The sequence below is a fragment of the Rhinatrema bivittatum genome, chromosome 7 (assembly GCF_901001135.1).
Source record: "Rhinatrema bivittatum chromosome 7, aRhiBiv1.1, whole genome shotgun sequence".
NCBI classification, from domain to species: domain Eukaryota; kingdom Metazoa; phylum Chordata; class Amphibia; order Gymnophiona; family Rhinatrematidae; genus Rhinatrema; species Rhinatrema bivittatum.
The window spans coordinates 156,691,565-156,763,653 of record NC_042621.1 but is presented as its reverse complement, the minus strand read 5'-3'; positions in this window follow the sequence as shown (position 1 = coordinate 156,763,653).

Here is a 72,089-nt window from a genome sequence, read left to right as displayed (position 1 = left end):
AGAAACAGGACACAGACTAAACCAGGGACAAGGGCAAAGACTAGGAAACAGATAAGGGACTGGACAGGGAGGTGCAAGACAGAACAAGGACAGGACTGGACAGACAACAATAAACAGAAAAGCCTAATAGGGCACAAGGCAGGCCAGAAGAACTTAGCAGGCTCAGAGGCTACAGAGCAAGGCAAGGAGGCCCAAAAGACCACAAGGCAAAGCAAGAGATCAAGATAGGTCACAAGGCAAAGCGGAAGCCAGGGTAGGACACATGGAAAGGCAGAAGGCCTGAAGGCCACAAGGCAAAGTAAGGCTGAACGCCCAGAGGCCATAAGGTTGGGCAAGGAAAGTAAAGCCAGGTCAAAGAGCTGAGGTAACTCAATGAAGAGGCACTGAACAGGCTAGGTTAAGTAGGGCTGAGGCTGAGGTATAGTGTTACCAGTGAAGAAGTAATTAGCAGAGCTGTGAGCAAAGCTCCACCCCTGGTGGAGGCCCCTCCCAATCTTTCTTCCTTTTCTAAAATCACTGAGGAGGAAGAGGCTCATCTTCTCTCCTTCTCCAAACCCACTACTTATTCCTCTGTTCCCATTTCTGCCCAGCTTCTCAATTCTATCTCTTCTGTAAGCTACCCCTCCACCTGTCTCTTTCTTAACTGATCATTTGATACTGCAACTGTCCCATCTTCCTTCAAACATGCTGTGATCACAAACCCCTTCACTGAACCCTATATTGTTTCATCTATCCCCCCCTTTTAGCCAAACTGCTTGAATGTACCATTCACCTCCATTGTCTTGACTTTTTTACATCTCAAGCCATTAGTCTGACTTAAATTCTCTACATTACTCTCAAACTGCTCTTGCCAGTAACCTTTCCGTGAATAAACCGGGGCCTTTATTTGATCCTCATTCTCTTTGACCTATATGCTGCTTTTGACACCATTGCTCTTCATGGCCTCTTGATGTGGGACTCTCATTGAACCATCTTTCTTACCTGAAATTTATTCAAAATTCAACTGCATGACTTATCTTTCCTTAATGTTGCTATGACCATGTAACACCTCTTCTTATGTCACTACATTGGCTCACTCTCCACTTCTGCATAGAGTTCAAAATTTTCTTACTTGACTATAAATACTTTCATTCTGCAGGTCCTCTTTACCTATCTTCTCTTCTGTTTCCTTATATCTTCCCTTGTGAACTTGGTTCCTGAGGTAAGTTGTTCTTGGCCATGTCCATCTCCTCCACTGCCAACTCCGAACTTGCTGTACCATATACATGAATTACATTTCTTGATTCAGTGTGTGATGTTCCATCTCTTGCAATATTCAAGTCCAGTCTAAATCTCATCTTTTTAAAGCTGCTTTTAAATCATAAACACTCAAATTTACCTCCCATAGATTCTTGTTTGATATATATATGTTTGTTTTGACTACATTGTAAACCCCATGGAATAGGAAGTGTCTTGCCTGGACATGTTACTGCTCTGTCTTTTTTATGTCTTTGATGGTTTCTTTCTCTAAGCACAGCTTTCAGAGACAAAAGTAGAAACATGTGAAGGCAAAACCAATAGAAAGAAAAAGATTTGCTAGCTAGGATGATTGTAAAACAAAGCTGCAACTGCAAACCAGGAAAAATCAAATTCCAGGCAATGGATCCTTCAACTAGTGGCAAACCTGGTCTGAAGAATACTATTTGGAGAGGCTCCTGCATGCTTTGGATGTACAGTAGAAAAGAGAAGTTGGAATAAGAAACTCAAATTCAAGGGAATACAGTTACACTTAGAAGCATGGAGAAAGATTGTAAAGACAGGATATATAAAAAACAAAGGACATATAGTAAAATGAAGAAAGACAAAGACTTGCAACATGACAAGCATTCCTCTGAGATGATACTATAGCAGAAGTCTTTGAAGAAAAGATAACATAGCAAAGTTATGTTATCTTTATGTTATCAGTTCTGGAGACCGTATCTACAAAGAGACAGAGACAAGATTGAAGCGGTACAGAGAAGGGTGACCAAAAAGGTGGAGGGTCTTCATCGGATGTCATACGAGGAGAGATTGAAGAATCTAAATATGTACACCCTGGAGGAAAGGACGAGCAGGGGTGATATGATTCAGACTTTCAGATACTTGAAAAACATTAACGATCCAAAGACAACGACAAACCTTTTCCGTCAGAAAAAAATCAGCAGAACCAGAGGTCACAAGCTGAGGCTCCAAGGAGGAAGACTAAGAACCAATGTCAGGAAGTATTTCTTCACGGAGAGAGTGGTGGATGCCTGGAATGCCCTTCCGGAGGAAGTGGTGAAGTCCAAAACTGTGAAGCACTTCAAAGGGGCGTGGGATAAACACTGTGGATCCATCAGGTCTAGAGGACGCGTATAAAGAGCAGGCAGCAAAACACTGCATGGAGCGGCAGTAGCCACAGAGGCATTCATGGAGCGGGATGCCAGTGGCCAGCGGTTGGTGTTCCACCTTCATGGAGAGGAAGGATGGAGGGCTGCCATCTCCCAATTAAAAAAAGAAAACAAAACAAACAAAACAAAAAAACAGGGATGGGTTCATGGGTTATAGGTATTACCAATTATTAGGCTTATTCAATTACCAATTATTAGGCTTTTCAATATTTGATAGTTAATGTGACTTTCAAGGCATACTTCACTTTCAATGCATATCCAGCATAGCTCCCTGCTTCAACGGCAGGGGAGAAGAAAAACTAATACTTCACGCATATCTCTGCTTCAACGGCAGAGAGCTATGCTGCCGCTTACCCAACTAATCAAACTTAACATTTCACTTGGAAGCAGATCCATCACTGCTCTCTACATTAATAGTGGGGGTGAAAGGGAAATAGAACCTAAGGTTACTAAGAGCCAAGAGAAACAGATAAGTAGGAGAAAAAAGAAGTGTGATGCTTGCTGGGCAGACTGGATGGACCGATTGGTCTTCTTCTGCCGTCATTTCTATGTTTCTATGTTTCTATGTAAGTGCCAAAAAGCACAATAGAAAACAATGCCACAAGACTCACATATATACACACAACAAAGAGACACAAGATGAACAAACAGTATAAAAGATGGAGCAAATGGAATGCACAAACAAAATAGGAAAACACAGCAAATATCACACCAATATACCAGACAGAGTCAGACACTACATGAAAAGACCTTTGCAACATACTCATACAATGGATTCCATGACAGATGGTGTCAAACATATAAAGGGAAGTGCTTCATGGGTGGATCAGCTCTGCCAGCCAAAACTGAACATCTAGGCCCTCATATCTCTGGCACTCCTTCTTGAATCAGCGTTGAAGATTTTCTTCCTCTGGTTCAGACTCTTGATATCCAGGATGGAAGATGCCCTGCTCCAACTCCCAGACTAGTAGCAACTGTGTTATGTAATTCATATGCATATATTGGGGGGTGAGTCCAGGCAAAGTGGAAGGCAGGCCTTTTGTGGCCTCTTAGAGCTGAATAGGGAGGGGTATGGGCCTTTCTGCATCTCTTTGGGTCCAGGCTAAGAAAGAAACAACATCTTTAGCTCTTCACAACAAGAAGAAGCAGAGGATATGCTTTTCTGCAACTTCTTAAATATTACATGTGATAGGAAAAGGGCATGTTTTATGGTAATAGGCTGTTTATCACAAAGTGCACTATCTTAGTGCTTTGCATGGAGAATTGTAGGGAGAGGGAGAGGGAGAGGGAGAGAGAGAGAGAGAGAGAGAAAGAGAGGGAGAGAGTATAAAGCCCTCATTCTAGGTAGGTATTTATGCCTCTATATGAGGCCCACCTAGTTACTCGAGGTGAGGTTTAGGTAGGAGTGTAGGGGTTAGTGGCCACTTTGACATTCAAAGTGAGATGTACGAACAGAACAGTGCTCTCTTGTGAAGATTTTCTGACCTTCAGAGTGAGGAAACTCACCCAAAGATGAGATTTGTGCAATGTTCTCTCAACCTAGCTTGATGGACTCTCTGCCTGGGTAACATCAAGCTAGGTTGAGAGAACAATGTACAAATCTCATCTTTGGTTGAGTTTCTCACTCCGAACGTCAGCAAATCTTTACAAGAGAGCACTGTTCTGTCTGTACATCTCCCTGTGAATGTTAAAGTGGCCCCTAACCCCTACACTCCTACCTAAACCTCACCTTGAGTAACTAGGTGGGCCTCATATAGAGGTATAAATATGAACCTAGTATGAGAGCCTTATAGCTAGTCTCTCTCTCTCTCTCTCTCTCTCTCTCTCTCTCTCTCTCTCTCTCTCCCCCCCCCCCCCCCAGCAGCTTAAAACAAATTAAAAAGGTGTAGTTAAAGCCATGCAATATGGCTTTGAATATTACAAAGCCTGGCCCCAAACTCCTCTAATTTTCATCACACCATGCATTATGGCATTTTCACATGCATTAAATGTGTTTTTGCATGCCTTAATGCATGCAAAAACACCATATAGTACTTTGATAAATGACCCCCTTAGTCTGTAAGAGGCTTTAATCACTTTATCATAAATGTTAGGGAAGTGAAAAAGAAAAATGTCTGTTTCTGTTAATGTATTCATTTTTTAGATACCTCCACTTGCTTCATTAGTTTCAGATGAAAAAAATAGTTTACTTTGTTTTTTATTTCCCATTAATGTCAGTGGAGGAAGAAGCACAGCTATTTTGCACTTCAAAATTGGGTTTTTCTAATCAATTCTAATGAAAATTGTGAGTAGACAACATTAGAAGGGGGAACAGAACAAGGGATCAAGATAGTGGCAAAGTGGCATAAAAAAATGGAATGACTATCCGAAGGTACTATAAAGGGTCAAAAGATACTAGCAATGGCAGGAGATCTCCAAGGCACAGTCAGAGGAGCAAAGCAGCAGCAAGGCTTCCAAAGATGGAACCAATGACAGTGATATGAACCCTCAAAGGCAGCACAAGAATGGAAAAGAGGCACTAAGAATGGCTTGGACATCGTAAGGTACCATGAAGAGGGAGCAAAGCAGCAAAGGTGGCAGAAAAATCCTTGGTATTGATAGAGGGAAAAAGAAATACTATGATTGGCATGAAAAATCCAAGACTCCATGAGAGGTGCAAAGCAGCTACCCATAGTATGAAGGTGAAGAGTCGAGTATGGCAGTAAGGAAAAGTGACAAAAAAAAAATCCCCATGTTATAGAGTCTGGGGAATGGCAGAAAGATAGAGTGGTAGCATTTCACCCCAAGGTTTAAAATCTGGGGTATTGCAGCAAGGCTGAGTGGCAGAAAGATTCCAAAGTTGTAAAGTCTTGGGCATGGCAGCAATGTTAGTGTCAGAAATACTCCTGAGGTATAGAGTCCGGGGTTTGACAGGCAGAATGATGGGCAGAAAGACTCCCAAGGTAGTTCATCAAGAGAATGGCAGCAAGACAGAATAGCAGCAAGACTACCAAGGTAGTATATCAGATGCAAGGCAGCTAGACGAAGTGGTAGCAAAACCCACAAGGCTTAGCATCAGGTGCATGGAGTATAGACAGAGTGGCAACAAGACACCCAGGATGTAGCATCATGGACATAGCAGCTAGGCAGAGTAAAAGCAAGATCTCTAAGGTGGCATTTCAGGAGCATGACAGCTAGTCATAGTGACATCAAGACATCTAAGGTGGTATATCTGTGGCAAGGCAGATAAGAAGAGTGAAGGTAAAACACCCAAGGTGTAGATTCAGGGGAATTCCAGAATGGTAGCACAGTGTAGGCTGTGTAGAATCACAAACAGCATAAAGGCATCAAACCTCCAAGCCATATAACATGGGAAATCACAAATGGCACAGAGGTGTCTATGCTCCCAAGGTGTAAATGTTAGGAATTGCAAACAACACAAAGATGTCTATACCCCCAAGTCATATAGTGTAGGAAATTACAAATAGCACAACTGTGTCAAACTCCTCATTGTGTACAGGACAGTGAATCACAAAAATCATTAAAGCATTAGAGCCCCTATGGCATATAGTGCAGGGAATCACAAACATCATAGAGGTGTAGATACCACCAAGGCATGGAATGTGAGGAATCACAAACAGTACAGATGTATCAAAATTCCATCAGTGCAGGGAATTGCAAACAGCCTAAAGGTGTCAAAACCCTCATAGTAGGCATGTGCATTAATTGCTTCATTTGTTTGATTCATTTCTGCAGCATGCACATATTGACAAATGGATAGTGTGCGTGCAGATACAAATGGTATGTGTGTATGTAGTCAGTGCATATAAATTTAGATTTAGATTTTATTAATTTATGAATCACCTAACACACATGGGACTAGGTGATGTACAATATACATATAGTAACATAGTAATATAGTAATGACAGCAGAAAAAGGCCAAAATGGTCCATCCAGTCTGCCCAGCAAGCTTCACAAGGTAGTAAACACTGCTCCATGCAGGTTACACCCATGTTTCTCTTAAGGGTAGTAACTGCCGCTCCGTGCCGGTTTAGCTTTTTTATTTATTCCCATCCTCTAGCCTTTTAGGGATCCACAGTGTTTATCCCATGCCCCTTTGAAATCCTTCACAGTTTTATTCTTCACCACTTCCTCCGGAAGGGCATTCCAGGCATCTACCACCCTCTCAGTCAAGAAATATTTCCTGACATTGGTTCTAAGTCTTCCTCCCTGGAGTTTCAAATCGTGACCCCTAGTTCTACTAAATACTAACATAAATACAAAATAAAAAACATACATAATATAACAACAAATAAAATATAAAAAGGAAAACAAATACAAATAAAATCAGTAAAAACAACAAATAAAACAAATACATGAATTAATAAAAAGAACCTAAAAAAATCTTAAAAATAAGCACAATTAAAAGTTTTAATTAACTTCCTGAAACTATTGATGGAATCTGCTTGCTTATTTCAATGGGTAAAGAGTTCCAGAGTGGGCCCTGCAACTGAAAAGGTACAATCTCTAGTGACATGGAGTCTGACAAGCCTAGGAGATGGAACAACATCTAGCAAATTGTAGAATCCTTGTGAAATAACGTGTTTGATTTGAGAACGAAAAGATAAAGTATTATCTAAGATGAAATGAAGCCTTTTGACCTGTTTTGGAATAATGAAGTTACAGCCATGAAGCAAAATAGAGATTCTGCACACACATTATCCATTCATCAGATACATGCATACCACCAAAATGAATCAAATGAATAGAGCAAAGAATGCATATGCCTACCTCAATGTGTACAGTGCAGGGACTCACAAACAGCAGAGAAATGTCTATATTCCCAAGGCACATAGCATGATAAACCACAAACAGCACAGAGGTGTCAAACCATGAAAGTACTGAATGTAGTCCATTTCAAACTGCACAAAGTTGTTTAAACTATGAAGACATACATTGTGGTCCATTGGAAACAGCATAAAGGTGCCTAAACTGCAAAAGTCTAGAATGTGAACAATTCAAACAGCACAAAAGTGGCCAAGCTATTAAGGCATGGAGTACAGTCCATCTCAAACAGCTGTAGTGAATCACAAACAGCACAAAGGTATCTAAATCATGAAGGACTGGAATGTGGTAAATTGCCTTGATAGCAAGACAGAAAACCATAAAAGAGTTGAGGTGGGAGGAGAACATGGAGGCACCAAAACTCCCATGCTGGTACATAATAGACATGGCAAGCAGGCATATTAACAGGATGTCCTCCAAGTTGGTATGTCATGGACAAGATAGCAGGCAGAGTGGTAGCAGCAAGATACCTAAGGTAGTATACTTAAGGAATGGCAGGTAAGCATAGTAGCATCAAGACCTCTAAGGATACCACCTTAGAGTATCTGAGGCAAGGTATTAGGAATTGTGGACCCTTGGCCTGTGGTGGGGTTGTTGCTACCTGAAGGGTTGGACCCCACAGGTCCCCACCGTCAGAAGACGAGGCTGGCCAGGAACAGAGGCAAGCTGGAACTTCACCTATGCTGACCCACGTTCCCCGCAGGTTGAGCCCTTGGGTGCTGGGGCCAGCAGGACTTAGGAGCGCCCCTGTGTGGCTGGTCCCAGAGAGGGTAGGCGAGTAAGTGCAGAGAGTGTTAGAGAGGTAAGCATAGTTCGAGACAGGAGCACTCTCAGAGGGAAGAGGAGAAAGAGTCTGTTGGAGTGCAAGGCCACTGCAGCTCCAAGGAGAGTAGAGCAGGAGCACGTGGGAGTGGCCTTGAGGAGAGGAGGTACAGATGCAGAGACACGGACACATGAAGAATAGCAGGACAGGGGTACTGCCTGGGACACAGCAGCTGGTGACAAGATCTTCTGTAGTAGCAGTGCAGAGGGCTACCACAAGGAGTGGGGCACAGAGACCCATTCTGAAGGTGTACTGTGCTGAGCCAACTCCTGGAGAGAGAAGGCACTGTAGCAAAAGTCCACAAGGAGAAGTACCGTGGGGAATCCCAGGAGCAGCGGGCTCTGCGGTTGGAACTCACAAGTAGACTGGCATAGAGCCCGGCCCCGAGGAGTGGGAAGAGCTGAGAGAGAGTCCTGCTAGGTTGCGCTGAGCCAGAGCCCGCGAAGCAGGAGGTGCAAAGAGAGAGTCCGGGTAAGGTTGTGCTACGCCTGGCCCAGAGGAGCAGGAAGCACTTGAGAGAGAGTCCAGTTGTGCAGAGCCAGGGCCCGCGGAACGGAAGATGCTGAGAGAGGAACCCGGAAGGAGAACCGCAGATGTCCAATGACAGGAGCAATCAGTCCATGGAGAGAGTAAGGCACCAATAGGAACCATGGAACTCGTTGCCAAGTCGGTTAGTGAAGGCTGCAGGTAGGGATGTTCAGTTGTTTTGAACAAATGCGCAATCCGCAACATATAGGTCCTTATTCGTTGCATTCATGGGGTTCTGAAACGTATGGCGAACCCCCACGAATGCAATGTATCATTAACGAATAAACCCCCCACCCTCCTGACCCCCCCAAGACTTGCCAAAGGTCCCTGGTGGTCTAGCGGGGGTCCTGGAGCGATCTCCTGCACTCGGGCCGTCGGCTGCCAGTATTCAAAATGGCGCCGATAGCCTTTGCCCTTACTATGCCACAGGGACTACCGGTGCCATTGGTCGGCCCCTGTCACATGGTAGGAGCAATGGACGGCTGGCACCATCTTGTGCTCCTACCATGTGACAGGGGCCGACCGATGGCATCGGTAGCCCCTGGACATAGTAAGGGCAAAGGCTATTGGCGCCATTTTGAAAACTGGCAGCCGACGGCCCGAGTGCAGGAGATCGCTCCAGGATCCCCGCTGGATCACCAGGGACTTTTGGCAAGTCTTGGGGGGGTCAGGAGGGTGGGGGATTGTAGTAATTCAATTTAAAGGGTTGGGATGGGGGGTTTTTCAACTTTAATGGGAAACGAATACCATATGTAACTAATGGACGAATCAGGGTCCCCCGAAAACGAATGCAACTGATTTGGGTCCCGATGAATACGAATACCGAATCGGATAAATGCGTCCCTGCTGCACATCCCTAGCTGCAGGTGATGCTTAAATATCCCGGGTTAATGATGTCATCAGGTGGGGATGAACCCAGATTTCCTGCCATTGGCCCTTTAAAGGTAGGGCAGATAGCGCACGCGCGTGCCTAGAGAGGCCCAGGATCGGAGCTCTGGTCAGTGGCGTCCCGGCCGCCACGTGGAGTCCAGAGAGCTGGGACAAACACGGCGGTGGTGACTGGCCACCGCTGCGAGAGCACCAGAGCAGGAGAGCCAGGCAAAACATACGGTGAGTTGAGCCTGCCGCAGACAGCTGCAGACAGTGGTCATAACACAAGGCACCTAGGCATGTTGCAGCAAATAGCAGGATAGCAGGTAAGCAGAGAGGTGTTGCATCCTTCGGTCTCAGACGGCTTCGCCCGACATGCCTAACCTCTAATTCAGCCTTCTCCACCAGCCTCAGGAGAATGGCGTCCGTAGCATCTCCTTGCCGCACCTTCCGGCTTCCTTGGAGCGGCTCTGGCGCGGCGTCCCACCATGTTGACCTGAGGCTCCTAGGGTGCGTGCGCACACCTCACATCTTGTAGCAGTGTTGGCATGAAACTCAGGACGTCCCCCTCGAGTGACATCACTACTTCTGTATTCAAAAGGTTACCCATTTGCTGACTCTCGCCGAGTTAGCAACAGATTGGATTTGTTCCGGTCTGAAGCTGCTCTGCTACTTTTACCCTGCTGGAAGCTTCCTTCACCATCTGGGGTTCTACTAACCTGGGTACCAGCTCCTCGGGGGCCCTTTGCTTATTTCCAGGTGCCTTTCCTAAATACAGGTACTCGCTCCTTGAGGCCTGTGTGTCTATCTTGGTGCTTGCTACCTATTCTTCAACCTTCTGGAACGCTACCTATCAGCTACAGACTTCTCCCAGTCTGTCTATCTACAGTAGGGATGTGCAGCCGGAAAGTATATGTTGGATTTGGGATACGTGTTCGTCGGGGCCCAGATATGTTGCATTTGGTCAAGGGAAGGGGGGGGGGGGTGGAAAGCCTGATCCATTAATACGTTGAATTCAGCATTCATTCCCTTTAAATTTAATTAACTACAACCCCCCACCCTCCTGACCCCCCCCCAAGACTTACCAAAACTCCCTGGTGGTCCAGCGGGGGGTCCAGGAGCCATCCCCTATACTCACACCCTCGGCTGCCGTTTCAAAATGGCGCCAATAGCCTTTGACCAACTATGTCACAGGGGCTACCGGTACCATTGGTCAGCCCCTGTCACATGGCCATCGGTGCCATCTTGTGCTCCTACCAGACCCTGTGACATAGTAAGGGCAAAGTCTATCGGCGCCATTTTGATTACTGGCAGCCGACGGCCGGAGTGCAGGAGGTTGCTTCCGGACCCCCGGTGAACTTTTGACAAGTCTTGTGGGGGTCAGGAGGGTCCCCCAAGACTTGCCAAAAGTCCCTGGTGGTCCAGCTGGGGTCCAGAAGCAACCTCCTGCACTCGGGCCGTCGGCTGCCAGTAATCAAAATGGCGCCGACAGCCTTTGTCTTTACTATGTCACAGGGGCTACCAGTGCCATTGGTCAGCCCCTGTCACATGGTAGGAGCACAAGATGGTACCGATGGCCATGTGCACTTGTGTATAATGTGTACAATTCTAACTCAAAAAATATAGAAGTAATTTTCAAAGGAGTTACACATGTAAAAGTATCATACTATCATAGCAATTAAAAAAAAACATTTATACGTGTAAAGTGCACTTATATGTGTATAACCTATGGACAATTCAATGGCATATAGTGTAGCAATTTTCAAAAGCCCACTTACATGGGTGAAGTGCATTTACACATGTAAAATCCTGTTTTTTTTGCATGTAAATCATTTTGAAAATTACTCCCTATCAGGTCGATACAGTAAGGCTGCGGTAGAAACAGTGCGGCAGTGTCAGGCGCACCCTTCCTCCCCGCACGCACAGTCCTCTAGACCTAGCGCCTGATACTCTCTTCTAATCGCATGCAAATGCATACCAAGGCTGTGAAGCGTTAGGGAAGGGTTATGCCCGCGCAACCCATTTTACTGTATAGGCGCTTAATACAGCGCCTATACAGTAACCTGGGTGCGCTGGTACCTGTCATTTCAAATGTCATTTCAAATGACATTTGAAATGACAGGCACCGGGAGGAGGGAGGCGGCGAAGCGACTTACTTCCTGCCTTTGTTTTTTTTGCTTTGCCGCTGTGTCTCACCTCCTCCCGGAGCAGGGCACGAAAGCAGTCTTGCTCCGGGAGGAGGTGAGACACAGCGGCAAGCAAAAAAAAACCAAAGGAAAAAAAAAACCTTTGCTGAGCCATCAGCAGCGGCGGCGGGATCCGGGGGGGGTGGGTGGGTACGTGTTCGATCGGGCGAATAGGCAGGTAGGCGACAGCGGCGGCGGCGCAGCAAAAAAAACCAAAGCGACAAAAGTAACTTACTTTTCCGCGGCAGCGGGGCAGGGGCAGCGGCAGCGGGAGCGGGAGCGGGATCGGGGGGGGGGTAGGCGGCGTGTTCGATCTGAGCCATCAGTAGCTCCCCCGACGAAGATGGCCGCCTGCACGGGGGAAAGCGTGCAATTGGCCGCTGAAGACGTGACGTCACGACGTTTGGCGTCACGGGGTGTGAAGTCACGTCCTCAGCGGCCAATTGCACGCTTTCCCCCGTGCAGGCGGCCATCTTTTTGTCTTCGTCGGGGGAGCTACTGATGGCTCAGAATTTTTTTTTTCCCACCTACCCGCCCGCCCGATCGAACACGCCGCCTACCCCCCCCCCCCGATCCCGCTCCCGCTGCCGCTGCCCCGGAAAAGTAAGTTACTTTTGTCGCTTTGGTTTTTTTTGCTGCGCCGCCGCCCCTGTCGCCTACCTGCCTACTCGCCCGATCGAACACGTACCCACCCACCCCCCGCCCCGGATCCCGCCGCCGCTGCTGATGGCTCAGAAAAGTTTTTTTTTTCACCTACCCGCCCGCCCGATCGAACACGCCGCCGCTACTGATGGCTCACGCCGCCGCTGTCGCCTACCTGCCTACTCGCCCGATCGAACACGTTACAGTGCAGATAAGTGTGGGATTGGGGAGAGGTCCCCCAGAAAATTAAAGAACCCCCCAGTGTTTAAAAAATTATAACAGTTCTTAATAAAAGTAAAACCTCTCTTTTCCCGTTCCCTTTCCCTTTCCCGTGCGATTTTGGCACTACACTACACTAACACCTACTAGGGGGAGGCGGTAAACTAACACGTTAAGGCCGCGGCAAAACAGCAGGTTACTGAGGAGATAGTATCAGCGCCCGTTACAGTATCGGAGGGGAATAGCTAATTCCTTCATTATACAGCTTTTTCGTTCATTTACATGCTGGGTGCGGAAAGGGTTATGTGTCTATTTTAGGAAGCGCTAAGGACGCGTGAAACTGGAGACTGTATCGCTGGATGGCCTTACTCGTCTGTATTGTGCGCTCCCAGCACGTTACAGACGGGGAATCTTTAACTGAACGTTACTGTATCGACCTGTATGTGAGTAATCATATAATGAACTGATAATATAATTCACTTACACGCTCATCAGGAAAATATTTACACATCCAAAAATGTAGAAAATGGGCCGGATTTTGAAAGGGTTATGCGTGTAAATCTGGAGGATTTACGTGTGTAACCGGGCTTATACGCGCCAGGCCTATTTTCAAAAGGTCCGGCGACGCGCATAAAGCCCCGGGATGCGTGTAAGTCCCGGGGCTTTCCTAAAGGGGCAGGAAAGGGGCAAGATGGTCTGGGGTGGGGCGGGGCGGGGGCGGGGTCAGAGGTTCCCGGCACAGTGGCCATTTGTTGCTGTGCGGGAGATTGCGTGCCGGCAGTCGGCCTGCGCGTGCAACTTACTTCAACCCCAGGGCTGAAGTAAGTTTTAAAATAAGAAACAAAAAAAGAAAAATGTAGGGGGAAAGGGCGGGGGAGATAGGGGAAGGGAAGGGAAGGTGTGGTGGGGGGGATAGGGAACGGGGGAAGGCAGCGCAGCTCGGCATGGGCTCGGCACATGCAAGGTGCACAATTGTGCACCCCTTGCGTGCGCCGACCCCCAATTGTATAACTTGCACGCGCCTGCATGCGCAAGTTATAAAATCGGGCAAACGTGTGCACGCCAGGTAGTGCGCGCACATGTACGCCCGCATTCACCTTTTAAAATCTACCCCATTAGTTGCAGGGCTTTATCCATTAGAGTATGTTTTATTTTTAGTTAATATATAGACAATATCCAAAAGCAAAGTATTCATCTGTAATGATGTACTCCCATTTTGGAAGAGTTGCATGCATAACGGCCTACAAGTTGAAGGTAATAGCTTTCTAGAGTTCTCCTCCTTTCATCTGATCACTGAGGAAACAGCATAGTTACACTTGGTTTAATACTACAGCCAGATCTTAGTTGCCATGCCTGCATTTGCTTTTGCAGCTCAGTAAATGAAAAGGGGGGAGAGGGAAGAGGTTGACAGAGGGGGTGGAGACAATGAACCATTATAGTTCAATGAGTTTATATCTGATAATGGGTGAGAAAGTCATTATACTTTTTCAGTCCTTTTGTGTTTATTTCAAAATATTTGATCAAATGTTTTACATTACTGTGTACTCCTTAAGGAATTGATCATCTTTTGAAAAATGTTTGCCTAGTGAGTTGTCATTCTGTTCTACTCTGTTATGTATTATTAGACTCAGATTAAAAACAATTCTATCCGATATTCAACCTCCAAGCAACATCTTTCTTATTATAACCATCCTGGTAACCTACCCCTAAGCATTATAAACATCCAGAATTTTCATTACTTATGATTTCTTCTTTATTGTTAAAAACTACATATTTGTACTGAACAATTCATTGTAAATCACACACTTCCATTTTTGGAAATTCTACCATTCTACGGGTTTATACACTATGTTAAAGTTACTATCTTTTCTTCTTCTTGCTCCTAGTTGTACGACTCCTTGTTTATTGTAACTGCATCTATAATATGTATAGCACATATTATTTTGTTCTCTGTTCCGGTTATCACCCCATTGTTTATTGTAAACCGGCTTGATGTGATATTATCACGAATGCCGGAATAGAAAAAATTAAAATAAATAAATAAAAAAAAATATCTATGAAGATGTATTCTTGTTTTTAATTTTTGGTTTATTTTACCAATGATGCATCCTTCTTCGTATTTTTTTGCCTTGGATCATGTATACTATGTTTTGTTTATAGAGGAATATACACTTCTTTCCTAGGTGGATAGATGATGAGTCCTGAGATATGTGCTGGCACAACTTACATCAAGGTGTCTTGCGGGATTTTGTGCCATTTTTTTCTATTTGGGTTTCAGTTTGGAGCCAAGTTCATATACATTTTCATTTCAGGTTAGGTGGTTGCAAGAAAGCTAGAACTTGAAAAGTGAGTATATCTTTCAGTAATTCATCCTCCTGTAGTACTGACTGGAGAACTTTAATGATTTTCCTTAGATTTTCTATTCTGTTAGTATGTTACTATGAATAGTACCCACTCCATGGTGCTCCTCTCTGTATTGTAGTTGCTTTTCCCTGGGTGTTTTGAGTGAGGATGCAGTTTTCTTAGTTCCTCTATCTCCAGAAGGGACTCATTTCTCTTCTTCTGCTCCCAGATATGGATCGTGAAAATGTTTGAGTGATGCTGAAAAAGAAAATAGGATAATAAATTAGAATGGCTCCTAGACAAATCAGCAAGCAGTATGTGCAAAGCATTGAAGAAGACAGCACATATAATTACATCTCAGATAGGGGGCATCTATTCACCTCTAGAGCAAACTCTAGGGAATACATTCATACCTGCATACACTGGTGGTATTCTTGGCCTACAATGCAGCATAACTGCAGAGGCTGCTGCATGTTAGGGAATAAAAGTAAAAGAGGGAATCAATGCAGGTAAAAAGGATAATACTAAGGAGTATGAACATATAAAGAGAAGCCAGGATATACATATGAGATCAAAAATACAATATATCCAATAAAGACAAAGATGTGACATGAGAGACATTATTCAAAGAAGACACTATCAGTGCATGCTCTTTCAGTGCATTCAACAAAGGACTATAACTATTGCACAGAAAGGAAAATAGAGCACAGTATACAGGAATTTATAACAAAGAGGAACAGAAGGAGAGAACATGCATTGTGGAAAACTTGAAACAAAATTGGCATACCAATAAGACAGAGAATTACCGCAGGTGCCCCACCAGCATGCCAAACAGAAACAGATACTATATGGAGTCTCATGCACTCTAAACTATATAGTGGAGAACAACAAATATGCAAAGGGAAACAGTAATGGGGTAGATCTTCTCCACTACCCAGAGCAAGTCCTCCAGGCTGTCATACAGCTGAAGGTCTTCTATCATGCAGCAGAGTATCTTTACCCCTTCAGCTTCTGCCTCCTGATATCTTAGGGATAGGGTGTCCATTAGGGATGTGAATCGTTTTTTGACGATTTAAAATATCATCCGATATATTTTAAATCGTCAAAAACCATTAGGGCCACGATACAATACCAATTCCCCCGATTTATCGTCAAAAAATCGTAAATCGGGGGAAGGGGGAGGGCAGGAAAACCGGCACACTAAAACCCCCTAAAACCCACCCCCGACCCTTTAAATTAAATCCCCCACCCTCCCGAACCCCCCCCCCAAATGCCTTAAATTACCCTGGGGTCCAGCGGCGGGCCCTAGCTAAATCGGGGGAAGGGGGAGGGCAGGAAAACCGGCACACTAAAACCCCCTAAAACCCACCCCGACCCTTTAAATTAAATCCCCCACCCTCCCGAACCCCACCCAAATGCCTTAAATTACCCTGGGGTAGAGCAGCGGTCCGAAACGGCCTCCTGCTATTGAATCGCGTTGTCTTCAGCCGGCGCCATTTTGCAAAATGGCCGCCGCAAAATGGCGGTGGCCATAGACCAACACGATTCGACTGGAGGAGGTCGTTCCAGACCCCCGCTGGACTTTTGGCAAGTCTTGTGGGGGTCAGGAGGCCCCCCCAAGCTGGCCAAAAGTTCCTGGGGGTCCAGCGGGGGTCTGGGAGCGATTTCCTGCCGCGAATCGTTTTCCGTACGGAAAATGGCGCCGGCAGGAGATCGACTGCAGGAGGTCGTTCAGCGGGGGCTCGCTGAACGACCCCTGCAGTCGAACGGAGGGTCCCGGAGCGATCGCGCGGGGAATCACGTGACGCCGCGTCACGTGCTCCTCACAAAGGAGTTCAGAAATGGCAGAAATGGCGTCCTGACTCCTCGCTGGACCACCAGGGAGTTGTGGTAAGTCTTTGGGGGGGTATTAAGGAAGGTGAGGGGTTTAAATTTTTATTTTGGATCAACAATCGCGATTTCCAACGTATTCAACATAGCTATGTTGAATAAGTTGGAAATCCGATCGTTTTCGCCTCATCACTTTTTTAAGTTAAAAAAAAAAAATAAGTAGCGTTTTACATTTAAGTTCAAAACGAATGCACACCCCTAGTGTCCATCTCTGTCCCCTGGAGCAGGATACATTGCATGGCATGATACTAGTGAATGTTGAAAACATCCAAAAACAAGAAAACACTCATTCATGGAATAGATCCACTAAGTGCAAAGCAAATATTAGTCTAGTGAGCAAGTTATGCCCTTTTCACACAGAGATATGAGACATACTAAACTTACTGAAGTTAGAATGATGACCAACATTGGTAGTTTAATCCCATTACTGGTCCTATAGGATGAAATACATAAAGATTGGTGGGCAGTGGCTAGGGTACTCAGGTGTTGACTTTGGGTGTAATTGACAGATTCCATTCAGGCAATGAACATGAGCATATGATGCCTCACTTTTTATACTGTATTCTGCACTACTGATAGGGTGATACTTTACTAGAATCTGAAGGGAGAAGGGGTATCTGTGTTATCTAGGCACAGCTGTTATGCATTCTGTGTTCTGTTCTTTGGTGATTCTAAACAGCAGGATTTCGAGACAGGCCATGAGGAGCAGCAATATCACTCTTTGGCCTGCACCTGTGCACATTGGTGGGTGTAAGACTTGGTTATCTCCCTAAGTGCACATACATCCTTGCTGAGAACAATGAGTGCTGGAGATTTGCAGGGCATCCTGGCCCCAAAAGCATTATGGCAGCCAGTGTGTTCAATGGCTGTGTTTTTGAAGGAGCTAGGATGCTTGTATGAGTGTACCAAGTAGCAGCAGCATCACCTGATCTTTTCTGATATGGGTGCTGAGGATTCAGTACAAGTGATGCATTGATGGACCACATGTGTGTGAGTCAATTGTTTTTAATGTCCAGCACTATTAGTTTTTACTTATTTAAAAATGTCTGTTGCACCTTGTACACAAAATGTTCAAGGTGTTTTACAAGGAGAAACACAGAACCCATCAAAATAAACAACCCCCCCCCCACACACACACACAGGTCATACATAAACAAAGAAGCATATATAGTCAAATAGGTATAATAAAATTGCCTAACATCCCTAGAAAGGAGTTAATTAACAGAGGGGAGGAATTGGTGGCCCCTAATTTATGTAGAATAGAATTTTGCAATTCCAAATCCATGACAGCAATGATCTACAGATTACTAAGATTTTGTCAGTTTATAAGCAATTTTCCTATGATATGAGTATTGGGGTTTTCCACACTATTTAGTATGAAGGAAGTGTGATTAACTGTGTTTATGCAAAAAAGAGCTGTAGTTAAAGAAATGTAGGCAAGTATTTTGGGCTTTTAGTCCTTGGATAATGCTGAAATCACAGTCTAACCGTGCTCTGTGTGATCTCTCTGTCATTTTGTATAGGGGGATAAACTTTAGCTGAGTAATTTTTCATGTCTAAAAATACCCAGTGTTGCATATGGTCCAAAATATTTTATGAAAATATCCATTTTTCCCTTATTCTCCTCTAGCTGGTCTCATGAAAAGCTGCTGCTTTGGGTTTGAAAAAACATTTCTACTTGTGACCTGCCTCTAGCAAAATTTCCAGTGATGAAATGAATGAATTGACCTCTTGCTGCAAAACCTCTCCAAAAACAAGGTCTATTATAAATGTTAATTTCACACTTAATCTTTCAGAAGCTTATTGTTGCCTGTAGTTACTTGAACATCACCAGTGTTAATACAAAATGATAAACTATTGATTTGACTGTTTATATATTACTCAAAGGGAAAAAAAAGTCTGATAGTAACAAAAAGGCATCAGATGCCAAATCAGACATCACTAATGAGCTGAAGGAGAGATCCATAATTCACATTCAAGGTCTTATCTCAGCTTGCTTTTTCTCTAATAAGGTGCAAAACTTCAGGCTCTAGTGCTGCATGACAAGTACAGTGTGATAAAAAAAAAAAACCAAGCTCAGTCCCCATTGGTCTCTTCTTAAATCAACTTCCTTCCTACATGTCCAATGTATTTAATATGATGCCCTAATGACAAAGCTGAAATGCCTATAGAGGGAGATGTCAAATGCAATGCACCTCCAAATAAGCATATAAACATACCCTTGGGAAATAGCAGTATATAAACTTATCTAATTGGTGCTTCTCAGGCCTATGCCTTACAAATAAAAGCAGAAGTTATGAACAGTGTGTATGTGAATATTTATTGCATATTGCAGGAATATGTTCCCTACCAGTCTGAAACTATCATTTTGATAAAGCAATTTAAATAGACATTTGTTATTCTATAAGAGTTGATATCAAATATTATGAAAGGGCCTTAACATTATAGCTTTGTGAGATATTTTGCAAACAAAGTATAAATATAGTAAAAGTGGCATATTATCCAGCACTTTACAATCAGAAATTCTCTATTAACCTTCATCTTCCCAAGCAGCACCGTTGGGGGTGTCGGATGGGGGGGATAAGGCAGCGACAAGAGGGGAGAAGTTGGATTAGGGTATAGTTTTTGGATATCACAGAAGACAAATCATGCACAGCTTCAGATTCAACAAGGAAATCATACTATTCCTATGCTGACAGTTAGAGCAGGACCTGCAACCTGCCATCCACAGGTGCCATGCCTTGCCAGTATACATCATGAAATTAGCATGGGGCACATTTAAAACTAATCGGAGAAAGTTCTTTTTTACTCAGCGCACAATTAAACTCTGGAATTTGTTGCCAGAGGATGTGGTTAGTGCAGTTAGTATAGCTGTGTTTAAAAAAGGTTTGGATAAGTTCTTGGAGGAGAAGTCCATTACCTGCTATTAAGTTCACTTAGAGAATAGCCACTGCCATTAGCAATGATAACATGGAATAGACTTGGTTTTTGGGTACTTGCCAGGTTCTTATGGCCTGGTTTGGCCACTGTTGGAAACAGGATGCTGGGCTTGATGGACCCTTGGTCTGACCCAGTATGGCATTTTCTTATGTTCATTACCGCTCTGGCATTTTTGGACACCAGTACCTAGGTGTCATGGCTGTAATCAGCCGGTCTGCCACTTCTATAAATTTAGAGCAATTCCTGGTTTCATTGTTCAGGAAAACATGCCAATATATATCCTTCCCTAAGAGAAGGCAGCCACAACATCAAATAATGATTGATTTCTTTTAAATGGTATGTGCCTCCTCTGTCTTAGGGTTATTAATTGCCCTCACATCCCTAAAAGTGCACTGGAGGAGATGAGACCCACCTACCATAACTACAAGGGCTTCCCTTCCCTCAATATGTAGGTGGTCTGGCTTGCCAAGGGGGTCATCCTGGACATTGTGCCCAGGATTCCTTGATCTACTATGATGCCTGCATCCTCTAGCAGTCAGGAATTCATAACTGCTCCAGGAAAGGATTATCAACAGGGACTAGCTTCTAGGTAGGAATGTACATTACTACCACCAGACAAAAATGAATCTCCTCTTGTTGTCTCCATCATATCTAGGTGGATTTACAACAAAGTTCCAGGAGGACAGCTCCAACCTAATCCTGGGAACTACCCCACTGCCCAACTGTAAGGGATATCTAACTCTATTCTTTTCTGCCTTCTCTGCTATAGATGATAGAAGATATCTACTCAAAACTTGGCTCATGACTCCGCTAGCTAACCCACAGACTGCTGTGAGAGGCTCGCTATAACAGGGCCTACAGGCAGACAAGATTGGTCATCAGAGAATCTTTATCTTTCTCAAAGCATATTTCTGGTGTTTGGACTGATCTGCGGAATGCCTTGTCTACAACCCATCTAAAGTCAATGAGATTTTTCTAGCCATCTGTATGCTATGTAACCTGGCCAAAACAGAGAGGTCTGCCTCCTCCAGAGGGACTGGAAGATAATCAAAATGAAGAAGAGGAGGAAGAGGAGGAACATAAGCTGACTCAGGAAGAATTGCAGGAGATACTTCTCCTGAGTCAACAGCATGCTTTAGAGGAAAAGAACACGCTGATACACAGACATTTTAAGTGGTGATAGTGAATTTATTTTCACTGGAGCCGATGCAATACAGTGCGCTCAGCCGCATGCACTGTATAACCCGCAGTTAGACATGGGTTGTATAGGCACTAACTAATCCCCCCCAAACCTACCCCACCATTTTTTAAGATGGCACCGGCCATCCATTGCTCCTACCATGTGACAGGAGCCAGCCAATGGCACCGATAGCCCCTATCACATGGTAAGGGCAAAGGGCCACTGGCGCCATTTTGTTTACTGGCAGCCAATGGCCTGAGAGCGGGCAAAAAGGACCTCAGGCAGGCGTAACTTTCTGCACAAAGATAGGGGGGTTTTTAGTTAGGGCTGGGGGGTGGGTTAGGTAGGGGAAGAGAGGGGAAGGTGGGGAGGGGTGCTGGAAAAAAAGTTCCCTCCGAAGCCGCTCCGATTTTGGAGCGGCCTCAGAGGGGACGGAGGCAGGCTGCTCGGCTCAGCGCGCACAGGTTGCACAATTCTGCACCCCCCTGCACGCGCCGACCCTGGATTTTATAGCATGCGTGCGGCAGCACGCGCATGTTATAAAATCGGGCATAGATTTGTTCGCACCGGGTTGTGTGAACAAATCTATGCCCGCGCATAACTTTAAAAATCTACCCCTGGGTGTTTAAAAAATATTTCTCAAATCGATCAGAGTTGTTTTTAAATTGTGGAATTCAAATTTTTCTGGATCTGTCTAGGCAGTCCCAAAAACATAGGTAGCAATTTATATTGCTTAAACCAAAAGTGGTCCAATTAGGAATGTTTTTTATATTAAAATTTCCATGTAAATACCTAATAAAACATAGAGGAGAATTATATGTATTTTTTCAGCCATCTCAGTTAACGGATATTTTGGTTAGCAGGGATAGACCGCAGTTTAGTTCTTCACCAGGCCCTGAATGAAGCACTCTTCAAATGGAATTAAGATCTCTGAAAGTGAAGCTGTGCTATAGCTCTATTTCCTTGGGTTACTTTAAGAGTTTTCTTTAGGTTGTGTAATCTTGGATTCTCTTTGGGGGCTTGTAAAACAGGTGTGTCAGATAAATATGGTTTTTCCTTGATATATGGTTAAGCAATGTGAAAAAATATATAACTGTACCACCTGTATTTCCACTCAAGTAATGTTACTTGATAACCATGCATGTAAAAGGTATAAACAGATAATAAAAAAAAAAAGGAAAGGATCACAAATTATTATATCTATTTTCTATCATTTATAATTATCTTTTATCTTGTCCATGGAGCCCAAACATCTATTGATGTATAACCTTGTACAACTTTGTTTACATATATTTCATTCTTATTATAATGTAAAATAGTGTTCATAGCAAGCATAGAAAAAACCAGTAAAGAATATTATAAGCTAAATTGAACTATATTGAACAGAGATATACAATAAAACCTTTGACCTCTTAGTGCTCCCTCTTGTACTCTGTGCAACTCAGATCAAAATCTAGAGAAATCATCACATATGTATAAATTACTTCTGGAAATCTATTTTCTTTTCACTTATTTGTGGGAAGTACATTTTAAATACTTTTGACTTAGCAGTAGTTCTTGTTTTAAAAGTTAATTAGACTGAATATTAGGGATGTAAATCATTTTTTTGCGATTTAAAAAATCATCCGATATATTTTAAATCGTCAAAAATCGTTAGAGGCACGATACAATAGGAATTCCCCCGATATATCGTCAAAAATCGTAAATCGGGGGAGGGGGAGGGGAAGGGGGAGGGCGGGAAAACCGGCACACTAAAACAACCCTAAAACCCACCCGACCCTTTAAAATAAATCCCCCACCCTCCCGAACCCCCCCCAAAATGTTTTAAATTACCTGGGGTCCAGTGGGGGGGTCCCGGTGTGATCTTCCACTCTCGGGCCTCCTGACCCCCACAAGACTTGCCAAAAGTCCAGCGGGGGTCCGGGAGCAACCTCCTGCACTCGGGCCGTATTGCAAAATGGCGCCGGCCGTATGGCCGGCGCCATTTTGCAATACGGCAATACGACCCGAGTGCAGGAGGTCGCTCCTGGACCCCCGCTGGACTTTTGGCAAGTCTTGTGGGGTCAGGAGGCCCTCCCAAGCTGGCCAAAAGTCCCTGGGGGTCCAGCGGGGGTCCGGGAGCGATCTCCTGCGCTCGTGAAGTCGGGGGACAGGAACCAAAATGGTGCCGGTGCTAACTTTGCCCTGTCATATGACAGGGCAAAGGTAGCGCCGTCGCCATTTCTATTAACGCAGCCGTGGCCCGAGAGTGGAATATCACACCGGGACCCCCCCCCCCACTGGACCCCAGGTAATTTAAAACATTTTGGGGGGGTTTGGGAGGGTGGGGGATTTATTTTAAAGGGTCAGGGTGGGTTTTAGGGTTGTTTTAGTGTGCCGGTTTTCCCGCCCTTCCCCGATTTACGATTTAAACGATTTTTAAAAAAACAAAACCGCGACGATCAGATTCCCTCCCCCCCCAGCCAAAATTGATCGTTAAGATGATCGATCACACGATTCACATCTCTACTGAATATGGTATAGTAATTAAAATTAATACAGTGATTATATTTATCTGCACAATCTAATCTTATGCTATGTGTTGTGCGTCCTGTGCCAGCACCGCCTGTCCGTGGTGTCCCGCTGTGGCATCTCCTAGGCCCTCCACTTCGGGTCTCGCTCCACGCCGGGGCACTGCATCCTCTCCGGCACTGGCCCCGCCCCTAGGCGCATGCACGTGGAATGCCCGGCCCTTTAAAGGGCCAAGGGCGGGAAACAGACCCATGGCACAGCCCAATTACATCACCTAACCAGTATAAAAGTGAGGCCCTGTCCCCCAGGACCTCGCCTTGGCAAGCGGGTCTACACCTCAGTGTCTCAAGTTTGCTGCTTTCCTGTATTCCCGCTTGTCTTCATTTTCCTGCTTGTTCCTGTGTTCCAGTCTGTTCCAGTGTTCCTGCATCTCTGTGTGTTTCAGTGTTCCTGCGCCCTGTGTTCCTTCCTGTGTCCCTACCCAGGTAGTACCTTCTCGGACTGATCTCTTGGTACTGACCTCGGCCTTCCTGACTACTCTCTTCATCTGCTGCATAGAACTGACCACTGCCTGCCTGACTACTCTCTTCATCTGCTGCATAGAACTGACCACTGCCTGCCTGACTACTCTCTTCGTCTGCTACCCAGAACTGGCCACTGCCTGCCTGACTACTCTCTTTGTCTGCTGCCTGGAACTGACCCTCGCTTGCCTTGACTATGCTCAGACTGCCCTTGGTATTGACCCCCTGCTTTGGCTGACCACTTCTGGACTGTTACTCTGGCTTTGACCCTTGCACTTCACTCGGACACTCTCTTTTGGCCTTTCATGACTACCAGACCGACTTGCTTGGAGTCTACTTGCGGCCTTCACCTGACTAGACCTGCAGGCACTGCCTGCCTCGCCCGGAGAGCCTTCCTGAACTGTTACCTCCCTGAGGTCTCCGGAGCCCCCAGTTCGGGTCTGGTCTATGCTCTTTGCATCAGCCGTGCACCCTTGCTTGTGGTGGGCACACCCCTCCACTACCTCTCCGGGACACCATCTGAGGCCCATCTAAGTCCAGGTGGTGTGGGTACACAAGGGCTCAACATGCGGAAACCCCGGACGGTTATTCGTGAAGCTCCAGCCAGCCTCTGTCTCCTCGTGTGCTCTGCCTCCTGGTGGCAGGCGCTCTCTGGGTCCGACCAGAGGGCCGTACCAATCCTGCACCAGGCCAATGGTCCACCTCCAGCGCAACACTATGATTATTCTTTAGTCTGATTTCTAAGAAAAAAAAACAGTCTCATTTTGTTTCAAAAATATTTTCAATTCTAAAAAAAAATGAGGTACACTAACAAATGATTGTATCTCTTTGCTGCCCTGTTAGTCTGCTTCTTTACTGCATGAATATCCATGTATATTTGCCATAGTACTCAGATTGGCATATAGGGCAGCATTTGGCTACAAAAACACTAGTATCTCAACATGCCTAGAGATATGGTTTTGTGTGTTCCATGCTAGGGAGCGAAGGGTTAGGTCAGCCGTCATAGTTGGTGATTCGATTATTAGGAATGTAGATATCTGGGTGGCTGGTGGGCATGGGGATCGCCTGGTAACATGCCTACCTGGTGCGAAGGTGGCGGACCTCACGCGTCACCTAGATAGGATTTTAGACAGTGCTGGGGAGGAGCCGGCTGTCGTGTTACATGTGGGTACCAACAACATAGGAAAATGTGGGAGGGAGGTTCTGGAAGACAAATTTAGGCTCTTAGGTAGAAAGCTTAAATCCAGAACCTCCAGGGTAGCATTCTCTGAAATGCTCCCTGTTCCACGCGCAGGTCACCAGAGGCAGGCAGAGCTCCGAAGTCTCAATGCGTGGATGAGACGATGGTATAAGGAAGAGGGATTCAGTTTTGTTAGGAACTGGGGAACCTTTTGGGGAAGGGGGAGTCTCTTCCGAAGGGATGGGCTCCACCTTAACCAGGGTGGAACCAGACTGCTGGTGCTAACCTTTAAAAAGGAGATAGAGCAGCTTTTAAACTAGAACAAAGGGGAAAGCTGACATCGCTCAGCAGTGCATGGTTTGGAGAGAGGTATCTTCAAAGGATACTAATGATGCATTAGAATTAGGACATCCCGACAGTGAGGTTCCAATAATTAGAAAAATAGTCCAAGTGCCTGTAACTAAAAACTCACCTGAGCTAAAAAATTCTAACTTATCCCTATCAATTAAAAAGCAGAATGAAAATACAAACAAAAAACAAAACACTGAAATGTTTGTATTCTAATGCCAGAAGTCTAAGAAGTAAGATGGGAGAATTAGAATGTATAGCAGTGAATGATGACATAGACTTAATTGGCATCTCAGAGACATGGTGGAAAGAGGATAACCAATGGGACAGTGCTATACCGGGGTACAAATTATATTGCAATGACAGAGAGGAGCACCCGGGAGGAGGTGTGGCGCTTTATGTCTGGGATGGCATAGAGTCCAACAGGATAAACATCCTGCATGAGACTAAATACAAAATTGAATCTTTATGGGTAAAATTTGCTTGTGTGTCGGGGAAGACTATAGTGATAGGGGTATACTACCGTCCACCTGGTCAAGATGGTGAGATGGACAGTGAAATGCTAAGAGAAATTAGGGAAGCTAATGAAATTGGTAATGTAGTAATAATGGGAGACTTCAATTACCCCATGCCCCACCTAGACCATGCCTATGCCCCACCCCTTTTTGAAATCTTCTGACATGTGCATGCTCTGGGAGATACACGTGCATTTTGACAGCTTTTAATACACATTATTGGTTAGGGTTTTAGCGCCATAATTGTGGAGATTTTAAGATTTCTCTATAATTTTCTAAAGGCCCTGGTGATTTTTTATACAATTTTAAAATAGACAAAAATGAATCTATTGTAGTATAAATCTACCAAGATGCTTGGACATGTAATATTTACATAAGAAAAATATCACATGGGAGAAGACAACACTTCAAACAGACTCTCAGGGGATATTCCAAAACACAATACATACAATCTGACTTATATACTGTTTGTTTCTACAAAGTCAAGGTTTAGCAAAATATTTTAGATTGACGAATCACACTTTTATTTCTGTAGTTTACTTCAATAACACATCTTAGATCATGATCAGTTAAGAGGTCAGCATGACTTAGGTCCTAACTGCAATTACCTATAAGCATAGCACATTTTGTTACTGATAAGAAAGGATCTCACATCATTATATCTATTTTCTACCAATTATAATGATCTTTTTATCTTGTCCATTTAATCCAAAAGTCTACTGATGTACAGACTTGTACAAATTGAGGTAGATCTTAAAAAAGTACGCGCGTGCGTACTTTTGTTCGTGCAACCGGCGAAAACAAAAGTACGCAGGATTTTATAAGATATGTGCGTATCTTATAAAATCCGGGGTCGGCGCGCACAAGGCTGTGCAAAATCGGCAGTCTGCGCGTGCTGAGCCGCGCAGCCTGCCTCCATTCTCCGAAATCAGAGCGGCCTCGGAGGGAACTTTCCTTCCGCGTCCCCCCACCTTCCCCTCCCTTCCCCTAACTACCCCACCCCCCAGCCCTACCTAAACCCCCCCCCTACCTTTCATTGTGCAAGTTATGCCTGCTTGAAGCCTGCTTGAAGTCCGGGGTCAGGGGGCGGTCTGGGGCGGGTCTGGGGCATGGTGATGGTTTGGGGGTGGGTCGGGAGGGTGGTCCCGGACACCCCGGACACGCCCCAGTTCACGCCCCTGGACTGCCAACATGCCCCCGGACACCCCCCCTCCCGCCCCTTTTACGAAGCCCCGGGACTTACGTGCGTCCCGGGGCTTTGCGCGTGCCGGCAACCTATGCAAAATAGGTATGCTGGTGCACGAGTGCTCTGTGTGCGTAAATCCGGCAGGATTTACGCGCGCAGGGCTTTTAAAATCTAGCCCATTGTTTACATAGCTTTCTTTTTTATTATATCCTAAAATAGTATTCATAGCAAGCATAGCAAAAATCTGTGTCGAATATGAAAAGCTAAATTGAACTATATTGAACAAAGAGATACAATAAAACCTTTGATTTTATTAAGGTCCTTCTCTGCAGAGATGAGCTCCTCCTGACCACTTTTAATCTATTGGAGATCTTCCATGCATCATAGAATAGCTGTTACCTCTGTCTGAGCTACAAAATCCTCCAGCTCCTCCTTCATCATGGGTTGTAGCTGCTCATATGCTAGGTGCTCCCCTGCAGGATGCTCATCCTCCTCACTGTTCTCCTCAGGCCTAAGAAGCAGCACTCAAGAGTACTGCCTTGCATGTCGGAGGTCACTAAGTCATATTCCATATGAATCCGATAAACAGGAAGAGTGTGCATACTTTCAATATTCATAAAATATGGCATGTTGTGCTGCTCTGGTCTGTTTGTCTGCCAACCTGCTTGCCGAACTTGTCTCAGTTTCCTTGCCAAGCCACTGACCCAAGCTGGTTTCTTTCTCTTCCAAGTATGTGCATTTGATTTTACTCTCCCTGTGACTTTAGGTGGCCCTGCCTCTTTGATGATGTCAGGAGGAAAACTCTTAAATCCCTGTGGCACCACTGGAGGCATGCATGAAGGAGTGTGACTAAGAAGCCTGCTCGTTTGTGCACTCCTTCATGCGCCTGAAGCTCTGATTGTTGCTTGTTTGTTATTTCTGAACACTTTTATGTTTTTTAGCTCCCCTTTAGGATGGTAGGAGGTGAAATAATGTTTTCATTGCTGTTTTTCCTTGTTTTTTTATACAAAGTCTTCCTAGATTCTATGGTGCATCTCTTTATTCTTATGTCAACTAGGATTAGATTTAGGTATTTCAATGAGGGAGAATATCCCAGTTATTGTAAGATATGATGGTATGGAGTTTTACATTCAAGAAAGTATTACAGTCATAGAGATGGCTCTTACAACATTAATATAAACTATCTGTTAAATTCTGCTAACAGCAATTTGTCATTATTTCTGATTAATGCACAATCTATTCAGAAAAAGATACCAATATTATGTGATCTACTCAGTGATAAATCTCCTAAGGTGCTTTGTATGACAGAATTCTGGCTTTTGCCATCAGACACTGTCTTATTAAATCAGTTTCGTCTTTCTGGGCATGAAATGTACTCCAAACCACATTTTGGAGTACATTGGTCTTTTAAGTATTACCAAGTCATCTCTTCAACTATCCATTACCTCTACTAAATAAATCCATCTGATTAAGACACTTGCCCTTCTTTCTTCCCTAAACTGGAGATTGTTTCTATTCTATTGCACCCCTGGTAGCTTAACTACCTAACTCTCGGCACTTACTGATTGCTGCTTGGCTCAAAGGCTTATTTAAAAAATACTATTGTGTTAGGTGATTTTAATCTCCATGTATATGTACAGCCCCTCTCTACCACTAGCAGCAACTTAATGACTTCTATGAAAACTCTTGGCTGGTCACAACTTGTAGACAAACCAATGCAAAGGCATGGACACACTCTAGATTTAATGTTTATTCCATCAAACTGGTAATCCAACAAGATACTTAACCGGATCCTATGCTGTGCCTTGGTCTGACCATTACTTAGTAAGTTGAATGGTAATACAGCCCGGGATGATATTCTATGAAACACCAGATCCCATCAGGGTACTTAGGTGGCCATAAGTTAGTTTGGATACTCTTCAAGAGTAGTGGTGCCCAATCTCTCTCTGCTTTGTGATTGTGATATAACAAGTTTAGCAGCTGGCAATCATTATTATATTCTTCTCTGGATACTTTGGCCCCTATTCAGATTTGAAAAGGCCTAATCATTCTCCATGACATTCTATGGAACTACATACTAAAAAAAAAGAGCAGTATAAAAGGCGGAATTTTGGTGAAAAAAAAAAGAATGAGAATGTCCTAAAAGACTACCAGGAGAAACTGGCTGCTTAACAGGAAGCCATTGACAGCACAAAATAAAGTTGGTGCTCCACTAGGATCATTAGAGCGACCTCACAAACATGTGAACTTTTTAAATTGTACACTTTCTCACTAATAACACTGTCCTGATGCAGTTTGTAGCCACTCATGCGTCTTGAGAGGAGGTTGTCTTGTCTTTCTTAAAGAAGACAACCTTGTTGTATCTTCCATTTTGAATTCACTGAAAGATTCCTACTGTGTGTTCAACACTTATTCCATAGCTCTAATTAAAGTGCTGTGCTCTGATGTAAGCGGTTTTGTTGCTACATTAATAAACATGTCTTTAGAAGAGAGATCCATAATCCCTGCCTTGAAAACTGCAACAATTCAGCCTTTGCTTAAAAATCCAAATTTGAACCCCTCCAATGTAAATAACTATTACCCAATTTCAATTTTGCCATCAGTTTCAAAGATCTTGGAAAAAATAGTCCACAATAGTCTATAATCATTAATGAGCACAACTTTCTAGATAATGTCAATTTGGATTTAACCTCTGACACTATACAGAAACCCTTCTATTATCCTAATTTGAAATTATTCAGAAGGAATTTGCAAAGGTACTAAGTACTTTGCTGTTTTTTTGGATATCTCTGCAGCTTTTGACATGCTTGACCAAACTCTTCATTTGGGATGTTTAGAGTCTATGGAATTGTCTGCAGTTGTTCATGCCTGGTTTAGTTCATCTCTCTTCTTGTTCATTCCATGTAGCTATTGAAGATGCTAGATCTAATCTCCATGCTCTCATCACTGGTGTGCCCCAAGGTTCACCTCTGTCTGCCATTCTATTTAATATCTATTTGACTCCATTTTGCTCGTTTCTTAGGAGCCTGGGTGTGATATTTAGAATGTATGCAGATGACGTACAATTCCTTGTGCCTATCACTGAAAGACTGCAGTTGACCTTTGAGAAGCTCAACTGTCTGACCTAAGTAAAAAATTGGCTGACCATGAACAAGCTGATCTTGAATCTTAAGAAGACTGAAATTCTCTTCTTAAGCCACACAACAATTTCAGAGAGGCCAGCCACCTTTTCTTTTATAGGCCAGCTTATCCCTATTTCCATGCAAATATGTAATTTAAGGATTCATATTAATTCATTACTGTCAATGTTGCCACAAATCAAGTCTATAATTCACTCCTCTTATTACAAAATAGGGATGTTACTCTCTGTTAAGCCATTCCTATGTCCAGCAGACTTTCGTTGAATTACCCAGGCCCTCATCCTATCTCCTCTGGACCATTGTAACACACTCTGTTTAGGTCTCCCAGTTTCCTCTCTTCAGTTTTTACAGCTAGTTCAAAATTATGTTTCTTTTTAAAAACCTGGCACGTGCGAAAACCGAGAGATATGCGTGTGGCTGGGCAACGCACGCACCGTGGGGATTTTCAAATGCCCGTGGCCAAGTGCATATCTCCCGGTATGCGCAGAAGAATTGGTTTGGAAAAAAGGTATGGACAGGGTCTGGATGGGGCATGGGCAGGCTGGGATAGCATCATTAGGTACTGTCCCACTGAAGCACACCAGCAGCCGACTGGCCTGTGCAACCTGCTACAGCTCTGGATAGCATGTAAGTTATAAAACAAAAAATAGGTTAGTTAGTGGGGTTTAAGGGGTCAGGTTAGTAGGGGAAAAGGAAGGCTGGTTAGGTAGGGGGATTTAGGAAGTTCCCTCCCAGTCCGTGATAGGCCCTATTACCCATTTCCTCCCAGTCAGCACCTTTACTGGAGTGGACTGGGAGGAAATGGGGAATGGGGAATAGGGCCTATCACACACAGTTTGTGAAATCCTCCCCATGATTTGATGCATGAATGTTATAAAATCAGCGCATCCATGTGCACTCGCCAGGAACCACGGGCACATGGACACCCGTGTGCAGGTTTAAAAGTTACCATCTTAGTAACTAGTGTTTCTTCATGGGATCACATTACCCCCTCGCTTGTAAAATTTAATTGGTTTCCATTTCCAATGACTTGGCATATACAATTCAAGGTATTATGCTTAGTATTCAAAAGTTGGAAGAGCTTGCTTCACCATGTGTTTCTTCCTCCATGCTATCATATCAACCAAACTTCTCTTTATGGTCTTCCTCAGGAAATTTGCTTCAGTTTCCCCCGACACGTTTTTATAACTTGCTAAACACTGGAAGACAATATTCAATGCAGCCTCACCTTTCTTATGGAATAAGCTACCTGACATGATAAGAGCTGAGAAGAATTTGCTTCATTTCAGGAAGCTATTAAAAACCCATATGTTTTCATTAGCATTTGGTCAGTTAGGTGATTAGTTAGCAGTAGTTACAGAGTGTAATTCAGTAAGAACCTCAATTCTTTGATTAAGACATTTTAAAATGTATTTTTTAATGTATTTGTTTTTCCGATTGTATTGGGTTTTTTTGCCTATGTGTGTTATATTAGAATCCGCTGAGATTTATGGAACAGCATAATATATATATTTTCAAAAGCAGTCCACAAAGGACTGCTTTTACAAACTGCAAGTCCTCAGAAAGCTAAAACCCCTCCTTTACTTCATTGACTTCCGGCTAGTACTCCAATCCATCATACTATCTAAGCTCGATTATTGCAACTCCCTTCTTCTCGGTCTCCCCACAAATACCATCAAACCCTTACAAATGGTACAGAACGCCGCCGCCAGAATACTCACAAACTCTAACAAAAGAGATCACATCACTCCAATCCTTCGTAACCTTCACTGGCTTCCTATTAAACACAGGATCCTCTATAAAGTGCTCACAATCATTCACAAAGCAACACACAAACTTGCTCCTATCATGTTAAGCACACAACTTCAACCTCATACATCTTCCAGACCAATTAGAAGTGCATACAAAGGCACACTGTATGCCTCGCCGGTAAAATCATCATTGAGCAAACGAGCACTATCTTCAGCAGGCCCCCACCAATGGAACGTGCTCCCCCCAGATCTAAGACTTGAACCATGTCATCAAGAGTTAAAAAAAAAAGCTAAAAACCTGGCTTTTCCGCCAAGCCTTCCCAGGCACTTAATGCTGCCTAAACGCGATGATAAACCCAAATTATGGGATACCTCATTGAGTTATACTATTATGATTTTTCAACTGTTCTATGATTTTGAGTTCAAACATTTCTTGTATTTATTTATACTGTATTTATACTATATTATACTATTACTATGTTTAATTGGTATTTTGTTCTATTGTTCTATGTAAAGCCCCTCCCCTTTTTAGGGCATTTCACTGTTTTATGTAAACTGGAGTGATTTGTATTTCTTTCAAGAACATCGGTATATAAAAATTAAAAATAAATAAAAAAATAAAAATTTTAAATAAATAAATAAGTAAATAGATAAGCAAACAAATAAATAAATACATTTATAAATATACTTGAACATTTTTCAGTATTTTGTAGGAGACTATATTTTGTTCGTTCCATTTGGAACAAACCAAAAATATCTTCATTTGTTGCATTTTTTACATTCGTTGGAAATGAAAGCACATCCCTATGGTCTTTTTCTACCATCAAATTTCTGTTTCTATTTTTCACTACTCTGATAAAGATGCAGAGTGTGGGTGTACTTTCACCCATGTACTTTATGGGCAATTTTATAAAGGAAAACTGTGTTGCTTTTGCCCTTAGGGTGCAACTTTTATTAGCCTATGTAGCTGCAAAGTCTATGAGTACTTTTTAATCATTGCATATGTAACTTATTTTTAAAGGGAAACCAGTTAAGTTATTTCCCTTTGCAAGATGCCTACAAGATTGGTGGGTACAGAATAACGATGGACTTTGAACCTGCAATTTGTATGGGCAGAAAATGGCCACAAAAAATATGCAGAGAATTGAAAATCAAATCTATGGACATGGTTTCTCATCCTTTCCTTTTTTATATTCTCAGAAGATGCCTCCCCTCAATCCTTCTTAAAGTGTGCACAAAACTCTGCGTTAATAACTATGTTGAGGTTACGGAATATAAGGGTTGTTAAATAATTTAAAAAAATGCACACTGTGGAAACCTGCATATACTTTCATTTGAATTGAGTGAGGGCAATTTTCAAACAAGCAAATTTACCTGGGTAAATGCCTTGAAAACTATCCTTCCCCAGTTATAAGGAACAGAACAAGTAATAGTAAACCCAGGAAAAAGAGTTGAGATAATCAACAGTTTGAATATAAATAAGCTGTCTCAAAGAGAAGAGTTTTGAGGGAGCTTAGGGCAGGTCAAAACGAGTGTATAAATCAATATTGAAGTGTCTGGCACTTAATATTAATTTATTCACTCCTTCACTTATTGCTGATTAGTCCATCCACTGTCACATGTCAGTGAAAAGACCAATCCCCTTTCAGGACAGCTTTCTGACAGTGAAGGGACTAATTGCTGATATACTTGTGGTCTGTGTCACTAAGGGCATCATCTTGGATGTCAAGCACAGGTTTCTTGGATCTAGTCATGGTGCCTACATCTTCTCACAGTCAGGAATTCATGATGATTTGCGGATGATACTAAAATCTGCAACAGAGTGGATACGCCGGAAGGAGTGGAGAGAATGAGACGTGATTTAAGGAAGCTGGAAGAGTGGTCGAAGATATGGCAGCTGAGATTCAATGCCAAGAAGTGCAGAGTCATGCATATGGGGAGTGGAAATCTGAAAGAATTGTATTTGATGGGATGTGAAGGACAGATGTGCACGGAGCAGGAGAGAGACCTTGGGGTGATAGTGTCTAACGATCTGAAGTCGGTGAAACAATGTGACAGAAGAATGCTGGGCTGCATAGAGAGAGGAATATCTAGTAAGAGAAAGGAAGTGATGATCCCCTTGTACAGGGCCTTGGTGAGGCCCCACCTGGAGTACTGTGTTCAGTTCTGGAGACCATATCTTCAAAGGTACAGAGACAGGATGGAGGCAGTCCAGAGAAGGGCGACCAAAAAGGTGGATGACTTATGAGGAGAGATTAAAGAACCTAAATATGTACATCCTGGAGGAGAGGAGGAGCAGAGGTGATATGATACAAACTTTCAAATACTTGAAAGGTTTTAATGATTCAACAACAAACCTTTTACAATGGAAAAAAATCAGTAGAACAAGGGGTCACAATTTGAAGCTACAGGGAGGAAGACTCAGAACCAATGTCAAGAAGTATTTCTTCATGGAGAGGGTGGTGGATGCCTGGAATGCCCTTCTGGAGGAAGTGGTAAAGACTAAAACTATGAAAAAGCGGCATGGGCTAAACATTGTGGATCCATAAAGGCTAGAGGATGGGAATGAAGAGTAGAGACATGGGGGTGGCTTGCTGGAATGTTAACTACTACCTGGTGATTACTACCCTTACTCAACAAATCCCTTGCACGGTTAATGCAACCCCAACATTGCTCTCTGCTTCAACGGCAAAGGGAAATGTGGAAAAGAGGATTTGCATTCAGATAACCAAAAAGGACTGAACTTCACAATCTGGGTAAACAAATAAACATAGGGGTAGCTTGCTTATTACGGTAGTTACTACCCTAAACCAATTAAGCCTGATACATCACTTTGAATGCATACACAGCATTGCTCTCTGCTTCTACGGCAGGGGGTAATGTGGAAAAGAGGATTAGCATTCAGACAACGACCAACAAGAACTAAACTTCATAATCTGGGTAAACAAATAAGCATGGGGGTAGCTTGCTTATTATGGCGGTTACTACCCTAAACCAATTAAGCCTGATACATCACTTTAAATACATATACAATGCTGCTCTCTGCTTCTATGGCAGGGGGAAAAGTGGAAAACAGGATTTACATTCAGGCAACAACCAATAAGGACTGAACTTCACAGTCTGGGTAAACAATCGTGGGGTAGCTGCTTATTACGGCGATTAATACCCTAAACCAAATAAGCCTGATACATCACTTTGAAAGCATATACAGCGTTGCTATCTGCTTCAACGGTAGGGGGAAGTGAGGAAAATAGGCTTCACAATCAGACATTATCCAACAAGACATCGATCTGTGCAATCTGGGGAAAACAAGCATCGGGGTAACTTGCTTGATGTGGCGGCTACAACCCTTAACCATAAGCCTTATGCTCACCTTTGATGCAACTCCAACATTACTCTCTGCATCAATGACAGAGGATGGCAGGAAATTTGAATCAAACAGTTACCAACAAGAGCCCTGAAGTGGTGGTTGATGAAACAGATAAGTATGGAAAATAAGTGTGGAAGCTTGCTGGGCAGACTAGATGGACCGATTGGTCTTTTTCTGCTGTCATTTCTATGTTTCTATGACCGCTTACAGGAAGGACATATCATCAGGGGCTGGCTTCTAGGTAGGAATACACTTATCACTGCCATCACTCTGAAAATAACATCTTTTGATCTCCCTAATATCTAGATGGATTTACAACATTGGCCCTGGAGGACTGCTCCTAAGTCAACCTCCTTCCCAACACTAAAGGATATCTAACACTGCTCTTCTCTGTGTTCTCCCCTTTAGGTGATAGAGGATATTTACTCAATCCTGATCATGATCCCACTAGCTAACCCACAGGACATTGGAAAGGGAGGCTACAACAGGGACCACCAGCAGACCAAACCTTTGGCCTATTCAAAACAGTTTCCAGTGTCTGGATAAATCTGGGGGCTTCCTCCTCTACAACCTCCCTAAGGTCTGTGAGATCTTTCTAGCTTGCTGCATGCTTCATAATCTGACCAAAGCCAGTCTCTTCTTCAGAGAAACTAGATCATCTAGATAAAGAGGAGGAAAAGGAGAAGGAGTATTAAACACATGGCCAAAGACAGGGGGCATTGCAGGAGATACATTGCTAGACTCAATAGCAGGCAATATAGGAAAGGAAGACTGATTCAAAGACATTTTATATGGTGAAAGTGTATTTATTTATAAGGTGTGCGAAGAAGAAATTGAAAGTGAAGGCACATTTATTTACATGGAGTGCTCAATGTGATTCTGAATAAATTCAAAGCTTTCTGGGATTCCTTGGCTAGCTTCTGTTTTGGGGTGGAAAAGTTCTTGTGCTTTGGCCTGGCCAAGTCTTGTGCTGCTGTATGGCAGGGTTCTAATGCAGCTATTACTGACCTCAAAGTGCCCTGACCTGGAAGCAGTGGTTCATCAAGACAGCTGCTAGAAGGGTCTGGAGGGCTTTGAGACAGCTGCAAGAATGTGCTGGCATCAGTAGTGGGCCTATCCTCCTCTGCCATCTATGACCTCAGAGAGGGGGAACCATCTCTGGTGGTGGTAGTTGAGGTGGTTTGGTGGTGATGCTACTGGCTGCCTCACTGCAGATAGTGGTGGTGGCAGAAACTGAAGTTCAACCATTATGGGTGGTGATGGGGATGGACCCAGTGGTCAGGTGCTCCTCAGCTGAGCTACCCTCCTCCAGCCAAGCTGCATGCTACCAGAGCTCTGGTATGAGTGACTGACTCTCTAGTTCTTCTTCTCCTCCTTTTCTTCCTCCAGGTGTCCATGCAGTAACACTTGTTGTCCTTTGACTGCTCCCTCCTCCTTTTCCTCTTCTCTTGTTGTCCATGCTATGTCACTGAGTGCTTCTCTGCTGCTCACTTCTTCTCCTCAGTTTCCTCTTCCAGGCTAGGAAGCAGCACCCAAGAGTGCTGAGTACTGGGTCATCGGGGTCATCACCTGGCTGGTCCCCTGCAAAAAGGAAGAGTGTACATACTGTAATTATACATGCTAGGTGGTTTCTTTTCTTCACATTCTCTCAATTTTCTTTCTGCCTTACAGAACATCTCCATGGACCGTACGCTAGTATCTCCAGCTATACTACTAACTGAATAAAAAGCATTCCAATGGTACCAAAATTTACCCCAGCAACTGAGAACTGAGAGATGACTCAAGATATGAAATGGCTCTTGATTAGGTTTAACATCTGGTGCAAGATTTTCATGACAGGCAAATTCAGTCCTTCATTTATCTAATTGCTTGCTGGGACATGTAGTTCTGACTTCCTTATTGATATCTTTTAAAATAGCTATAATACTGTTTCGCTCTCCTCCTCCAGAGGGAAGGAGTTAGCAATCTGCTATTGCTCACCCCGCCAGGAGGGTGGAGTTAGGAAGCTGTTCTGCTGTTCTCCTGAAAGGGGAAGGAGTAGTGATATGACATGACCTGCTCCTCCAGAAGGAAGGAGTTGGCTATCTATAGATCTGTTAGAGAACTGCTGTTAGATGTTACTGTAAGGAAAGGAGGTAGCAATCTGTTATGGATCAACTTCCAAGGAAGAGGAGTTGTCAATCTTGTATAATGATACTCTTCTGAGGAGAGGAGCTAACAATAGGTATATTGTACGTCACTACTGAGACAGCAATCTATCATGCCTCCACTACGGAGTAGCAATCTGTATATATAAGCTGCTGGCAAGTCTCAAGTAAGAGGAGTAGCTGTCTATATAATACTTCTGTGAGCGGAGTTAGTGGTCTGTAGTGGTTGGCTCCCACAGGGTGACAATAGTGAAAGGAAATGACCACTTGGAGGAAATGGTGAATCCCTGGGCCAATGGCAGATGACAGCGCCCCCAGGAGGAGATCCTGAGAGGAACCACCGGCTAGGCTAGAATATGAGATAAACACAATAGTTCTTTATTAGACTGGAAACTGGACCACCAGAGGTGGCAGTAGTGAATCGTTGTGTTTGGCAAAGCTGAAGTCCTTCTAATACTAGAATATAATCTCTGGGTTGCTGAGCTGTAGAGAGAGACTAAAAGTAGTGAGTAGACAAGGTATACTGGATACAAGATAGTACCCTCACAATAGTAGATGTCTGCAATGGTCTCTATGCCACGGAGAATCTTTAATACATTTAGGAACAGGAGCCGTAGGCGAGCACTGGTTCCCACGGTCTGTAATATGAACTCACAATTGCTGTATATGAAATGGCTTCTAGAGTAGAAGAGAGTCTGTAAAAGATTCTAGGAACATGGGCCCTCGTGGAGTGATTCCCAGTTCCTATCTGCTATCTTGCCAATGTAACTCTTGATCTCTGTACCTGCGATAACGTCTTGGATGAAAGGGAGTCTTCAGAGCAATAGGAATGAGGCCCTCGTGGAGCGAGTACCGATTCCTATGTAATAGAACTCACTGTGTTCACGTCCACGATCGCTTCCAGTCAATGAGGAGTCTTCCGAGTGTTCTGGCAATCTGAAATCAAGAAGAGAGAGTGGAGACCCCGTAGAGTGGGTATTCCTGGTAAGTTTGAAAAGGCCGAGCAGTGGAGAAGGATTCCCCTCGCTGACTCGGATCGTTGTTGCAAGTAACGTGGACTGCCGAAGCAAGTCCTGTTGGAGTTCCTTGCTAACTCGTTAGAGGTTAGCAAGAAAGACCTTTTAAAGTACAAATGGATGACTTCACTACGGGGGGACGCCCCCGAGGTTTGCGCCCTTACTGGTACAAAGTCTGGAGCGCACGCACGCTCACGCCCTAACATCATCGAGAACATGGTGGATCCATAGCGTCAGGCCAGCCCAGGGGAACCGGGACCAAGAGGCGGAGAGAAGCCGCGGCTGCAACTGTCCATCAGAGCCAAAGGGAGTCACATCCCAGGTAGAGAGGGTGGAGCGAGGGGTGAGAAGAGGCACAGACGCAACAAATACTAGTTAGTGCAATCTGTTTAGTAAATCCTAGACTGGATCAACCTGTCTAGGTTTTATGGAGCCTCCTGGCTAGCCTATTCTTCAGCACTCACCTTATCTGACATATCAATATGTAAGATGGTGGGGCCTTTGTGACCCTTTAAATATGTTTCTGCCCACCAAGTCCCTTCAACCATCAATCCCTGTTCCCCCTACCCCCACTCATTTATTCTGTGTGGATAATCTGACCTTCTATTGTAGAGAATCTGAAATCTTTCCAAGCCCTATTCAGCCAAGCACTATACTGCCGATTGCCCCTCCTGGGGGAACATGAAGATGCTCATATTTAACCACCTGGGACTCCAGTCTATAGATGCCCCTGATGGTAAAGTTGGACTAGCGCACAGGAGAAGCCATTTTAGAATGATCCCACTCTGAAAGAAACAAAGGTTTGCACCTGTGGAAAAAACATACATGTATATGTTAGAAAAAGTTTAGTGAAACTGTGTGCTTATGATTTCATGTAACATATGTTTGTACTTGTGCAATTGCAAATATATGTTTTTAATACAATATATGTGTATTTTATAACCTGTGCAGGTGCATGTGCGCTGATAATGAAATGCATGCAAACATGTGTGAGAGCCCATTTATGCATATATGTGGACTTGCATGCTTTTTTTTTAAATTTATCCTCAACACTTGTACATTGGAAAACACCCATATTAGCTCCCATGTAAAATGAGTAATAAAATTAATTCCCATCAGTATACAGACCCTTACCTTTCTTTGTAATTTTTCCTAAAAGGGAATTGAGTCTGACTGTAAAAAGTAACTCAAACATTTAGGCTCGAGCAAAGGTACTTTCTTGAAACTGAGTGTTTCAAGTGCCTCAGAATTTCTAAATTATTCAGCAGACAAATTGAAGAGACTGATAAAGGTTGCTTCAGACTGGACCTACCAGATATCTTTGAGTGCACAGCATTTTGAAAGTAGTTGAATTCCAATCCAACTTATCTACATGCTGCAGGAGTCACTAGTTCTGAAACCAGTAGACATGTCCCTATACAGTACTCATATCAGATATGTTCTGATGCTCTGTTTCTGAAATATTTATACAAATTGCCGAATGGTATGTAAAATACCCCTTTCATGTTTCAGTCCAGAGGATCCAATATGTCAACTGGTTAGAAGTATTAGGTTACTGCTATGTGAATGTATGTGTGCATATCAATGTGCTTGCCTCTCATTCACTACTTTTAGTTCTTTAAGTCTGTTACAAAATTACCTTCCCTATGCCTATGACCTTGTACAAGGTTTGACAAACTTAAGTAGTTTGCTCAATCTCAAGCTTCATTATGAATATCACTATTATGCTGAGTGACCTTACTATAACTTCCAATACTTTGTGCCCAGCTTTGGGTCATAAAGAGTGCAATTTTATAACATCATGGGTAACTGATATGACAGCTATGCTCATAAGTTACAACTATTTTCAAAGAGAACATTGATGTTTACGTTTGTTTGGAAAATAAAATGCAGGGTATAGCATGTGAGCGAAAATTTAAGCACATAAAGGTTAATTTTAAAAACCCGGTGCGCGCCAAAAGCAGGAGATATGATCACAAGTCAGGCCGGTGCACTCTGGCTGGATTTAAAAAATGGCCTGGATATTAGGGATGTGAATCGTTTTAGGACGATTAAAATTATCGTCCGATAATTTTAATATCGTCTTAAACCGTTATGGAACACAATACAATAGAGATTCTAACGATTTATCGTTATAAATCGTTAGAATCGTGAGCCGGCACACTAAAACCCCCCTAAAACCCACCCCCGACCCTTTAAATTAAATCCCCCACCCTCCCGAACCTCCCCCAAATGAGTTAAATAACCTGCGGGTCCAGCAGCGGTCCGGAACGGCAGCGGTCCGGAACGGGCTCCTGTTCCTGAATCTTGTTGTCTTCAGCCGGCGCCATTTTCCAAAATGGCGCCGAAAAATGGCGGCGGCCATAGACGAACACGATTGGATGGCAGGAGGTCCTTCCGGACCCCGCTGGACTTTTGGCAAGTCTCGTGGGGGTCAGGAGGCCCCCCACAAGCTGGCCAAAAGTTCCTGGAGGTCCAGCGGGGGTCAGGGAGCGATTTCCCGCCACGAATCGTTTTCGTACGGAAAATGGCGCCGGCAGGAGATCGACTGCAGGAGGTCGTTCAGCGAGGGTTCCGGCGCCTCGCTGAACGACCTCCTGCAGTCGATCTCCTGCCGGCGCCATTTTCCGTACGAAAACGATTCGCGGCGGGAAATCGCTCCCTGACCCCCGCTGGACCTCCAGGAACTTTTGGCCAGCTTGTGGGGGGCCTCCTGACCCCCACGAGACTTGCCAAAAGTCCAGCGGGGGTCCGGAAGGACCTCCTGCCGTCCAATCGTGTTCGTCTATGGCCGCCGTCATTTTTCGGCGCCATTTTGGAAAATGGCGCCGGCTGAAGACAACAAGATTCAGGAGCAGGAGCCCGTTCCGGACCGCTGCCGTTCCGGACCGCCGCTGGACCCGCAGGTTATTTAACTCATTTGGGGGGGGTTCGGGAGGGTGGGGGATTTAATTTAAAGGGTCGGGGGTGGGTTTTAGGGGGTTTTAATGTGCCGGTTTTGCGATTTTTAGATTTTTAGATTTTTCACGATTTTTCACGATATTTTACCCCCCCAAACGGCAACAATACGATTCCCTCCCCCTCCCAGCCGAAATTGATCGTTAAGACGATCGAGGACACGATTCACATCCCTACTGGATATATACACACACTTGCCACTACACTCAAAAATGAAAAGTTCCAAAACAGGGGCGGGTTTGAGCATGGGGCATGGGCGTTCCTGGATTTTAACTTCAAATTAGTATGTAAATACTTACACGCACAGGCGCATACCTAGCTCCCCTGCCGTGTAACTTTACTTCTGCTACGGATGACATATAAATTATAAAATAAAGATACATAGATTAGCTGGGTTTTAAGGGTCAGAGCTAACAGGGGAATAGGGAGGCTTTTAAACTAGGGGAGGGGGGGTTGGAAGACCTATTCCTTACCTGGGCGAACTGGAAACAAAGTGGGAAAACTGATAATGGCATCGGTGTGCATGTCTTTTAAAATCCTCCCACTTATGCGGTAAAAGTGGCATTTGTGTGCACAGGAGCATGTGCGTGCAGTCAGGCTGGTTTATAAGATATGCACATATATGCATGTATGTTATACAATGGCTGTGTCCCTGGGCATGGGCCAACGAACACTGCACATGTGCAACTGCGCACCGGTTTAAATCACAAGCATACATGTAACTCCAAGCTCTGCTCCAGCTCTGCTAACTGAAATATCTCACTTTTGTGCAAATAAACGTATGTGCAAAATTGAGTTAGTCACATTTTTTTTTCATACGTGCATACCCTGGGGAATTTTAGAACATGCTACTGTATTGACACGCTTAAATTTGCATTTTATATACATAAGCAGCTTTGAACATTTACCCCACAAGGGTAATTTTGAAAGGGATTTTTGGTAAAATAGTGTTTTACCTGCTCAAATGTCCTTTAGAATATTGTGTGTTCATGATGAATGCATGTACTTTTACGCACACAGGTGAGAGGCATTCTGGAGGTGAGGGGTGGAGAGTGGGGGTAGGCTGGGACTTTCATGCATCCTTTTTCTTAGTTTAAAATGTATGAGCATAAATTCTCTGGACAGAACTATTTACACCAAAGATCCGATGTAATTGTTTGCTAATAGTTTTGCTAGAACAATTTTCAAAGTGGACTTATGCACATTAGGTACACTTTGAAAATTGGTGTAATTTATGAGCATATTTGTTGAATAACATGCATAATGTTACAAAATACATAGGTCTACAGTTTGCTTTAAAGCAAAACAATATTGTCAGTACTTGATTTAACATAAATAAAAATGACAAAGAGGCAGAAACTGAAAATACCTTTTATAACAGTTCATCATGCCGTTCTTGAAAAATATATTTTATAGACACCCATGGATGTCATTTTGAATAATTTAAGAATTTGGATTATATAAGAAAGCTTAGGAAAAAGAGTATTTGATTAACTTGTCTTGTCAAAGCGGCATAAAAACATATTTAAATAAATAAATAAATTGATATTTAGTACTGTGCATGTGTGTTTCTATATTTTCTTTAAATTTTGGGGTTTATTGTTTATTTTATGTTGTATATTGCTTAGGGAGATTTTATCAATGAAGCGATTAATAAATAATTTTAAATAAATAAATACATTTGTCAAGAAAAGAATATGCCTTTTGTAATTAATTTTACAGGAGACATAAAATAGTTTTTTTTTACCTATTCAAGAAAAGTTTAACACAGTAAAATTGTATCTAATAGCCATGTATCTCTAGTTTGCCTTATTCTCCACCTTTTATTCAGTGAGTTATTTAATAAATCTTACCAAGCTGTGCCCTAAAGCAATTTAAAAATTTTACAGGTTTACATTGATTTTTGCATTTATAGTACCAAAAATAGTTTGTAGCATTTGCAATGGAAGCTTAAACTTAAGATGCCCCCTTGCTTTAATCAGATGAAAACTGAATATGTTCCTCTAGGCTGTTAACTAATTTGAATTGCAGCAAGGAAACATCTCTGACTGCGGGATAACCTCAACAGAAGTACAGAACTAAATCTTTCACTAATTATATGTTGTGTATGTTAGCAGATGAGTATATTTGATAGAAGAAAGCAGATGTTCTGTTAATACTGGCTGGAAACTAATTGGGTTTAGGTGGTGCACCGAATTGACATGTTTAAAAAGGGAAGTACAACAAAAAAAGATCTTCTTCTGTCTCTCAAATATTGTTTAAACATCTAAAATTATTTTTTTCCTTAAACTTTCTTTATTTTTCTGATTTATTTTGATTGTTTTTCCTAATCTATGAGCCTAATTCTAAGCACCATTTCAGAGATAGATGTTGACTTCTAGGGCATTGTTTGTGATGGATTCATTTTGATGATGTCATAAATCTTGAGGCATTTTTATTGTTGCCAATGTTATTATTTAATCATGAAATTATTATGATCCAGTTTTTTTATATAGCCGACTATATGTTACAAAAAAGAAAATTAGGACTGGTCCAACATTTTGATGATTGATTGCCAACACTGATAGAGATGAAGTCCATGTCTTAAATTCTGTTCTAGTTGCTGCTAGTGGCTGATTTCCTCAGCGTTTCCCCATATTCTCACTTTAGTTCTACCATTATCATTTAAAGGTGGATGTTTGTGTAGAACAGGATTCACATAGTTACCTTTTCCTTTAAGTAAGTGGGAGGAAAAATGGTCTCTAGAGGGGGTGTAGCTTGTGTATGCAAGTGAGTTTCTGAATGTGTGTGTGTTTTTCAGAGAGAGACTTTAGTCTAAAGAGACAGGCCCCATCCTGAGTTCTGGGGATATCCCTTAAGGCCTGCTGGTTCTGCCAGCTTAAACTTAAGTGATCTCCCATTCTCAGGCCGTCGGCTGCCACTCATAAAGATGGCGCCGATGGCCCTTTGCCATTACCATATGACAGGGTATCCATGCCATTGGCCGGCCCCTGTCACATGGTAGGAGCACTGGCTGGCCGGCGCCATCTTTAAAGATGGCCGCCACCTTCGTAAAGATGGCCTCCTACCATGTGACAGGGGCCGGCCAATGGCACGGGTACCCTGTCATATGGTAAGGGCAAAGGGCCATCGGTGCCATCTTTATGAGTGGCAGCTGACAGCCTGAGAACAGGAGATCGCTCCTGGGACCACCACTAGACCACCAGGTATGTTTTGGGGGGGCTAGGGAGGGTGGGGGAAGCTAAGTGGTCATTTTTAAAGGGTCGGGTGGGGTTTTTTTTTTATCGGGCCATCGGCGCCATTTTTGAGTGGCAGCCAAAATAGCGCCGATGGCCCGAGAGCGGGAGATCGGTCCCTGTGCCCCCACTGGACCACCAGGTAATCATAAAAAGTTTTGGGGGGGTTCGGGAGGGTGGGGGAAGGTAAGGGGTTAATTTTAAAGGGTCGGCCTCACTACAAAAAAAATAACGATGTGAATCGGAACCAATTCCGATTCACATCACCCACGATCAGATTTCTTCCCCCCCTCTAGCCGAACCCGATCGTTAAGACGATCGGGCACACAAATCACATCTCTACCAGTCTGGCAGGATCTCTCTGTGACAATGGATGCTGAGGCACTAAGGCCTAGTGATTTATCTAGAATACTAGGAGGAAAACTGGACAATCCTGTTTATCAGAACAATTTCCCCTCTCTCCTTCAAGGAAATACTTTGAACTGATGAATTCAGAGCTAGATGTGAGTAATGCCTGGTATTATCAAGGTTTTTTTGGTTTTTTTAACTTTTGTGTTTTCTTAGAGATGCTAAGTTCTAACGGCTGTGATGTGCTAAATAATAGGGATTGTTTTTATCCAAGGCTGTATGTTTGATTGTTTGTGGTAAGCTGCTTAATTTTGGTTTGTGGTTGCTGCTTAATTTTACTGCTGGAACCTCCAGAAGAATATTAAATAGAATTACTGTACTGTGCGAGACTGCCTTTATGAATCCCATGGTGTGGGTAACAGAGGGAACATGTTTTTTCTTTCCTTGTCTCTGTCCTACAGAATGATATACCCCATTATCCTTTGAGCCAAGTCCAGTCCAACATCTTTCTCAATCATTGCCTTTGGTTTCAGGACAATAAAATTCCAGTATTTTATATGCTCCTAGCAGGGGATACATTAGAAAATATTGAACGTTCATCTTTGAAGACTATTTATTTTCTCATCTATCCTGACTCTCCCTATCCCAGCCTTCATCTCCTCGTCTTACTCTCATCCAGCATTACAACTTCCCCTCAAATCTACCCAGTCCTCTCTTCCTCTTTCATTTGTTCTTTTCTCATTACTTTTTCCTTTGTAAGTACTTTCTTCTCCCCTCTATTCTGTCTCTTTTCTCCCATTTTTCCTACTCCTGCTTCCTCTCTTTTTTTCATTTTCCCTTGTTTCTCCTCTCCCTTTTGTCACTTCTTTCCTTTCCATTTTTCCTCTGGTCTAGCCTCATATGCCTTTTTCTCTTTCCTTTTGTTCCTGTTGCTGTCTATACCCTCAACCACCATCACCACCATCTCTATTAAAGTGGAAAAAATAGGATTTCTTGTCATTTTTTATACCTATAGTTGGTTTTCCTGAGGGTAGAATCCCTCATCCTCCTTCAGCAATGATCCAGGTAAAGATTCTCCAACCCCTGCTGCAGCAACCACAAAGGCTGTGCTCTTGGGATCATGGAGAAAAGGATTTGCCCTCACCACACCACTGCAGATATAGCACCAAGGCCATGATCCAGAGAAAACTGGAAGATCAGTGGCGACTGAGCTGATCCCTTTGCCTTACATGCTTCTCTACTCAATCTGTCCTATTACTTTTAGTTCCTAACACCTTTTCCCTCAATCTTATCACTCAGTTTATCCCTTCCCCTCAGCTTCTCTGTCCCCTTTCCAGCCTCCCAAAATCCCTCTCTCAGTCAGTCCACCTCTCAGCCTCTGCCACCTGTTTCAGATCTTTTCTCCTTCCCCTTATCCTCCTCATCCTTCTTCAGAATTTCCATATAAAATACTCCCTTCTCTAATCTTAGATCCTCCTTTCATTATGTCAGTCCCTCTTATTCCTTCTCAGCATTTAAATCTTCAAAACTGTACTAAATAAACAGAAAGTGGACTGACCTGTAAGATTTTTAAAATATTGCCACATCAAGAAGATAAAGAACAGGAGTGCTATTAGTAGCAAAAGCAGATGGCAAGAAGTAGGAATCAAATCCCAAACTTCAATTTTATGATCTGAGGTGAAAGGAGATGTTAAAAGCAGCTGGAATGGGCTTCTCTGTTTCTGTTCTGGGGTGGAAAAAAAATGTTGGCAGGAATGGCTGGTGCTTCCTAAACCTAGAAAACTGAATTTAAGGCAATGCACTTTTAAGCTTTGGGTGGGAGCTAAGATCCATTCAGATAGTCTGTCATGTAATAACTACTAGGGATGTGCTTTCATTTTTAATGACATAGTCAATGTCAATGATATGGCCTATTTCGTTTTATATTGTTTCAAAACTGAAGCAAAAAAAACACAAAATGTTGTGTTTTTTAAAATTATTCATAAGCACAGTAACTTTTAAACCAGCGTGTGGGTGCGCGTGCATGCATTTATTGGCCCACACCCAGGAATGTGGTGATTTTATAACATACGCACGTATATGCATGCATGTTATAAAATAGCCTGGCTGTGAGCACGTGTGCTGAATTTTAAGTGGGTGCACACCTGTGCATGCAAATCCAATTCTACCACATAGGTGGAGGGATTTTAAAAGGGACACATGCCAAAAACTTTGCCAGTTTTACCAGTTCGTTACCAGTTTACCCAGTTAACAGATAGGTCATCCTCCAAACCCCCCCCCCCCCCCCCCCGGTTTGATAGCATATACTCCTCCAGGTACCCCAGACCCTTTAAACCTTTCAAAATGGCTTGTTGTTTTTTGTTTTTCTTACTTACACTGCATCCATAGCAGAAGTAAAGTTAAATGATGGGGCTTCAGTGCATGCCGGATCGTGTAAGCATTTACATGCAAATTTCTGGTTAAAGTCCCAAAACGCCCATGTACTACCAATGCCTGCCTAGACCACTTCCATATCAGGCCCTTTTTGAGAAGTTCTGAGATATACATGCAGCAGCATTTACACATGTATCCAGGCATCTTTTAAAATCCGCTTGGCATTCGCGAGCCCATCTTTCCATGTCCCCTAATTTTGACACTCATCAGGCTTTTAAAATTCACCTTTTATTGTGCACTAATTCAATTTAGTGAGCTTTTTATCAATTTTGTGTGCACTATTAAGGTTAGTACACATTATTACAACTCAAATAGTCTGCACTAACTCAAATAAAGATAAATGTTTAAAAGCTTGACACACACCAAAACCGAGAGTTACATAAATATGTTGGGCCGGCACACGCTGAGCGGATTTTAAAAGCCGCTTTTGTGCACGCACATGTCTCGCTGTGCACACAAAAGAAAAGTTCCTAAAAAGGGGCTGCTCATAGGTGTGGTCTGTATGGTGCTTAGGAACTTCTGGATTTCAACTTCAAATTAGCACAGAAATACATGCACAGTCACACACCAGAATCCCAGCTGCATAACTTTACTTTTGCTAGGAAGGATGTATAAGCAATAAAATAAAGATAAATAGATTGGTGGGGTTTTAAGAGCTGGGGCTAACAGGGGAGAAGGGAGGCTTTTAAACCTGGGTGGGTTTTGAAATCTCATCCTTTACCTGGGGGAACTGGGAATGAACTCAGAAAACTGGGAATGGCATCGGAACAGGAACACATGTCTATTAAAATATCTCCTCTTATGAGGTAGAACTGGCTTTTGTGCATATAAGAGTGTGTCCACTTAAAATTGTGCACAGGTGCACATGATCATCCTACTTTATACCATGTGTGTATATATGTGCGTATGTTATAAAATGGCTGCGTCTCTGGGAATGGGCCGATGAATGCATGCACATCTGCGCCCACACACCTATTTTAAAATCAAAAGAGTGTGCACTAAATGAAAAAATTTTTAAAAACAAAAGAAAATCTAATGAAAGCGGAGTGGCTTACTTGTAACAGATCACCAACAGACTGCATAAGTCAGCCCTGTCAACACCAGGGAAAGGAAGAAAAAGGTGAAAGAGCAAGGATAGGACATAGATCTATTTATTTATTTTTTTATATAGTTATTTATTTATTTAACATTTTTATATACCGACATTCTCTGGGAACGTCACATCGGTTTCCAGAGAACAAATAATGTTGCGTAACAAAGCTTTACAATAAACATAATTTCAACTGGGGGGGGGGAGATGTATTAAAACTATTAACAGGGAAAACTATAACAGGCAAACAGCAAATTGGGGAATGATATGAAAAGCGAGCAGTAACATAAATCACATAAATTTGAGGTCAATATGATGGACAGGATAAAGGTGAAGGTGAGGGGTGGGAATGGCCGAGGAAGGGAGAAATAATTGAGGATTATACCAAAGGAGGCGCTGGATCTATTTACAGGCACTGAGGCTATTTACAAGGTTGAAATAGTGTAAAATTAGTGCAAGAGTGTCGCAGAGGAAAGAGAGGATGGAGTGATGCAGAGGATGGAGAGGAAGTAGAGAAAGGAGCGGATAGGCGCTGAAGCTAATTACAAATTATGATAGTAGAGGTGGTGGAGAGATGAGTTGAAGGGTAAGGGGGAAAGGAAGGGTTGGGGGGGGGGGCAGGGGAATAAGGAGGGAGGTCAGGAGGGAGGGGCAGTCTCCCAGTCTGTGCAGTCCTCGTCGGAGATGGCGGTGGGCTGGGCAGAGGGGCAAATGATAGGCAAAAAAGGTGAAGAGAGGCAGGGGAGTAGGACAGGGGGGAGGAAGGGATAGGGGCAGTTTTTCTTTTTTTTTATAAAGATAGTAACAGACTCTGCCAGGCTGCGCAGGGGGAAGCTCACTATGCAGCCAACAGACAGTTGGAAAGAAGATGAAAAAGAGAAGAATAAATCTACCTCAAGGAAATAAAACAGCTGCAGTTCTAGAAAAAATCACTGACCTAAACTGTGAGAAGAGAGCAAAGCTGAATACCGTGACCACAAGGCTCCATGGAAAAAAAGAGACTGAGGGACTCTGCCTAAGGGGCAGGGTGATGATGACTACAGCTGCACATGCTCAGTAGGGCATGTTTGAAAGTTCTAGAATCTTTGAGATCAAAGGTCCATGCTGGGCTCCATCTGATGATGTCACCCATGTGAGAGGATTATCATCCTGCTTGTCCTGGGAGAAACCAAAAAAATAAAAGGAAGGGAAAAATGAAATGAAGCAAAACTAATTAAAAGCATACTCCTAATACCTATGGAACAATCTATTATTATTTTTATTATTATTTAGATGGTGCTGGAGAGGACTGGCTGTCATTCTATATGTGTCTACCAATGTTATAGGAAGATGCAGGAGGGATGTTCTGGAGGCTAAATTTAGGATTTTTGGTAGGAAATTGAAATCCAGAACCCCCATCATTGCAGTCTAAGAAATGCTCTCTCTTCCATGTTCAGGACACCAAAGGCAGGCTGACTTCCAGAGTTTCAAATGTATGGATGAGGTAAATGGTGCATGAAATGGGCTTTAGTGTTGTTAGGAACTGGGGAACATTATGGGAAAGAGGGAGACTATATTAACAACATGGGCTCTACTTTAACCAGGGTGGAAGCAGATTGCTGGGGTAAAAATGTGATAAAATCTAAAAAGCTTTTAAACTAGACCATGGTGGGAGAGGTGGGTGGGGGGAGGGGGAAAGCCAATAGTCACTCAGAAGTTCATGGTGTGTGTACAGTTTGATATTTATGTTTCCAAATTTGTAGAAACAACATGAAAAATCTTTGGAATTTTTGCAATGTTTCTTTCATAATGAACCAAAAATCAATTTGTCATATTTCTCAATTTGTTTCTAACAAATTCACATCCCTAGTTGGGGAAGGTCAGCTGGGAGGGTAGGGATGGGTCTCAGCTGTTTATGCTATAGACAGAACATTACCAATTAGGGATGTGAATCGTTTTAGGACGATTAAAATTATCGTCCGATAATTTTAATATCGTCTTAAACCGTTATGGAACACAATACAATAGAGATTCTAACGATTTATCGTTATAAATCGTTAGAATCGTGAGCCGGCACACTAAAACCCCCTAAAACCCACCCCCGACCCTTTAAATTAAATCCCCCACCCTCCCGAACCCCCCCCAAATGACTTAAATAACCTGCGGGTCCAGCGGCGGTCCGGAACGGCAGCGGTCCGGAACGGGCTCCTGCTACTGAATCTTGTTGTCTTCAGCCGGCGCCATTTTCCAAAATGGCGCCGAAAAATGGCGGCGGCCATAGACGAACACGATTGGACAGCAGGAGGTCCTTCCGGACCCCCGCTGGACTTTTGGCAAGTCTTGTGGGGGTCAGGAGCTCCCCCCAAGCTGGCCAAAAGTTCCTGGAGGTCCAGCGGGGGTCAGGGAGCGATTTCCCGCCACGAATCGTTTTCGTACGGAAAATGGCGCCGGCAGGAGATCGACTGCAGGAGGTCGTTCAGCGAGGCGCCGGAACCCTCGCTGAACGACCTCCTGCAGTCGATCTCCTGCCGGCGCCATTTTCCGTACGAAAACGATTCGCGGCGGGAAATCGCTCCCTGACCCCCGCTGGACCTCCAGGAACTTTTGGCCAGCTTGGGGGGGGCCTCCTGACCCCCACAAGACTTGCCAAAAGTCCAGCGGGGGTCCAGAAGGACCTCCTGCCGTCCAATCGTGTTCGTCTATGGCCGCCGCCATTTTTCGGCGCCATTTTGGAAAATGGCGCCGGCTGAAGACAACAAGATTCAGTAGCAGGAGCCCGTTCCGGACCGCTGCCGTTCCGGACCGCCACTGGACCCGCAGGTTATTTAAGTCATTTGGGGGGGGGGTTCGGGAGGGTGGGGGATTTAATTTAAAGGGTCGGGGGTGGGTTTTAGGGGGTTTTAATGTGCCGGTTTTGCGATTTTACGTTTTTTCGATTTTTCACGATTTTTCACGATATTTTACCCCCCCAAACGGCAACAATACGATTCCCTCCCCCTCCCAGCCGAAATCGATCGTTAAGACGATCCAGGACACGATTCACATCTCTATTACCAATCAACACTAAAGAAATCTGTGAATTTAGAAAATTATACCTTTCAGATTTCAAGTTTCTGAACAAGTTCATGCTCTGCTTTTGCATGTATTCTTACTAGTTATAATCCTTTGCTCTCAAGAGGCTTACTTTTTCTGATTCTATGATTAAATTCATAACCTCTGGATTTAGAGACCCACTAATACCTATTTAATCTGCTTTCCAGCAGTGCTTCACGGATAGTTAAACATATGGGAAAATAATATATAGTTGACTTAACAGTAGAAACTAAAGAGAGATATTTAAAGAAATAGTAAGCACTTAGAACCTGTTAATGAAACAGTACACTATATTTGAAGAAAGCCATGAAGTAAGTCTCTATTTTATAAATCTTTTATAATTTTATAAAACATCATGCTTTAATATGTATTCTTTTGCTTTGAGAACCCTTTAAGTGTTTCACTTTTATGTTTTACTTGGCATAAATACTGTAGGGTTGTGCATTTGTTTGAAACAAAAGTATAAAATGTGGTGAATGAGTCCATTTTCATGTTTCAAAGAAACCGAGAAAATGTAAAATGCCCCTCATGTTATAAAATTGAGGGTTGGTGCGCGCAAGGGGGTGCACATTAGTGCAACTTGAATGTGCCGACGCCCGTGGCCTTCTCCCGTTCACTCCCAGGCCTGGGAGAGAACTTCCCTACCCCCTAATCTATCCTTCCCACCCCTTCCCCTAACCTTCCCACCCCCTAGCCCTATCCTAACCCCCCAAAAAAATGTTATCTTACTTTTTGCGCCTAATCGAAGCAGGCGCAGGTTGCGCGCGCCGGCAGCCTGCCAGCACGTGATCCTCAGCACAGCGGCAAATGGCCACGCGTAAGGCCACCTATGTGCGTAAATCCACTAGATTTACGTGTGTAGGCTTTTGAAAATCTGCACCTTTATGTTTTGGGAAAATAGTGCACCCTATTAGCAAATAAGGTACACTATTAGAACACAATGTGCCCTATTTGCTAATAGGGTGCACTGTTTCTCAAAAACAAAAAACCCAATACAATAAAACCCCCTAAAATGAAAAACCCGTATAGCTGCGACTAGCTTGTCACAAAGTGAGGGGGTGTAAAGATGAGACCACGCACCTCCAACTATAAACGAGATGGACAAGTTACTGGAGCAAAATTTGGCTGCAGCTTTATTGTGTTCACAGATATATAATAAAGACCTAAGTACCCAAGGCATAACAAGTAAATCTACCACGAGACTCTTTTGGCAGGCAGTGTGTCACCTCAGCAACTGGAGCCTATTGCAGCCAAGCAAAGCCTTGTCCTTCCATAAGGTTTCCTCTGTGGGCATTTCCAGTAACCCACCACACCCAAGCAAGGTGACTGCCCAGCAGCATCTACTCTGCTGTTGCACCAGGGCCAATCAGGCCCTGGCAGCTGACAGCCCCCTAGTGGATAGCAAGATTATTTTATTTATTTTATTTATTTATAGGCTTTTAGAGACCGATATTCGTAAGAACATCATATCGGTTTACAATAAAACTTGAGAAACAGAATTACAATTAACAGGGAGAAAAAAAAAACTGGGAGGGGGGGATCAAAAGCAAGGAATAGAGAAACATTGTAGAGTTAAGAGCAAGATAGTGAAACTCCATCCAATGCTCTGCCTCCAATCATTAAATCTCTCTCCCACCTCGGGTTCCCCTGCTCCTGCTGCGGTATGAACATAAATACCAACATTTATCTCAATAACAATAATCATCCTAGCTACTCATGAATCCATCCTAAACTTTTTGTTTGTAGGTGGGATGAGAAGCAGGCAGCAGTGCGAGAAGCAGGACAAAAGGGTGGGCAAATGGGCCAATCCCAACCTAGGCTCTCCATGCTGCTTGATCCGCCCATGGCATGTCCTTCAGTTCAAATTTGCCCAGTCAGGCTTGTGGGATCCATTGGCCTGCCTCTCAGCCTCTCCCTCCCCCACTTGCAGCCTGTTACCTTACCTGGTTGAGCCTGCCATGATCCGGCCCCCTTTGCTTCCGGGGCCGCTCTCGCAAGTCTCAGTGCATGGCCCCGCTGCCAGTGACATCTCCACGCCAGCATCAACAAGCAATGTGACCACCACCATGCACACGAAGATAAATGAGTATGTGTGCTGCATGTGGCCCACCACTGCAGTCTACACGGTGCCGGATTATTGGAGATGTCCACGCACCTGCCTGGCACCATGTCTAATGAAGAAAAAAAACAAAAAAAACAAAAAAAAAAAGCAAAACAAGCACAAAATTAGTGTGCACATTCCTAATATGCTTCTGTTTTTCTTATTAATTTGATTTTAAAGTACTTTTATGGGATAACCCTAGATTTCTTTTTTTGTTGTTTCACATCTGTGCACTGCTGCTCTTTAAACACAAGCTGTACAGATTCACAGCCTGGTGAATTTTATTTCAACTCACTTTTGAAAAATGCTCTCCCTGATGTTTTGGCAATGTCAAAGCCAATTTCTGAATAGGGAGGATGAATGATATTAATCCCCACTTTAAAATAAATTAGTTTCATAGCTACATCTGATTTCATGCACTAAAATCATGCAGACTTATAAAATGTTAATCTTATGTCTATTCATTATAAATTCTGACCTTTTAACATTTGTCATCTGATATTTGAGTATTAGTAAGCAGTAAAGGTGTTCATTAATAAAATTATCATTTTGGGATTGATTTGCTTCACTAGGTGCCAATTTTCTTTTTTTTTATTTATGAGTGGATTATTTTTCCTTTTTATTTTTCGTTTTAGTGTACATTTCTATTTAAATGTAAATTTTAAGAGATGTACACTCCAAAATCAGGAGATGGACTCACATCTAGCACATGCATGTGTCCACCCAATTTTATAAAGTACAGAGATGCGCGTGCATGTGCCAATGCGCACACATCTCGCATCAGAGACAAAAGGGGTGTGGTGTGGACGGGGTGATGTCGTTCTGGGATGGGGATAAGAGATTTGCACCCAAGTAGCTACATGCTTGGGTGCATGCCCAGGTCCAGTGCCACATAAGTTAACTTTTGCTTATGAGGAGGTGTAAGTAAAAACATAAATACAGGTATCCTTGAGGGGTTTAAGGGGTCTGGGGTAACTGGGAGGAGTGCAGGCTAGAGAACCAGGGGAGTTTGGAGGACCTAGCTCTAGACTGCATGAAGTGATGTACTCTCTCTCTAGCTTGATGCACTCTATACCTTGGTGCTATCAAGCTAGGGTGAAAGTACATTGTAGAAATTTCATCTTGTGTACCTTTCCTCATTCCAAATCACATCAAATCTTCACTGATGTGTACTGTGCTGTTCGTACGTTTCACTGTGAATGCAAAATTGGCCCCCCAATCCTAGATCATTACCAAAAACTCACCTTGAGTTACTAGATGACCCAACTATAGTGGTATAAATAGATGACTAATATGTGTGCCACCCCAGACTGTCTTTCTCTCTCTCTCTCTCTCTCTTTCTTTTTCTCTTGGTGATATTTATTGCAAATCCTGTTTCAGGCATATTGTACAGCTTAATGGTAGGAAAAAAGGTGTAGCTATTTCCAGCATTAAAACATGCATGCATTGTTAAATGTCCCTCATTTTTATAAACCCTACTCAAACTCCACCCCTTTGACTAAAATTTGCATATGCATCTCGAGATGTGCTAAATTACGCTCTAACACATTTTGGTGAATGACTTGTAAGTTATCTAGCTAACTCTGAAAATCAAAGTTAGCTTGCGTAAATCTGGTTTGGCCAAAGACCTACCAAAAGTAATCTAGATAAAGTTATCCGACAAACTTTAAGATAGCCAGCTTTATTCAATAATGTGGCTGCACTATTGACTATAACTCCAAAGATAGCTAGATAAGTTTATCTGACTAACTTTTCTATCCAGAGAGTGAATGAATATGGACCTCCATGCACCAAATTTATATGGTTTTAGCAATATCATGGTGTCTTCATTTAATCTTATGACAACTTTTTCACAGCATTATAGTACTTAATAGGGATGTACATTCGTTTTCAACTAATGTGCCATCCGCAGCACATAAGTCCCTATTTGTTTTATTCGTGGGTTCGCGAAATGCATGGCGATGCCCCACGAATAAAACATATCATATTAGTTTCATTCTTTTGGTTCGCAGTGATTTCTTAGTGGCCATTTGAAATAGGAGAAGGCCATGTGGTAGTATCCATAAGAAAAACCAGGCGTTTCCTGTGAGTCATAAGTGACTTCACAGCCCTATCACAGAGTGGGTCAGACAGGTTGGCAAGGAGACGAGAATGCAACCTATCAGAGCTAGTAAATATCACAGAGGGTAATTTATTTTTAAACACTCTCTAATTGTACTATAAATATATCACACAATAGAGAGATCACATATAAATTAATGTGTAACCATTTATTGAAATTCACAACACACTTCCCTACTTAAACATAATAAAAACTGAACTAGCACATTCACTCCACACTTACATGCATCCCATCATTTAAAAACATATATATGCACAAACAATGTTTCACACAATTTTTCAATTAAATACATCAATCTGTTTACAAGCAATATCAATGTCAGGTGTGTAAACTCCTATTCAACTTTAATTAAAGATCTTTTTTAAACTCTTAAATTTTTTATCCTTGTCCTTGTCCAACAAAAGATATCTTCGTTTCGCCTATTTATTTAGGCTTCCTCAGGGACTAATAGATCACACAATGGATGATTTATCCAAGAACCTTCATATTCATGTATATCCCATACGCGGAGGCTTTTTTAATTAATTAATGAACTCTCATCATCCTCACACTTATATCAATCCCAAATAACTCCCTATGCCTCACCATGGTACAATTGTACTCAAGGATAATTATCTTCTGAATACACACCATTCAAAAAGCCTACAGCCAATGACCCTCATACAAAACTTACGAATTTCCAACGCTAGTCAGCATCACCTCCAAAACCACCGCATCAATTAAACCGTTGAAATCCTAAAAAGTCTTAAACGGAGATTGGAGTTGCTCATATAACACAATGTCCCCGGGTCAAAAAGGCTTCACATGTTGTGCTTCACAATTTACATAATCAGACGCAACGTATTGTGTGCACAGATGAATACACTGACCACCACAGGTAAAGAAGTTATACCGCCAGAATTGATGGACAAGACAATTGTACCTCTATCTGCTCCAACACACTTCTCAGGAGAAGTTTGGAAATGTAGAGGATTTATCAATCAATGTTGCATGCACTTTTCCCTGCAACCTAATCATTTTCCTACAGCCTATGCCAAGACCACCTACATCTTGTCTTATCTGGATGGAAGAGCGTTGACTTGGGCCTCTCCGCTGTGGGAGCACGATGACCCTATCCTGCATGATCTTGCCGGGTTCCTTGAACTGTTCAGATCAGTATTCGATGACTCTGCCCGGTACACGACTGCAGGATCTACGTTGGTTCACCTGAAGCAAGGTAATAAACCTTTACCAGACTTCGCCATAGAATTCAAGACATTGGCATCAGAATTACATTGGGACCCTAAATGCCTGAAAACCCTCTTCTTTGAAGGACTGAACTCCCAGTTGAAAGACGATCTGGCAGCTCGTGAGATGCCTGAGACCTTGGCTGAACTAATGAAGTTGGCAACAAGGATAGATTGCCGACTTTGTAACAAGGTTCAAGAGACCAAGACTCCCAGAAGACCCCTTCAGGGAGAAACTTGAGATAAGTCTACACCCAGGCCTGTTTCCTCAGGTCCAGTTGCTGGCGAAGAAGAACCAATGCAATTAGGCCGCAGTCACTTGACTTCAAAGGAGAGAAGAATGTGAAAGCGGTTGGGACTATGCATGTACTGTGGACAAGCTGGTCATGCTGTACAAACATGCCCTATATGTCCGGGAACTGGTAGACCTAAGTCCCTGTGGGAGCACTCTTCTTAGGTCTAACTGCACCCTCTCATCCACTCTCTTTTCCTGTATCTTTAATCTGCGGACCTTTAGAATACCAGACTCTTGCCTTAGTGAACTCTGGGGCAGGAGACAATTTCATTTTGAAGCGCCTGGTGGAACACCTGCGGATTCCCACTACTACCATGTCTCCACTACTCCTATCTTCTATTCATGAGGAACCCTTACCGGGCGAAGTAACCCTGTTCACTGAACCAGTGAACTTACGTACAGGTACTCTTCATACAGAGATGATTTCCTTCTTTGTGCTACAGAAGGCCATGCACCCTTTAGTACTGGGGCTACTATGGCTGCAGAAGCATATGCCTCAATTCAACTGGGCCACTCTGGAGCTTTCACATTGGGGTCCAGATTGCCATGGTAAATGTCTGATGGAGGTCTCTCCTATACCCTGCATGCCAACTACCACATTGATGCCTGGGTTGCCACCTCAGTATGCATCTTTTCAAGAGGTATTTTCCAAAGAAGCCACAGACGTACAACCTCCACACACATCCTATGACTGTGCCATCAATTTGAAGCTTAACACAGAATCACCCAAGGGAAGGGTTTACCCTCTCTCCGTAGTAGAAAATAAACCTACGTCTGAGTACATACAGGAAAATCTTCAGAAAGGCTTCATAAGATCCTCCAAGTCTCCTGCCGGTGCAGGCTTCTTCTTCGTGGGGAAGAAAGATTGAACATTACATCCATGCATTCATTGACTACAGAGGTCTAAATGAGATCACTGTGAAAGACGGCTATCCCTTACCACTCATCTCAGAGCTATTCGATAGACTACAGGGAGCCAAGATATTCTCCAAGCTTGATCTCAAAGGAGCCTATAACCTAGTTCGCATCCGCTCTGGCGATGAATGGAAAACGGATTTTAATACCCGGGATGGGCACTTTGAATACCTGGTGATGCCCTTCGGCCTGTGCAATGCCCTGACTGTCTTCCAAAACATGATGAATGACATTCTGCATAATCTACTCTACCAATGTGTCATTGTGTACTTAGATGACATCTTTATATTTTCCCAGGATCTGAATACCCATCTGAAAGATGTCAAAAGAGTGCTGCTAAGACTCCATAAGAATCACCTATACGCCAAGTTGTCTAAATGTGAATTCTGCAAGGAATCAGTGCCTTTCTTAGGGTACATTGTTTCAAACAAAAGTTTCCAGATGGATACACAGAAGCTGGAGAGCATTCAAAAATGGACACGACCCACTTGTCTAAAGGCTCTTAGATGATTTCTGGGATTTACCAACTACTACAGAACATTCATCAAGAATTACTTTTCACTAACTGTTCCGCTAACAGCAATGACTAAGAAAGGTGCCAACATCACCAATTGGCCTACGGAAGCTGTGACAGCATTTCAGAAACAGAAAGACGCCTTCTCGAGTAAGCCATGCCTCTGACCTCTGGATCCGACCCAGCCCTTCATCATAGAGGTCAATGCCTCGGATGTAGGCATAGGGGCCGTGTTAAGCCAGTCCAGGGACTCTAAGATCTTGCATCCATGTTCTTTTTTCTCCCAACGCTTCTCTCCAGCGGAGAAGAACTACGGCATAGGGGATAAAGAACTACTGGCAATAAAGATGGCGTTCAAAGAGTGGCGCCCCTGGCTTGAAGGTGCACAACATTAGATCACTGTTTTTACGGATCCCAAAAATCTGGAGTACCTCCGTCATGCTCAGTACCTAAACATAGGCAGGCGAGATGGTCCCTGTTCTTCAACAGATTTGACTTTGTGCTGAAATACCGCCCTGGAGATAAGAATGTCAGAGCAGATGCCCTATCTCACTCATTTCTCTCTGAGGACGTACCTGATGAACCCCAGCATATCATCGACCCGAAGAGAGTTATCCTGTCAGCTACACATCCGGTACCTGCAGGCAAGACCATTGTACCCGGTAACCTAAGGAAAAAACTGTTAGCATGTTTTCACGATTTGAAACTGGCTGGACATCCTGGTCAACGAAGAACTCTGGCTAAATTACAGAAGTACTACTGGTGGTCCACCATGAAGGAAGACACGTTCTCCTATGTTGCTTCTTGTTCCAATTGTGCCAGACAGAAATCTCCACTTGGATGTCCTTGGGGCCTGCTTCATCCCTTGCCAGTACCAGATGAGCCCTGGACTCACATTGCTACAGACTTTGTGGTAGACTTACCACTCTCTGGAGGTAACAATACCATCTGGGTTACAGTGGATTGTTTCTTGAAGATGGCTCACATTGTGGCTCTCCCTGGCTTGCCCTCAGCCATGGAGCTTGAAAAACCTTTCATCACCCACATCTTTCGCCTACATGGCATGCCAAAGCACATCGTCTCTGACAGAGGAGCTCAATTTACAGCAAAGTTCTGGAAAGCTTTGTGCAAGAAGTTTGATATCTCTCTCGACTTCACCTCTGCATACCATCCTCAGTCGAAATGGAAAACTGAGAGAAAGGATAGGACACTCAAGCAGTTCATTCGGCCTATTTTGGTTCACATCAAAATGACTGGGCTGAACTGTTGCCCTGGGCTGAATTCACCATCAACTCTCATCCAGCAACATCAACTGGATCTACACCATTTGAAGTGGTCTATGGACGACTACCATTACCACCCTTACCACTTCCACTTTCAGTGACGTCCCTGGCAGCTCAATTTACTGCCAACTTCTATGGAGTAAGACTAAAGAGATGCTCCAAAAAGCAGGACAAAGAGCAAGGAAAGGCTATGATACTCACAACAGCAAGGCTCCTGAATTCTAGCCTGGTGACAAAGTCTGGTTGTCAACAAAACATCTAAGACTCAAGCTACCAGCAGCTAGTTTTGCTTCTCGCTTTGTTGGACATTTTCCCATCCTTCGACGATTGGATACTCTCACGTACAGTCTGAAACTTCCACCAGCACTGAAAATTCATAATGCGTTCCATGTCTTGTTACTGAAACCGCTAGTCCTTAGTGAGTTTTCCACCAAGACACCTGAAAGTACACCTATTGATGCAGAAGAAGACATTGAGAACAAAGTAGATGCCATCCTTGATGTGAGAGAGAGGCAGAGTATGGGAATACCTCCTGTCATGGGAGGGTTACAGACTGGAAGAAAACTCTTGGGAACCTTTGGCTAATATCATGGATAAACAGATGCTTCAGCAATACCACAGAACGCATCCTCAGAAACCAAGACCAGGTAGGAGGTCTGGAGGAGTCCTTTGAAGAGGAGTACTGTTGCGTCCGTTGGTCTCAGATGGCTTCGTCCTTTGTGCCTCACCTTTCTCTCTGCTCTCCCTGCTAGCCTTGGGAAGATGGCTATCACCACGTCTGCATGCCGCTCTCTCCGGCGTCCCCGGAACAGCAATGGCAAAGCCTCACACCATGTTTCTCCTAAGGGCCTCCTAGGGTGCGCGCGCACATGCCACTCACATCTTTATCCACGTCATGGCGGGAACCTCGGTGGTGTCTCCCTTGAGTGATGTCACGCCATCTGGGTATTTAGCCTGCCCTTGTTTGCTAGCTCATCGAGTTAGCAAGGATCGTGAATGGATGGAAAGCCTCCGGTCTGAGCTACTGTGCCACTTCCTTGCTGCCGCTGGAAGCTCTCTCTGCCCTTCGGGGTATTTCTCTAACCTGGGTACCTGCTTCTCGGTGGCCCTTTGCTTTCTTTCAGGTGCCTATCTGGGATCAGGTACTCGCTCCTCAAGGGCCTGCTTTCCCTGGCTCGGTGCCTGTACCTACCTACTTCTGCCTGCTGGGATCTCCACCTATACAGCTACTACCTTAGTGAGTAATCTAACATTCTCAGTCTGTCTCATCTACAGCTCTGCTGCACTGGGAACCTGCATCCAGATCTCCCTATACTATCTCTGTGAGATGGGTCTCCTCTGCCGATGGTCCCTGGACTGCTACCTCTAGATCATCTCCCTACTGCCACCTCTGGTGGTATACCTCAGCTGTATAATAAAAGATGAATCTCTGTGTTTGTGCATCTCGAGTTTAGCCTAGTACTGTGGTTCCTCACGGGGCTCCTCCCCGTGGCATGGTCATCTCCACAGTACCCATGAATCCACTTAAACACCTCAAAACCATAACAGGCCCGGCCCAGATCCCAGGCCTCAGAGCTCCTCTTCAATGTATTCTTTCTTCAGTTCTTCCTCACGAGCTGACACCATCCCCTGGGGTGTTGCACCAGAGTTAATTAACTCCAACACAAACTACCCAGCAGAGAATTCCATTTTGATCTATGAAAACCAATTAAATTGTGACTAGGCTGGGCCATGGCATCAGGCTAGGGTCCAGGATGAGGCCCTTTCATTGAGACCTAGCTTCCGGGACAGGTTGTGATGTTGGGCCTGGGCGTGGATGTTGGGACTAGGCCTCCAGACCTGGCCCCAGCATTGGATTTGGTTAGTATGTGGGGGTGGGGGGGGGGGGGGGGTCATTAGGAAATTTCTCAGGCCTGGTCCTTTGCTCGGGTCTCAGTCTAGATCCTGTCATTGGACCAGGGACTAGGCTATGACCCCAGTCTAGGCCACGGTAGGTTACCATGACCTCAGCCTTGCATAGGGTGTAGGTTGAGGTCACTGTGACCTACCATGGCCTAGACCTATGCAGTGCTGAAGTTTCAACTTGGGCCTAGGTGTCAGGCCAGCTGGTCCCATCACCCAGGCCCAGGCTGAAGCCTCAGCCTTGTATAGACTTAAGCCATAGTAGGTCACTTCGACCTTGACCTAGGTCCCATGCAAGACCCTGGCTTGGACCAGGGCCTAGGCCTTGGCTGAGGATCCTCCCCAGATGGGTATGTGGGGGCCAGGAAGCATCCTAGCTTTGACATTTTTCTGGATGGGAGGGATGGGTGGGGGGCACAGGAGGTCCTAGGAGGCCCCATTTCTTTTTTATTTTCTGTTTTTGTGTTTTTATTTCAATGTTTTTTTTGTTTTTTTTCTAACTAAAGTAACAAAATAAACATTACACAAAATGAAATTCATGGAGAAAAAGCCCTCCGAAAACTAAATGAAACAAAAATTTCCCCTTCCCTAATATGCATGTAGCCTATGTTTGTCCAGTAGTTGCCATTGTTGAGTGATGGCTGGGACTTCCTCCAGCCCCTTTATTGGGTTGTGGCTTATGCCTAGGCAAGGCCCAAACTTTGGACCTAGGCTTAAGTCTGACCAAACACTTTTTTTTTAATAGGTTTTCGAAACAAAACAGAATTTTACTCATTCCATTTTGAAAAAATATCTGAAACCATATAAATAATTGAGTCTCATTTCCTGTTTCATTTCTCCTGAATGCCCATCCTTAATACAGATCAGTATTTATAGGGTCTACAATCTGTGGCATCTGGTTGAAGGTTCATAATTAGGTCCATCAAGCCCAATATCCTCTTTCTGACAGTGTCCATTCTGGTTAGAATTAACCAGTAGATCAGTTTGGGGGAGAGCCATTCCATATGGGCAGATTCATTTCCTGTTGCTCACTCCCAGAAGTAAAAGTTGGTGATCCTTAAATCTATCTAGTCAATAATTGTTAATGGACCTATCCTCCAGAAATGTGTTCAATCCTTTTTTACTCAGTTGGACTTCATGCTGTATTCTTATTCTTATTAGCAATGTGCATGCAAAGTTCCAAGTTCACTTTCCCATAGTAGTGGGTATAGTAGAAGATGGACACAGAGGAATGTATTCATGTAATAAGAATATTTTATGAGATATGCAAGTGTATTGCAAAGTTATATTACAGAAAATTGTGCAGCTGCCATACAGAAAAAGAGCAAAAAGGAAAGAAGGGGGAAGGTGTGAAGAGAGACATTGATAAAGGTGGGGTGGTAATCTGTAAAAGGTTGTTTGTATGTACATGATTGTCCCTTTTAACAGTCTGAGATAGTTCAGTGATGTAATCATAACAAAAATGGATAAAGTAAGATATAATTTCTTATGTAAGCGCGTTAGCCTACAGGTAGTTCCTTTTAGAACTTTCAGGGTGTTTTATCAAACAAGACAGGAGCCAGTGAGTCTGAAGGCTTCCTTCTAGAAGCATCAGTGCAGGCCTGATTAGAGTCAGTTAGATATATGTGTATATAATGCATGTAGGATCAAAAGCCTTACTGAATTACATTGTTGATTTGTAAAATACTGACCAAGTCTTGACCAGATTCTCTTACAATAAATTCTCTAGTTTACTTGTATATTGATTGAAAAAGTATGTTTTTAAACTTGTATTAAATCTTCTACCAGCTATTTTCCTAAAGCATCATCTAGACCTAGTAATATTTCAAAGAGGTCGATATAATTGGCATCTCAGAGATCTGGTGGAAGGAGGATAACCAATTGTACACTGTAATACCAGGGTACAAATTATATTGAAATAATAGGACAGATCAAATTGTTGGAGGGGTGGCACTATATGTTAAAGATGTTACGTGCCCTGTCAGCACCTGGCCCACACACGGGCTTGCTCACCTCGTTGGCTCCTCTGCAGGTCACGGGTCGGCCTCCCCAGTGGCAGCCGTGAACTCCTCCAGAAAGCGGTCGCCGGACCTTCCACTGCGTACCAGATCTCACGCCGGAGTTCGGCATCTCCAGTGGCATTGGCCACGCCCCTACACATGCATGCGTGCTCCCCTCGGTCTCTTGTAGGGCCAGGGGCGGGTCCTAGCTCTGCTGCACACCCTGATTGATTGCCCAATATAAGGAAGTTCCTGCCTGTACTTCCTTGCCTTGGCAATCGGTTCGACACTGTATGTGTGCTAGTTTGCCACCGCATTCACAGTCTTGTTCCAGTCTTGTTCCAGCGTCCTACTGTTCAGCCTTGTCCCAGCGTCCTTCCGTTCCAGTGTCTGTCTGTCTTGTCTACCCAGGTAGTACCCTTGGACTATCTCTCTGGTACTGACCTCAGCCTGTTCCTTGACCATTCTGTCTGCTGCCTGGATCCTGACCTCCGCCTGCCTTGTGACCTTGTCTGACCTCCGGAACCTGACCCCTGCCTCGTTGACTACTCCTCGGACTGATCCTTGGATTCTGACCTCGGCTGCCCTTGACCACGCCTCTGATTCTGGCTACATCCCTTGCTTTGTCAACGCCTACATTGTTCTGGTCCTCCTTGCTCCATCAGACCTATAGCCTCGAGTCTGACCGTGCTCCCTTGTTGTCCGTGGGCATGCCTGTCTACTACCTCTCCAGGAGACCCTGTGAGGCCCATCTAAGTCCAAGCAGCCCGGGTCCCTACAGGCTCCAACTGGGGGGACCACGGGCTTCCAGTGGTGAAGCTCATCCTAGCCTCTGTCTCCTCCAGTGCTCCGCCTCCTGGGGAAGGTGCTTCCTGGTCCCTACCAGGGAGCAGTTCTCCACTGCTCCAGGACAAGGGTCCACCCCCAAGAGCAACAAAAGAGAGCATTGAGTCAAACAGGATAAAATTTCTGCAGGAAAAAAAATGCAATGTTGAATCTTTATGGATAGAAATTCCAGGTAAAAAAGGGAATAAAATAGTAATGAGGGTGTATTAATGTCTACCTGGCCAGAATGAACCAACAGACAATAAAATGCTAAAAGAAATTAGAGAAGCTAACAAAATCAGCAGCACAAAAATAATAGGTGATTTCAGTTACTGTAGAATTGACTGGGTAAATATTACATCAGAACATTCTAGATAACTAAAGTTCCTAGATGAAATAAATGACTGCTTCATGAGGAAACTATTTTAGACCTGGTCCTTAGTGGAATGCAGGATTTGATGCAAGAGGTAACAGTGTTGGAGCCACTTAGCAATAGTAATCACTAGAGATGTGAATAGGAACCGGAATCAGAACCGATTCCGGTTCTGATTCCGGTTCCGATTCACATCGTGGTTTTTTTTTCATCCGGCCCGATCGCGGTTTTGTTTATCGGCTGCACCCGAGTTGATAAACAAAAAATCCACCCTGACCCTTTAAAACTAATCCCTTAGCTTCCCCCACCCTCCTGACCCCCCCCCTAAAACATTTTACAGGTACCTGGTGGTCCAGTGGGGGTCCCGGGAGTGATCTCCCGCTCTCGGGCCGTCGGCTGCCACTAATAAAAATGGCGCCGATGGCCTTTGCCCTTACCATGTGACAGGGTATCCATGCCATTGGCCGGCCCCTGTCACATAGTAGGAGCACTGGATGGCCCGTGCCATTTTTAAAGATGGCGCCGGCCATCCAGCGCTCCCTCCATGTGATAGGGGCCGGCCAATGGCACGAATACCCTGTCACATGGTAAGGGCAAAGGGCCATCAGTGCCATTTTAATTAGTGGCAGCCAACGGCCCGAGAGCGGGAGATCGCTCCCGGGACCCCCACTGGACCACCAGATACCTGTAAAACATTTTTTGGGGGGTCGGGAGGGTGCGGGAAGCTAAGGGATTAGTTTTAAAGGGTCGGGGTGGGTTTAGGGGTTATTTTTGTGTGTTGTTTTTCCCACCCTCCCCCAAAATGATAAGAGAACCCCCACAAACAATTTTGTGGGGTTTTCCTATCGTTTTGGGGGAGCCCCCGATTTCTGACGATTTTGAAAATATCGTACGATATTTTCAATCATCCGAAGCCCGATTCACATCCCTAGTAATCACAACATTATCACATTTGCCTCAATAACTGGAGGGAGCACAAAAAAGAAATCTACTAAGACAGCATTTAACTTTCAAACAGGTGAATGTGATAAAATGAGGAAAATGGTTAGGAAAAAATTGAAAGAAGCAACTGTAAAGGTTAAGAGTTAAGCTCAGGTATGGATGTTTTTAAAAATATCATCTTGGAAGTCAAGAACTTATGTATTCCATGAATTAGAAAAGGGGAAAAGAATGCTAAATGACTACTGGCATGCTTGAAAGGTGAGGTGAGAGAGGCTATAATATCTAAAAGAACATCTTTCAAGAAATGGAAAATGGATCCAAATGAAGAAAACAGGAAATAGCATAAGCACTGGCAAGCCAGATGCAAAGCATTGATAAGGAAGGCAAAGAGAGAAATTGAAAAGAAGCTTGCCATGGAAACAAAAGCTAATGATAAAAGTTTTTAATGTACATTTGAGGTAAAAAGCCTGCGATGGAGTCAATTGGTCCATTAGATGTTCAAGGGTTAAAAGCAGCACTTAGGGATGACAAAGCCATAGCAGAGATACTGAATGAAATGGAATGGAAAAAGATGAAAAGTGGCATGCCCCAGGGTTCTGTTCTGGGACCAATGCTTTTTAATATATTTATAAATGAACTGGAAATGGGAACAACAAGTGAGGTGATCAAATTTGCCGAGCACATAAAATTATTCAAAGTTGTCGAATCACAAGAGGATTGTGAGAAATTGCAAGAGAACATTGCAAAACTGGGAGCCTGGGCATGCAAATGGCAAATGAAATTTAATGTAGACAGGTGCAAAGTGATGCACTTAGGGAAGAGGAACTCAAATTATAGCTACAAAATGCAAGGTTCCACATTAGGAATCACCAATCAGGAAAAGAATCTAGATGAAATCATTGAAAATCAATTGAAATATTCTGCTCAGTGTGCAGCAGCAGCCAAGAAAACAAATATAATGCTAGGGTTTATTAGGAAAGGAATGAAGAATAAAACAGAGAATATCATAATGCCTCTGTGTCGCTCCATGGTGTGACCTCATCTTGAGTATTGTGTTCAGTTCTGGTCATCACATCTCAAGAAAGATATGTCAGAAATAGAAAAGGTCTTCCAAAATTCTGTGCTCTCACCTCCTAAAAATGTGTTCAATAAACTATCTTATTTTTATTAGCAATCAATTTTAATAAAATATATTGGAGAAAGAGGTAAGTTTCATAGAAAAGGTACAGAAAAGGGTGAGCATGATGATAAAGGGATGGAACAATTCCTCTATGAAGAAAGGCTAAAGAGGTTATGACTCTTCAGCTTGGAGAAGAGACGGCTGAGGGGAGATATGATAGAGCTCTATAAAATAATGAATGGAATGGAAGGAGTAAACGTTACTCAGTTGTTTACTCTTTTGAAAAGTACAAAGATCAGGGGACACACAATGAAGTTACTGGGTAATACATTTATAAGTAATAAGAGAAAATATTTTTTTACTTAATTCATAATTAAGCTCTGGAATTTGTTGCCAGAGGATGTGATGGAAGCTAGTAGTGTAGCTGCATTTAAAAAAGGCTTTGGACAAGTTCCTGGAGGAAATGTCCATCAACAATTATTAAGGGAGAGTTGCAGAAATCCACTACTTATTCTTGGGATAAGCATCTTGGAATCTATATACCCCTTGGGATCCTGCCAGAAACATGTGACCTGGCTTGGCCACTGTTGGAAACAGGATACTGGGCTTGATGGACCCAGTATGTCTGAGCCAGTATGTCAAGCCTTATGTTCTTATGTAACTGTACCCTATTAACTTGCTGCACACCAGTGATGATATTAGAATCCTCTATCCCATCCATTCACAGTTACCTCTCCTCCAGGCTAAAGATTCCTAACCAGTTTTGTGTTCCAGATCAGAGGTATCCCACTCTGATGCAGGGTGGTAGATTTAGGGTATGAATGTCAAGAGGTGAATAGATATTTTTGGGTGGACTAATGGGCATCAATAAAGCTTCTGTGATAACTCCTTCTTAATACTCCAAATATATATTTTTATACATCTGAAGAAGAGGTCAGTGAGAGTTTTTGAAAGTTTATGCATGATGATATCTGTGTTGTTGATCATTTAAAATGTATAAAAACCTATCAATATTTGTGTCTATATTTTCTTTCTAGCTTCCAAACATCCAGTGAGTGAAACAAATCCTATATGTCAGGGTGCCATGAAATATTGCAGTATTTCCCAACCTTTTCAAGCTCAAGGTACACCTGCATTTGAAAATAATGTGTGGCATACCAACTTAATGGGCAGGCAATGTGGACATGGAGAGGACTTGTATGGTCAAAAGAACAACTAGGAGTGCACTAAAAGCTTCTCTAGTCTCTCTTCCAAAGTTTATAACAAAGGAAAAGAGGGGGTGAAGACAGAAATAAAACTGTCACAATAGACTTTTTTTTAATCCAAGCATAACAGTAGGAAGAAGTTAATGTGATGCGGGCAGTAGGGATGTGCAGCAGGGACGGATTTGTCCCATTCGAGATTCGGATTCATAGGGGCCCAAATCCTCTGATCCATTCATATGTCAAAAATACATTTGTTCCACCCAAAAAACTCCATCCCAACCCTTTAAAGTTATTTATCTACAACCCGACACCCTCCTGACTTCCCCCCCGCCCCCCAAGACTTGCCTGGTGGTCCAGCGGGATTCCTGGAGCGATTTCCTGCACTCGGGCTGTCGGCTGCCGGTATTCAAAATGGTGCCAATAGCCCCTGTGACATAGTAAGGGCAAAGGCCATCGGCGCCATTTTGAATACTGGCAGCCGACGACCCGCGTGCAGGAGATCGCTCCAGGACCCCAGCTGGAACACCAGGGACTTTTGCGAAGTCTTGGGGGGGTCAGGAGGGTCGGGGCCTATTCATTGGTGATCCGTTGTATTCGTGGGGGTTCACCATATGTTTCAGAACCCCCACGAATACAACGAATATGGCATATACGTTGTGGATTCACAATACGTCGAAAACGAATGCACACCCCTAGTGGGCAGCCAGTTCAGTTATGTTGGCTGCCACAGCTACTCCACTGCTGCTGTTCACAATCACAACACTTAGAATGAGTCCTATCTAGTGCTAAGAGCATGCTCTCTCTGCCTCTCAGCCTGGGAATAAGACATAGGCTGGAAGAACTTGAGGAAGGGGCTCAAGAGAAAGAAAATGAGGAAATGCTGTGTGATCTGTGTGTGCTGCACAAAGCAGGTCCTGGTTACATATATCCTGCATACTGCTCATTAATGACCACATTCCAGGACTCATGCTGTAGCTAGGAGGAAGAGGCATGCATGATTGTACATGTTCTCAGAATGGATGTCCTATACATTTAAGAGTCATTGCTGATGGTGGCCCTTGCTGTTGTGAGATGCTTAGAGCAGAGCCCAGGTGCTAGTTTGAATCTCAATATATCATTGTTGACTTTTCCATGGCACACTTGATCAGTTCTGAAGGTACAGCAGCATATCATGACACACTGGTTGGGAAACACTGAAATAATGTATACACTTAATAATTTTGTAAATTCTAACTGAAGTCATATGAAAACTTTTAGATGCCAGTTCACATCCCTATGTCTAGCATGCATCTCCAACAGAGAGGCAGCATATATGCTTGAAAAAGTTAAACAGGTCAATTAGATTTAACAAACTATCACCTTCCTAAGGGAGATAAACAACAATTATAGATATTTCAATCAACCTTTTAATAAGCAATGTTTAAGAGAAAGCTTTACGGGATATTAAAAGCACTCATGTAATTGTCATTAGTTACTAGATTGTTTCATTGTGCACTGAGATCCAGCACCACTTCATAACTTCAGTTATTGAACAATAAATTACTGCTTATGAAACTCAAGCTGTTATCTCCTTGCTCGTACCATTATTGGGCAATTACCCATAGATTTATCTGAAAGGTCAACAACTTAGAGCAGTGCACTCTATTATATATTTAATTACCAGCCGATTGTATAATATCATTAACAGGGTAAACATTGCTTGAGACTGATATCATAAGCCAGCTTTAAGTTTTAAAAGGCCCTGTAAGGAAATTATTGTAAAGAATAAACTAATAGAATAATAATATAGCCTCAAACTCATGATAGGAACAATCAGTTTCAAAAGGTAACCTTATGTATTTATGCTGTAACTTTAAGCAGGACAGAATAGCAAATATTTATTTATTTATTATGATTTATTAAACACCTATTTGAAAATGAACTTTCACCCAAGACCGTATACAAATGGAATTAAGCACGGGATGGTCAGGACAACATAGTTCCCCCTCCAGTTATAAGGTACTGATACATGTATCTTAAATGCTATATATAACAATAAATATAACATTGGAAAAGTTCAAACGGCAGATTTTAAAAAACAGTATTACAGGCAGCATGCATTCTCCCTACTGATGGGCTTACATGCAGTAACTCTAAAACCCTTTCAATTATTGCTCAATGCTGCCGCTCGACTCATTTCCGGCAGCAAAAGACAGGATCACATTACACCAGTGCTGACAGAGTTAAATTGATTACCTATTACCGAATGAATTAAGTACAAGGTTGCTGTTACTACCTATAAACTGATTTCAGACTCCATCACCTCTTGGTGCAATACATTGCTACATCTGTATTGCCCCACTCGACAACTCCGTTCCTCGCAAAGGGGCCTCCTTGACATGCCTTCACCAGTCCATGCCAGGCTGTGCAGCACGAGAGAGTGTGCTTTCTCTGTTGCCACCCCTGTTATAAGGATCTCCTTTCCAGAGGCATTGCGACTAGCAGACTGAAAACTTCCAAGATGCTATTAAAAACATGGATATTTAGGCAAGCCTTTTATTAAGTTATGGCACTGTTGCAAATATTTTCTGTCCAGTTCTCATTTGTCCATGTTTTTTGTTGAAAGATGTATGTTATATATAATCAGCATTTTTACGTATGTTTTATTTGTACATCACCTAGTTTTATTTAGGCGATTAATAAATGTGAATAAAAGATAAAGATAAAGGTCTAATCTATCATAGGTGGTATACAAGGAGGTAAATAATAAATTGGTACAGCTAAATTGTCAGATTAAATAAAATGGCATTATACAAGTTTGAGAATATAGATACAAATGAAAAGAATATTAGGCCTTAGCCACTAATAGACAGATGAGATCGGTACAGCAGGTACATAACTAATAACACTGAAGTCAATAAAATATACAGTATGCTGGTTGATTAACACACAAATGTCGATAAGTGACAATAATAAGATAATGAAATAATAGGGTCAGTTATAGAGTAGGTATTTGTAGGACAGCTTTATTACCTAGCATTGAAATAAATTATCAGTATTAGGATAGGGATTGATATAAATAGACTCAATTTATAGGGTATACATTAGTAAAATGAGAAGTATCTGCAAGTGGATTTGGATGTACAGTTGATGTCAGTTAAGGACTACATGACAGGTTGTAGGCAGGATGTGTGTGGGCTGCAGTCACGCTTACCATAGAATACATGGCTAAAGAGCCAATTTTTCACTTGCTTCCTGACCAGGAGGTTCTTTTTATTTTGGAAAAGCATTTCTGGTAGTGAGTTTCTTAGAAAGAGGAGTATTCCTGATAAAGCCCTATGTCAGGTGTTGGAGCACTTTATTTCCTTAAGAAAAATAATAATTATGGAGGCTCCTTTAGATGACTTTAGAAGTCTGGTAAGTGTGTAGAGAGATAGTATGTTCTTCAGGTAGTCTGAGCCATTCCCTTTAAGGCTTTGAAGGTTAGGCATAAGGTTTTAAATTTGAACCTATAAGATGCTGGGGGCCAGTAAAATGTTAGTAAAATTGGGGTTATATATTTGAGCCTTCTATAAAGTATACTGCAGCATTCTGGATTAGCTGGCAGTGGT